Consider the following 72089-nt stretch of genomic DNA (forward strand, 5'->3'; position numbering starts at 1 on the left):
TCTAACGAAGAAGCCCTTGCATAGGATGCTGGTAACTGTTGTCACTTGGATGGTTCAGGACTTTTGGAGGACCCTTAGGGTTCACATCTGGTTATAAGTATGTACAATTGCACTGATTTAATAAAGCGCAAGTATCACGCACAGCTTCAAGTTTCAGAGACCTTAATGTTTCCTCAAACGTAATAACTCCTTACGCCACATTGGATTAGGGAATCTTCTGATGTAAGCAACGACATAAGAAATAGATTTTTCACACAAACTGAAACTTTTAGTATTTTTGAAATCACTGATCACAGCTCTTGTTTTGATACAATCAGACTGCATTAATGCATGTTTAACCGTGTCAGGGTTTTCTACAAGGATCTGGGGTGTACATTAGCATTGTTGTAGTATTTGTTCAGCATCGTCTTGTATATTAGAGAGATAACTATTCTTCTGTGTATATATGTGATTGCAAATATCCACATACAGTGAATGTTCAGGAGGGTTGAGAATCAATCTATACAGAGTCAGAACTTTCCAATAAAAATGAGATTGGAGAGAATGTAAACCAAGTTCATATCTCAGCCTTGAGATGGGTAGAGAATGAGGTAAGGATAAAGATCTTTTCCATAATCGACCCTCAAGGCGGTCCCAATTGATGTTATGGGCCATAAGAGTACATTCCATCCCATATAGAAGGGCAGGAATACTTTTGCCTTTGTATAATTTGATTAAAGGCATCAAAGAGAATCTACAATATGAGCCTAAAAGCTTTTTTAACTGGCACATATATTAGTGTGTTTTACTCTAATTATAATGTTAATTCCTTCAGCGACTGCTTGGATCCGAGAGTAAGGCCCAGATATTTTACCTTTCTTACTTCCGGGATTTCTTGCTGGGACATACACCAGTGTTATTTACAGAGCCTATTAGTTGGTTTCCCGAACATAATTATGTTCAATTTTTGTAGGGTTCATTTTTAAATCATTGTTTTTGGCATAAACCTCCATTGCTGAAAGTAAATGTTTTAGCCCTACAGGAGTATTGTCAACAAGGGCTATATCATCAGCATAAGCTAATAGATGGATTTTGCCTTTTCCTATAGAAGGAGAAGCAAAGATGTAGTTTTGCAGAAAGGGAACCAAATCAGCAAGATAAAAGTTGAAAAGTAAAGCTGCAAGTATACACCCTTGCCTAATACCATTGTCGGAGGGTATATTTGATGAAATGTCCCCTTGTAGGTTTATGAGAAAGATATGGGGCAGAAACCCTTTTCTTTTGTAACTGACTCTAGAGGGTTAGGTAGTAACGGCGAAATGGAGAACAGAGTGAAAAGCTACTCTTGTCATTGACGCCCAGGAGGTAACCCTATATTGGCCGTGAAGCTAGCTTAGTATGTACTAGCTCATAAAGATCACCAGGAGTAGAAATGTCTAAAACAAAGTTTAATTTCTTACACAGACACACATTTAAAAATACATTTGTGCTTAAGTGGCACGTAGGGTATGCGTAACACAACAACAATATGCATATCCGTGGTTTAGTAGGCAAAACAAAAAGTGACTGTCAATTCATGTACTGCTGCATCAACTAGCAATATGCAATGTTTATCGACACACAAAATTTGTGGTGTTTCTGGTTTGGTGAGAGAATGGACCTGTAGCAGGGGCTGTATAAGTTTGGACAGCACTGTTAGAGGCACTGAACTGTCGTCAGGACATTGATTCTGATGAAAAGTAGTTGAATCAAGGTATTACGTGCACCTAGAAAGAGTTTTAGAGGAATCATTTTAAAAGGTGATCAAGGAGTGGAAATTCACAAGGGGGGCACTGCGCGAGGGGGACCTACCTAGATTTGTATGAAGGCGTCATGGCATGGAGTTGTTTGTAGTTGGCCGACTGTCGTTTGTGAAGGAGGCATTGTTGTAGTGTGTGTCATCAGACTCAGGTATCTGAATAATAAAGATATCTAGATATAAATGTGTGCTTGTAATAGGTTGCCGAAACATATTAATAGGAGAAAAGGGGAGTAATACCTGGGACCGGATGAAGTCCAAAGGTGTGGTGATGGTCCAGGATTTTTGGTCTTCATCCGTTATTCACACAGGAAGCCAATGGATGCTTGGCACTGCCTGGAAGAAGTATTGCAAGTATGTGAATAGCTGTGCAATCTGGCTTAAAATTGGAGTGAGATTGTGTTTGTCCGTGCCATGAAATAGCAAAGCTGGTGCTTACAGTGCACAAAAAAATGAGGCGGGCCCATGGTTGACAGTGGTCCTTTAGATTAAATGCAGGCACGAGCGAATATCATTGCTAATCGATCCCTGCTCTTAAACGTGATCAGAAAGGCAGTGTTTCTTGAAAACCGCGAGTTAGCAAGGTTGACTCTGAGCCACTAGGTGGCTGCGGTCTATTGTAAGGAAACAAGGCGCGAGAGGATTCAAGTGGCAAGGGCCTGTGTGCTCTTACAAAAGGGGAGCTGGTCGAAAGAAATCGATGCTTATTATGTAAGAAACAGTTAGTGGCTTACCCGCGAGGAGAGCTGTGTCTAGCAGCCAAACGATGTGTCTCGTATACGCGCATGTGTTCTGCGGTATGTCGCTTTTGGTCAAAAGCTCCAAAAAATCTTTATAGATCACTGTGCGCATTGCTAGTGGGCACAAAAAATAACGTGTGTGGATGACGTGCCTGGATATTGTTATAATAAATCGGGACAGAATCGTAATGAATAGGGTGGCTGGTGCAGCTGGTGTTTCAGACTGAGAACGGCAAAACATATTCCAAAGCAGTGAGGCACTATACTTTGATGCAGAAAGCCACAAACAATTGTTAAAGTATGGTGATGAAACAAACAAATCAGGTAAAATCACTACATTTGTTAATAAATAATATTTTTGTATACTTGCACATTGGTTTGGTTATTGTGGGGGCTATGGCATATTGAGTGAGTTCCAATGCCTGGTGGAAGTAGCTTATTGTATGTCAGATGTTTGTAGTTTCTTTAAATCAGTTTATAACAGATGTAGACAGATGATTGTAAAACAAAAATAATGAATGTGTCTAATTAAGGGGACACAAAAAAACTTACATTCACATATACTACTCTGATTACTCAAAAGGAAAAAGTCTCTATATGGATGAACTATTGGCCCATTTGGGTCTGGTCAGATCACATAGTATAGAGGGCACATTTGCTAGGAAAAGAAGAGGTTCCACTCAATTGATATATTGAGGCCTTGTTTTACAGAGTCAAGACGGTAGATCAATTTTTGTTCCAATTTACGCAGAGCGAGATCTCGATTGCCTCCGCAGAATGGGTTTTTAGCTGTTCGTAAGAAACACCAAAAAATGTCATTATGACTGTGTTTTTTTGCTTTAAAATGAGCAACTAGAGGTTTTTCATCTACTAGATTCTTCACGCAGGATCTGTGTTCGCATATCCGTTGTTTTATCTCTCGTTTGCATTTGCCTACATAGATTAAATTACAAGGACATTTTATGGCGTAGACTGACCACTTGGTTTTGCAGTTAGTGAAGGAATCAAAAGTCCAGAGGTGACTGTTGAGATCGATGTTTCTTATGTTACTGGTCAGAGAGCAGACAGAACGTTGCCGCATTTATAGTGGCCTTTGACAGGTAGGAGGTGCCACAATGTTGTTTGCAGATCTTTTTGGGTGTCAGGTTCTTCGTAGGTATGGACGAACCGGTCTTTTAAATTTCTACAGCGTTTGAAAGCGAATCTTGGTTTTTCAGGTTTGAAAGAGTCTGTGTAGTTTGTCCCAATGGCAGAGTACAACTTTTTTAAGGGAGTTGCTCAGAAGGGTGAAGTTTGTTACGCGTGTCATCTTAGTGGTATGTTTTTCTCTTGCTGTCAGTGTGAGGCAGGATTCTCTGTTGGTGTATTTGGCCCTTTTGCGGGCTCTGTGCACTATGTGACTGGGGTACCTGCGTTCTTTCAGGCGGGTTGCTAGGTCTTTACTCTTAAGATCGTAGTCACTTAGAGTGGAGCAATTTCGTCTTAATCTTAAGAATTGCCCGAAGGGTAGATTCCTTTTTAAACCTGCAGGGTGGAAGCTTGTATATTCCAAAAGGGTGTTCTTAGAGGTGGGTTTTCTATAGAGGGTGGTTCCTAGGGAGTTGTTGGTGTCTTTATAGATTTCCAGGTCTAGGAATGGTATCTGATTGCTGTTTTTTTCAGAGGTGAATCTTATAGAAGCATTGCGTGTGCTTATCCATTCTTGGAAAGCAAGTAATTCGTTTTCTGTTCCTTTCCAGACCATAAAGACGTCGTCTATGTAATGGAACCAACACCTTATTGAGGGATTGAAAGGGTTGGTGTCATGGTAAATCGAATTTCTTTCAAAAGAATCCATAAATAGATTTGCCACGTCAGGGAAGAAAGTAGCCCCGATACTGGTGCCGTGACATTGTTGGTAACCGTTTCTTTCATAGATTAAATAGTTTTCCATTAGCGCAATCTTTGTGAATTCCAGTAGAAATGCTGTCAATGGATCCAAATTGGATCTTCTGTCTAAATAGGTTGCTAGCACTTGTATGCATTCCATTTGTGGAATGCTGGTGTAAAGTGATTCTACATCCATGGTCACTAATAAATCATCTGAATTGATAGTTAGGGTTCTCAATTTCTTAATCATTGCCATTGTATCCTGTAAATATGATGGCATTTGACTGATGAATGGTCGATGTAAATGGACAGAGGTTCTAGGTTTGAGCCAATTCCAGCGACTATAGGCCTGCCGGGCAGAATCAGTATGTTTTTGTGTATTTTGGGAAGTAAATAAAACTCTGGCAAGATGGGGCGATGATTGTCTAAGAAAGCCTTCTCGTCTTCGTCTATCCATCCTTCTTCCCAATCGTGGCACATCAGGCTTTCGATTTCTAAAAGTAATCTTGCTGTTGGGTTAGCGGTTATTAGTCTATAGAATTTTGCCATGACGCCTTCATACTAATCTAGGTAGGTCCCCCTCCAGCAGTGCCCCCCTTGTGAATTTCCACTCCTTGATCACCTTTTAAAACTATTCCTCTACAACTCTTTCTAGGTGCATGTCATACCTTGATTCAACTCCTTTACATCAGAATCAACATCCTGACGAAAGTTCGGTGCCTCTAACAGTGCTGCCCAAACGTATACAGCCCCTGCTACAGTTCCATTCTCTCACCAAACCAGAAACACCCCCAAATTTTGTGTGTCGACAAACATTGCGTATTGCTAGTTGATGTAGCAGTACATGAATTGACAGTCACTTTTTGTTTTACCTACTAACCCACGGATATGCATATTGTTGTTGTGTTATGCATACCCATATGTATTTTTAAATGTTTGTCTATGTAAGAAATTAAACTTTGCTTTAGAAATGTCTACTCCTGGTGATCTTTATGAGCTAGTACATACTAAGCTAGCTTCCCTGCCAATATAGGGTTACCTCCTGGGCGTCAATGACAAGGGTAGCTTTTGACTCTGTCCTCCATTTCGCCCTTGTAGGTTTAACCTGACACTAATGGATGGATGGTTGTGAAGGGCAATGATTATTTGCAACAAGCTATCCGTTATATGCCATGATTTTAGTTTTAGCCATAATTTTGACCTGCTAACTAAATCAAATGCGTTAGATAAATCAATTAGGACGATTTATGTTGGAACTGATTCCTTAGATTGACTTTGAGCTTGTAAGATATTAAGGGTCAGCCCGTTTAAGATAGTTGAAAGGCCTTTTCAAAATCCTATGCCCGAGGGTGCAAAGGTCGTCATTTTGGAAGATTCCCAACTGTTGTGCTGTGGCTGCGACCCCTCTCTAGCTGCCTGTCAGCTGTTGGAGGCTGGAGAGAACGCAGTGTCATTGGCACTGAATCGAAGGAGTCGGAAGGAAAAAGAGTGCTGTTGTGCTGAGTGGCCCCGCCCCCTGACACAGGCTCCGCCTCTACTGGAAGTGCCATTTAACACTCCCCCAGGCACCCTTGCGGCGCTAAGCCTGAGCGTGCAAAGGGCTTCGTTTTGGAGGATTTCCCTGCTGTTGTGCTGTTTGGCTGCTTGCTGTGGCTTTTCCAGAAATCTATCTTGCTGGCGGAGGGCAGCCTAATTGAGCAAAAAAAACAACAAGACAGCACAAAGAGGAGCTGCACGACAGAATGAAGTCAGCCCCCGCCCCAACGGAATTGCCATCAACGGGAATGAGAACCAGCCTTCAGGTAAGGCAAAGATTCACCTCACTCCCTGAGGCTAATGGGATCCCTGACCATCCACTGAAAGTGACGACGTTAAAACAGACACGCCTACCTTTTTGCACCAAGAAGCGTAAGAGCCTCTCGGCGGGTGCCAACACGTCAATTGATAAGAATCCATTGTCACCACTGGAAATTGAGGACAATTTGGATCCTGCCCCAAAGTCCCTTGATCTATCCTCTGTCCGCACTATACCAACTGTAGTTGAGAACACAAGCCAACCACTCATAGCCATTGCCATGTCTAAGTCGGCTGAAGCCTACTCCGTCCAGGGGAGCATGGCCGACCAAGCTGTCTGTGAATCAGATGATAATGCCCTGAGAGACTGCTCTGCCCCCCTGAAGGAGCCCGAAAGAAGCTTGGGCTAATCTAGACCGGCCTTGGGTGAATCTTCTGAGAAAGCTCTAGATAGCTCGAGATCAGAAATCGAGATAGAGAAGATAGAGTTAAGTGGCAAAACTGGTGCCAGGGAGGAAATTCACTGTTCTGCTTCACCCCCATATCTCCCGGGGGAGGGCACCATCCTTTCAACAAGGTGGAAGGTGAGCAAGCCGGAAGCCAAAACCTGGCAATACCCGCCATATTTAAGGGAATGACTGACTGTCCTGACTGTCCAGCAGAGGAGGGGGTAGAAAGTAGATCAAGGGAGGTTCCAAAGATAACTACCGATGAGCCTAATAGTATGAAGAAACCCCCTAATCAAACCCCATGTGGACCTACAGCCTCAGAGGCCCTATGGGAAAATGCAGGCCTGTGGTACGCGATTGAGCTGGGTCTGTTGGAAAAAGCCCTACAGGACTCTACTATCGACGCGGGAGAAAAGACCCAGCAATTAGGTTCCACAGAGGCAGTACCAGTAATATTTGATATCTTCCAGCCATACATGGAAGATCATCGAAATCAAGGATATAAGGACAGAGGCTACCAAAAAAAGCCACCAAAATGAAGAAATGGCTACGACTACTACAAACCAAGGGGAAAAAGGAAGTCTAAATTCAAGTTCCTTCCAGTAAATGAATAGAACGACCCACAACTTTGAACGGAGTAACAATCAAGTCCGGATGCAAACTGAGCGAGCGAACTCATCAGAAAGCTTAAGAAATAATGGAAATCTAGACTCGCCGGCAGCAAGCCTGAGCAATTCAAGTCTAGCAAATAAAATCATGCAAGACATAACGATATTGACGGGAAAAATTGAAAGAGAGAAAAGGAAAAGCTTCTCCCTCATAAACGAGAAGATGGCAGCATTGGATAAAGAACAAGCTAAAGGGAGGTCCTTTGAGGATGAGGACTCTGTCATAGTTCCAACAAAGTACCAGAAGGAACAAACATCAACCAAAATGACGCAAACATCAGCCTATGAGGAACAAACGTCAATGAAAATGACTCAAACACCAATCTTTGAAGACGCAAACCTGCGTCCAGGTGAACTATCGAAAGAGCTAATCTCACAAACAATCAATGATGCTGGTAAAATTGAAAGAGAAAAGGACAAAGAACACATTCAAAAAGTGATTATGGCTTCTCTAAATATCACATTGGCACCATTTCTAAAACTCTATGAGGTGATTAAAGACTCCGTTCAAGAAGTAACCACCACCAATACACAAATTAAAGAGGCGAATATGCAAATGGAATCGTCTTTGCAGAGATTGGACATACGAATGAACAAAGAAGCAGAACAAACGCAACTCTGGCAAAAATCGCCTCAGTGAATTAGCGAAAAGGGATACCAATGATAAATCACTATTGATGGAGGCAGTCCTTGAGGACTGCAAATGGATGAGAAGCTTGTATAAACAGAAAAATGAGTGGGAGCAGTCGAGAGAAAATCCCAAAGAAGGTAAGGGCCCAATGAAACTGAAACAAGGTGACAGTATCCACCCCAAACAAACAGATTGTCATAATTCCTGCCTCTCATGTCCCCAGCCCTCCAAGATGTCAGGCTGGAGCCAGGCCACGATCACCTACATGGCCCTCAAGGGCCTCTCCATCCCTCCAAAGACCCACTTGGAGTCAGCCTTGGTGCTTGTGGCACCAGAATCACTCACTCCCATAGGATAACATTGGGGTTTGGATTTGTAGTGCATTGATTGGTCAAGATGGATGCCCCCACATATTTTGGTTCCCAGAACTGCATGTGCGGTCTAGTCTTTTGGGTGTGGTTCAGCCTAGAGGCACCTGGGATACCCAGAGACTATTTAAGCCACACCCAGGCTGAGAAACATGCTTTGCGTTTTCTGCACCTGCAGCATGACGCTCACCGTGTTCGGATCGGTCTCCAGTAGGCCTGCATCTTTCTTCTGCGCTCAGCTCCTGCAAGAACAAGAACACCGTTAGGAACAGCCTTACCTTGCGGCGCTTCTGCCCATCAGTCATCGCTCCTTCTGTTCTGCGGGCATCTTCGGCGGTGTCATTCCCATCCCAGCACGCCACTTCCTGAGGAAAAGGTACAGAAAAAATGCATTAGTAAGCATTCTGCAAATCTTCGCTTATTTTTAAATACTGTATGAGCTTCAAACGCTTACCTGAATCCCAGCCGCTCTAGGGGAACTCTGTCTCCGGAACTTCTCTTCCATCTGCAAGAGGGAAAAGACACTCCAGGTTAGCGTGGAAACATTTAGAGGCGCCGCATACCGCGCTTACCCACCACATTTGTTCTTCATAACCGGCATCCACGCTGAAAACGTTGCGGCACCTAAAAGACACAGAAAAAGAATTCAGTTCAATGCAAATACGAAAGGGGTGCATCGCGCATCCCGCTCTCACTCACCTTCAGCGCTACTCATCTCAGCAGCACGCTGCCATCCCCGTACGCCGGCCATCATCTAAGGAAGGAAAGGAACGAAGTTAGAGAACTGTTCAAGAGACTCATTATACTTACCTGTCGGCTCTTGCCAGTGAAGTAACTAGGCAGCAACGAGCCTGCGCTGAAGGCAGAACAGAGAGCACACTATCGAAGAAAACAAGGTGAGCTGTGGATCAAAGGGAAGGGTTGGACCCCAGGGAAGAAGGGGTTCAAGCACACAGAGACAATAGGTAGTTAAACTCTACCAATCCTGTGTTTCAGGCCCAGCCTCCAGTCGAATAGCCTCCAGGGAAAGATTCGAGGTCGTAAGAGGTCAGAACAGGCTGAGTGACGTCCCCGTGGATGCCAGGTGAGCGTTACACAGATCTACCTCTTGAAGATGTTACCCTGATTTCCCCCGGGAAAAAGGGGGAGGATAGACCAGATCTTACATCTAGGCTGGAGCAATCAAACTTTGCCATTTTTTCAGGCAGTGCCTCTAAGGACCAGGACCACCAGAAGGGGAAGGAGGTAGCTAAGAAAAAAATTGAAAACGGAAAAAAATCAAAAAATGAAGTCCTAAAACGGAAGGTTAATGGCTCAAGAGCTTTCCTGAGAAATCTGACAACACGGCCCAGAAGAGAAAACATACAGTGTGCGATTAAGCCCAGAAGAGAACTGACAATGCGTCAGTTGGACAGTATAGAGGATGACGGGCAAAAGGAAGATAAAAACATTGAAACAACAGAAGATGAAAAATGGGAAGAGTCGGAGGAACTAGTAGATCTAAGTGATCTCATTGAATTTATGGACAAAAACAGAGAAGAGGAAGAATCGGATAGCATTAGTCTATCCGAGTGGCAAACCATAGACAACTGGGAAACCGTCGATCCGGGTATAAATCCAAAAGATCGAAAGATGCTGAAACCCCAAAGAGAGAATTTGCCAAAGACTACTAAGAAGCTAGGGAAAAGAGTTGACTCCTCGGAAAGAGATCCTGTCAGTGAGGATGAAAGAGGGTCCATCCATTTCAAAACTCTGGAACAAAAAAGGAAGGAGCAGGTCAATAAAGAGATGAATGCATGAAATCAACAAGGAAAGCTCTTACCAAATCCAAAAAGTAATAACAGAGAAAGGGAGCATACTGAAGACAAGAAAAGGCAAGCCTCGCCTCCGCCAACTCCCAGGAAACCTATCCAACCTAAAGGGTGTTATCTAAAACTAGAAACAGCATCAAATGGCCCAAGAAGGGCAGTGTTAAACAGGAGCTAAATGATGACTCTCTGCAATCAAACCTCAGTCCTACGCATAATATCAACAGATGACATAAAAATAGTGGAATTCCCAAGGGAACAGCAGCGGATGGATCAAGTTATACTACATCTTACTTCTAACAAGATCAAGCAGAAACTGCTGGCGGCCAGTGATATCCTAAAAAAAAGGGTTTCGACTAGAGAATCTGGAAGATGAATTCAAGCAAAAAAATCTAAAAGCAACAATGAAGGAAGGAAAGGAACCCAAGGAGGAGAAGACAGTATGCAACAAGGAAAGTTATCGACAAGGAGTGCATTAAAAAAATCAGACCAATCCACGGAGATGATACAAAAAAGAATTCAAGAGAAAATGTAAAAGAAGACACAAAAAATCAAAAGGAAAATCTATCCATAATAAAAAAAAGTGATGAAAAACTGAAAACCCTGAGGTTTACTGTGGATAATTCAGAGAACCCGAGGAAGGTTAAAACAAACCCGAACGAAGCGAGGGAAAAATCCAACGACTGGGAATGGATGGCTAGCTCTTTAAATACTAAGAAGAAACAATAGAGTGAGGAGGGTCATCAAAGACCCGTCTACTGTGCCTCATGGAACACCAGAGGCTTTAAACATCTGTTCTCTAAAGACAGTAGTTTTCTGGGCAAATATGACCTTATCTCTATTCAGGAATCTTGGCTGCGTGAGCCACCAGTGTGTGAGGGTTATGAAGTTTATATCAACCCGGCCAGAAAGGGTCCAAAAGGAAGACCATTTGTGGCCCTTATGATATTAAAGAAATTGGATAGCCCTTTACAAGTGCTAGAACACCATATTCCAAACCCCTGCGTGCAAATACTGAAAATAGCATTTAAAGCTGAGGAAAAAGAAGAGCCAGCAAAGATGATCCTGATCAACACCTATTGGAGCGAAAACATGCCGAGGCAGGAGATCTATTTAAAATCAATCATGAATGCCATCGATAAATCTATGACTGAGGAAAAAGAGCAGTTGATACTCCTTAATGGGGACCTAAACATTAAACTGCTGGATAAGGAGGGCAAAATCAAAGAGACAGAACATCTACTAGGGAAAGAACAAAAATGGATGGAGGAAAAGCAAATCCATGATATGAAGATGCTAAATAGCCAGACGAGAGGAGAGCTAAGTGGTGCTAATACATGGCACAGTGGAAAATCGGGAGCATGCCTGGACTACTGCTTTGTAGGAGGAAACACTGTTGCTTGGATAAATTCATTTACAATAACTAGGCAAGCGAATAGTGACCACAGTTTGCTGGAAACAGAACTTGCTTGGGAAATAAGATCAACTCCATGGAGTAAAAGAATGATGGAAACGGAGGTGTCCTGGGGAAGAAACCGATTAAGGCTTAAAAACAGGCTATACCGAAACTGGTACAATATTATAAGGAAGCCTTAGAGAACGGTGAACAGGTGGTAGAGTACAAATTGTTGCTTGAAGCATTTGAGGTCAAGCACGATCCTAACAAAGTGAAAACAATTGAAAGGAAACATGCCTATGATGAACCCTTAGTGGCCAGAAGAAAACAATATAGAGCGGACCTTATATGCATAAAAAAGGCCAACCACGAGGAAAAACGTGAACTTCTTAGGAAGTGTCGGCAAACATACAAAAACTGGCTACGCTCAACTCGCTATCCGAGAACAGAAAGAGATGCAGAGAAAATGTTAGCCTCAATATCAACTAATAACACAAGAAGCACGTGGGACCTAATTAACAATAGAGACCTGAACCAATCGGCAATGGGCGTTAACCAAGTTTCTGAAGAAAACTGGTTCAACCATTACACCCTATTGTATGAAGGGAAAAATCAGGAAAAGGTCTCAGAGAAGATGCCTGATGATACTCCATGGGCCCTGGAATTTGACAGAGATGACATAATAATGCTAATCAAAAAACTTAGTGCTTCCAGGGCAGCAGGCCCAGATGGTATCTCAAACAAAATGCTGAAAGAAAATTGTGAAGATTGGTCGGATCTAATATATGCACTGTTCCAACAAATAAAACAAGCAAGGCAAATTCCATCTTCGTGGACAGAGGCTTACATCGTGCCAATTTATAAAAAGGGAGACCGAGGAAACCCCAGAAATTACAGGCCGATAGCATTGCTGGATTCAATTGGCAAGTTATTATCGTCCATCCTGCTAAGAGAATTAAAAAAATGGGCAACTCATGCTAAAATCCTGGATGAGAGACAAACAGCCTTCGTTAGTGGTGTTGGTACTGCCCTTAACTTGTTCCTAATCAACCTGATGAAAGCAAAGGCCTTGGAAGGGAAAAAAATAACGTACTTGTCCTTTATTGACCTCGAACAGGCGTTTGATGGGATAAACAGAGAGCACCTGTGGCTAAAAATGAAGAACTGGGGATGCCCGGCGGATCTACTAGAAGCTATCCAAGCCTTGTATACTGACACCTCGATACAGATCCAAACTACAGCTAATGGAGGGCTATCCAGAAAGATCAAAACCTCCCGGGGAATCAAACAGGGATGCGCCTTAGCCCCCTTTCTTTTTGTCTTATATATGGCAGACATGAAGAACACGCAAGATCAGATCCGTGCCTTTCCCCCTAAGTTAAATGGAACTGAGGTACCGTGGATGTTGTATGCGGATGACGCTGTATTTGACGACCAAACGCCAATAGGATTGCAGCGACGGATAGAGGCCTTTAACAATACCTAAAAGACAACGACATGAAAATAAACATCAAGAAATCCATGATACTAATTATGAGGTCATGCCGAGGAAGAAAACCGGCAGGGAAACTTCGGACTTGGTCGCTAGAGAAGGAAAAACTGGAGGTGGTGGATACTACAATTTATCTTGGGATAAGGATAAATGAAGACTGCAATGAAAAGGCGCACTACGCATTGTGCTGAGAATAGCTAACAACCTTGACCAACCAAGGAATAATTATACATCGAAGGTATGGAAAGTTCTCCTTGACGCCTATAATAACCTTTTACAAACAAAAGGTGGTGGTCGTAATTACGTGTGGAGCGGAGGCTCTTCTAGCCTTGAGATGGGAAGTTTGGAACCTATGTGAGTCCTACTTTTGGCGGAAGATCCTACGCCTCCCGAATTCGCTGCCGTTAGAACTCATAAGAATGGAATTAAGGCTCCAATCCGTGGTCTCAATTGCGCTGTGGAAAACCTTATCTCTCTACAGAAAGTGTATCCTTGATAAACCATCCCAGCTGTTTGAAATCCTAGCACAGACAGGGGTATCAAATGGAGACATGATACTCCACGATTGGAAAAAGAGATGTAAAGCAATCTTGGAACAGGTGGACATTTCGGAAGACACCTTGAAGTGTAATCCAGATAAGGCCAAAAGAACCATCCGGGAAAAGGACTGGGAGGAGACTCAGGCGAACAGACTGATAAGAAATCAGTGCCATAATATCATCTGGGAACGAAAAGGTCTAAATATGCTCCCACCGTACTTGTTGAAATTTCCATCAAGCCATTATAGAGACTTGCTAATGCGTTGCAGGCTTAACATATGGCACTCCAGAGAGGTAAAATGGAGAAGAAGGCTTATTGAAAAAGCAAAAGCGTATTGCAGGTTCTGCAAAAACAAAGACCAACTAGAATCCATCAGACATGTGATGCTAGCCTGCCCGACCCTGGTATTGAAACGTCAGGCATCCATGGGAAGCTATACTATTAACATCTCTGAGGGGACGGAAGAAGAATACTGGGAGAGGCTAATGACAGCTGAAAAGGTTGGCAGAACATTAGACGTACTAAAATTTGTAGAATCCCTAAAATTGGATCAGGAGGAAGAAGGCCCCGAAGTGTGAAGACATTTTAGCAGGCTCACAAAATGCCCCTTGCCTGAAACATGCTTTAGAAAGATCATCGTATTTCAACAAACAATGGACATGTACTTAATGATGATGAAATTGATGATGGAGAAATGTTAAAGGTTTAATTCGATTAACCAATAAACCTAAAAAAAACAACACAAAAAAAGAAATCCTATTTGAAATTTAGATAGTATTAGTTCACTGGTCAACCATTTTTGTAGATCATGCATGACCAAACGAGAGAAAATCTTGCTATTCCAGTCCATCAGAGCAATCAAGGGCAAATTTACTGGATCCAATTTATCGCCCTTTTTATAAATAGGGATTACTATGGCCTGCTTCTAGGAACTAGGTATTACTTTAGTCAGCACAATCTTCTTAAGAAGTTTAGTTAGAATTACTGACCAGGTATGAGGATCAAATCATAACATCTGATTGGTTAAACCGTTCGGACCGGCTGCGTGAGATTTATAAGCCAACACAATTAGATTCAAAATCTCATCTTCATCTATATGCATATTCCATTTGATGGTATTGTCTATGTAAGATTGAAAAGAAGTACCCTTTATTTCCGGATTAACTTTTTGGCTTGGCTAATTGGGCTATCAGCCCAAGAAACGTTTTCTAAAGCATTTAAGCTAAGAGATCTAGGTTTTCTTTTTTGCGCCAGGTTATTTATATGGCATTTCATTGTTGAAGTGGATACAGTGAAATCCAAGTTGTAGTTTAGGGTGTTTTTCACCAAATGAAAGGGAAGAATAGGCAAACTAATTTGGTCTTCAGTTGTCAAAATCGGAGGGCAAGGTGGCAAAAATGTTTTCAACTAATTGTGTATTTATTTTTTGAGTTTGTATACCACAGACATTTGCAGAGGCCGCAATACAACAGTTGTTAGCCAAGGAATAATGATCCATTTCAGGAGCCTTTAAATCATCCTTGAATATTGAACTTCGGAAATTATACATTGGGCCTCATTACATGTTAGCCGGTCTGGATTTAACGGTGCCGGTAAAACCGTACCAGCACTGTTTTCTGGACTGGCTAACTACGAGTATTGTGGCCGTGTGGTGTTACGCCCACCAGGTCTCACCTGGAGGGCGTAATGCCATCAGCCACCAGCCACAGATGGACGTGGAAACACTGGCACCATTACTGGGACTCCACGGGAATGGGGAGTAACAGAATGCTGGCTCCGGAATTACGGACCACCGGGGTGATTCCAGCAAGTCCAGAGCCGGTAAATCCCCACGAGTCCGGCAGCAGCATGCCGGTTTTACTCGTAATGAGGCCCATTGCCCTATTGCGTTGTGAGCACAGTGTTCTTTTTCCAGAGGTGATTTTGTGTTGCCACACACATGAAACTCACAACTGAGTCAGGCAAAGAATTAGAGTGCAGAGGTTTAATCAAGTACAGGTAAATAGACCACACACCACTCGCCTATAGCCTGAAATGAAGTTCAATGCACCGTGGTATTTGCCGACAAAAGGACCAGTTTCACTTTTAGGAATACCTATGGGAGGACTACGTGTCACGCTAGGGCTCAAAGGCAGAGTCTGCCAACAGTCACCCCAGTAAATCACTGGAAACACCAGGAGGGTGTCTGCAATCTATAGAACCGAGGGGCGCTAGGGCTCATAGGCAGATTGTTAGGATCTGCTAACAGTCATCGAAGCAAATCTCTGAAAACACCTAGAGGGTTTCTACTCACCGTAGTGCAGCGTCGGGCAAGGGCTCAAAGGCAAAATATGCACGCAGTTGCCCGAGCAGATTGTTACAAGCAGAATTTAGAATTCATATCACAGTCACTGCGCGGCTTCAAACTTACAAGACAATGGGCCTCATTCCGAGTCATGCTGGTAAGTATCGGTATTTTCCGGCATGGCGTAAAGTACGACACCGTGCTGGTTGAAGTCCGAAAATTACGCCCCATTCCGAGCTCTTGGACACGCGCTTTCCGCCATGCCGGAAAAGGACCGCGCGGCCTGCCGCAAAACCCCCCGAAAAACCCCTACCGGCATGCAATCGACACGTAAAGTACTACACCGCCCTGTAAGCATTAGCGACAGTGCATAACGGTGACCGTAAATTACGGTGACCGTAATTTACAGAAACCGTAAATTACGGTCTCCGCAAAAAAACGGATCTGGAAATTACGACATCGCACAGGAACGGGAAGGAGAGCGGCGGCCATCTTTAAAAACACAATCCATTGCCATCCGCAGCTGCCAGCAGCCCTGTGAGGAAAGTAAAGTCGTGAACCGGACCAGGCACCGCAGGACATGCCGAAGGCACCAAAAAGGGCGGCGGATCGCGTCCGCAAGGTGAAATTCTCCAATGATGAACTGCAGGTCATGGTAGACTACCTGGCAGAGCATGCTGATGTAGTCTTCAGCGGCGACATGCGCAAGGAATCAACCCTCCGCAAGAAGACCATCTGGGCGGTACTGGCACAGAGGGTGAGCGCTGTTGGAAGCACCCCCCGCACCCAAAGGGACTGCCGCAAGCGGTGGGATGACCTGCGGGTGCGGGGCCTCCTCTCCAGCAACCGCAGCCAGGCCCTGCAGACGGGAGGTGGGCCAAGTACACAGGTCCAACTAGAGCCGTGGGAGGAGACCTGCGCGCAGCTCATTGGTACAGAATCCATAGAGGGCGTGGGGACCATGGAGTGCGGCGGAACGACTTCTGCAGAAGGAGGTGAGTGTTGACAGTGTACACTGGCAATGTCCATTGCATCATGTAAACTGACCCAGGGGCCATCAAAGGCACCCTCTCGTGTTGCCCTCCCCCCATCCAACGCATCCCCCCATCCAACAAATGCTGAGGCAAGTGCCGCCTAATGCTGGCCCAAGTGCGAGTACATAACGCACATCAACCATACTGCACTGACTTGCACAGCCCATCATGCACACCGTCCAGCGTGGTAGGCATAGTACCTGCCGAAATGTACATGAACAGGGCACAACGAATCACTCCCAAACATGTGTATATGTCATCACCATGCACATGTACCACTGCCATAGCTACCCCCCAAACTGAACAACCCGTGAATGACTGAAATGTCCATGCAACCATGTATGCAAATAGGACATAGCACATACACTAATGTTGTCCCTCTCTCCTACCCCCACAGGCACAGACCATGACAGCACAGAGCCCCAAGGAAGCCGGCCAAGCACCTCCGCGGGTACTGGCAGGGCCAGGCCGAAGCCAGCAGCCAAGAAAACCACCCCGCAGCCTACGGAAAGGCCACTTGAAGCTGGCAGACCAGCAAACCACACAACATCCGCGGCAGCAGCTGAGCAAACCCCTACCTAAGCACAATCGAGCATTTCAGGGGAGGCTGCCGCTACCGCACCAGATGAGTGGGAGCCCAGCCCGCCTCCCATCCAGGGGCCCATGTCGGAGGACGACCAGGAGAGCATGCAAATGCTGGAACCATGCCTTGTGACACTGGCGTCATGCAGTGACTCCGGGGATGCACCATCACCAGTGCACAGCCTTGAACTTGACCCGCTGGGGTGTGACGTCATTCCCCCCAGTCCACCCATACAACCCCTTGCACAGCATGCTGGTGCAAGTAGATCATCCGATGGCCCCCCTTCACCTGACCAGTTCAGAGTTCAGCAATTGAGCGATCTCATAGAGAACTATATTGAGGATAATCGCCAGACCAGGGCTGGACTGCATGAGGAACTCGATCAAATGCGCCAGTCCCTCAACGACTGCACCACCAGATTGTGCGACTCCCTGACGGACAATACAACCCGGCTATGCCATGTCCTCAACCGCATAGCCAATGCCCTTGAGGCAGGGAGTCAAAATACGGAGCCACAGAAGGAGGACACGTCCGCGACAAGTGAGGCCACGCAAGGCAGCCCGGAGAGACGCCTCCGGCGTTCCTTGGGCAAACGGGATTTGCCTCCCCCAGACAAGGGCTCCAAGGGACATTAGCCATTCCTGCCACATGTGGTCCCCAGATCCTACATGGGACGACTGCTCGGGAGTTGGGGGGAGGGGGGTGATGTTGTGTTCTGGTGTTGGGGGGAGGGGGGTGATGTTGTGTTCTGGAGTTGGGGGGAGGGGGGTGATGTCGTGTACTGGAGTTGGGGGGAGGGGGGTGATGTTGTGTTCTGGAGTTGGGGGGAGGGGGGAGGGGGCATGGGCATTTGCTGATGTAAGCACTGTTTTTTCATTTCTTGTTATCTCAATACACAATTGGTGTTGCAAAGTTGAACCGTTGTGGACATTCTTCATTGCACTTTTTGTCCATCTGCACATATGGCATGGGCCCATTCGACACCAGATATCAGTGGAGGGGTCAGCCACCAGTCCTGGTTCGCCGGCACATATGTGCATCACGCAGACCTGGTGACTGCTGCATCTACACGCATGCACGGGTATGGCCATAGTCTGGTTGCCCCATGGGTCTGTTCAGGGGGTTCATGACAGGGGTCATGTGGCTTGCTGTTAGGGTACATCCACCAACAGCTGCATGTGTCGCAAAATGAGGTGGGTGTGTGGACTGTCATGGTGGTGAACAGTACTTGGCTGTCATGGCAGGCTTTCGATGATGGCCATATGTACATGTACATAGATATACTCGGCACGATCAGGGACACAAATATGTGTTCGATGCAATGTAATGCTGTGGGGTGTCGTGTCTACATGATGGTCCGTGAACGGTGGTGTGGACATCTTGGGGTACTTGTTCCTTTGTCGCATGCTGCTGTTCTGATGTCGGATCATTCTGGTGCTGTGTACTGTGCACATTCTCATTTGGCTGTGGATCATGTCCATCATCCAGCTCTGATCCATTCTATGGTGATTCCCAACACTCCTATGGGGGTGCCATGCCGGTGACGTGATATCGTACCCCTGCTGTCCTCCGTGAATTCCACTTCCAGGGGTGGGTCTCCAATGTGGTGCCAGGCTGGGGGATGCCACAATGTGAATGTGCAGTGTGCCCTCGGATATGCACTTGCGGTTGTGGTGTCCGCCAATGAGTGGTGCTGGTGTAGTGTGCCTATCCCTTGTCAGTTGGTGTAGATGTAGTGTGATGTGGGTGCCTTATTCTGGCAAAGTGAAAATATGTTCATATGTGCCGTTGCCCTGGTTCTTTGGCAGGTTTGTTGTCAGGGTGAACAACGTACAATGGGCCTCATTCCGAGTACGGCGCTAACCAATGGCGCTATTAACGCCTTGGTTGACGCCGTACCCGGACCGGCAGCGCCTTGGTGGATGGCGGAATTACCGCCCCATTCCAAGGTTGGTGGGGCGGTAATTCCCCAATCCCCATTTACCCTTCCCCATTCCCATTCTTGCCCCATAGGGCATAATGGGAGTGGGGAAGGCGTCAATTACGCCACCGTAAATTACGGTGGCGTAATTAACATCAAGGTCCCTTAGCGCCATGGTTTTTAACACCTGCTAAAAGCAGGTGTTAAAACCTCCATGGCGCAAAGGGAACTCGGAGTATGGCGGTAAGGGATTACCGCCACCGCTCTCGTTAGCGGTGGCCGCTATCCCTTACCGCCATACTCGGAATGAGGCCCAATGGCTCCATCGTTTCTACGCAGTTGGTTCATGCAGGCACCCACCCTGTGGCACCAGTGCACTTGCATGACACAGTCAGACGACTCAACAGCCAGCCAGACAGGTCATCCTGCATGTTGGGCCATGTGGCGCGGTAGCGTGCTGACCTCTTTCCTTTTCAATCGACCCTCCCAGGTCCAACTTGGGGCCCTCCTCTCTGACATCTTTTCCTCCACCTGTGGTGTTCCCCAGGGATCTAATCTCCCTCCCTGGCTGTTCAACCAGTATTTGGCACTCCTTGGCCACCGCATCGCCACCCTCTGCCCAAACTTTCAGCGCTATGCGGACGATACCCGGCGAATTTTCAGCCTACCCTCGGCATCCTCCTCTCCTTCCCTCATCTCTGACTGTCTGTCTGATATCCAGGAATGGTGTGCAGCCAATGAACACTGCCTTAATGCTAGTAAGACTGAGATTCTCCTCATCGGCACACCCACTCCCTCCTTCCCTTAAGTTCAAAACACTATGCATTGTCCACAAGGCCTTCTGGGGTCTGGGGCATGAATTCCTTCTACTCTCTCTTCCTGAATGTCTTCCTTCCCAAGACCTTTGCTCATCCGTCTCCGACTCACTCAGGGTCAGCCGCTTCTCGGAGCAACGAGCTGGGGGTAGATCTCTCTCCGCGGCAGGGGCCTCCGTCTGGAACAGCCTTCATGCATCCCTGATATTTGAGGAGAACCATCTCTGGTTCCGGAAGCACCTCATGACCTTCCTCTTTGCTTGGGCTTTCTCTCTCCCTCTCCCCTGCTGAATTCTTCACTGAAACTGCACAGGATCTGCATCTGGGCCACTCTCGCCGACCTCGGTCCTGGGCCCAGCCACTCTCCACTTGCACTGCCTCCCTGGCAACCCCTGCACTGCGGGTCTGTCTCTCTATCCCTACAGCCCCCCTTCCCAGCACTTGTCTGCACTTACCTTGCACTTGCCACCAGCTGGCCCTATTAATTTATTTTTGGATATTCGACTTACTTTGTACTGCACTTCCCCCGTCCCCTTGCACTTGCACATTTTCCCTTCTCACTACCCCTGCACTTGCGCGGTCTGTGTGACACCTGGCCTAGTAGGATCATTGTCTGTCTTCCCCTTGTTCCCCCCTCCCTGCCTCGTCGTGCCTTGAAACACTTGTGTATAGGTGCGTTCCAAATGCCATATCATATCATATCATGTCATATCAGCAGGCCCTTTGAGTCATGTGTAGTTGTTTGGTGTCGGGCCCACCCATGTGTGCGGTTCTTGGTAGTGTTGCATTCCATCTGCACGTAGGGGGAGTGGTATTGTTTGCAGTTGATGTCCGCAACGTGCATGCCAAGCTGGTCCACATACGACCGGTGGGTGCTGTCAGGGGCTCCATTGTCATTTGGCATGCCTCCATTTGCTTTTGGTCCAGCTTTACTGTTGTGTGTCTCATGGGTGGTCCATGTTGGGGATCGGTGGACCCTTGTGTGTTTGGGGATGTGTTTGGGGGGGTGTAAGGGCACTTGGATATGTGGCCGCATAATGGACGGTTGTGACATGCCACTGTGTGCTGGTGGGTGCCTTTGGCATGGGTGTGGGGCACAGGCAACACCATCACTTGTGCCGGTTTGGCACTGTACATTTGTATGGTGCTCGCTTGTCTTGTGTTTGTGCCGCAATATGGTGGTGACGGTGTCACAGTCTAGGTGGTCAGGGGTGTCTGTCTGGTAGGCCTTCTCCTAGAGCGTCAAGTCATGCTACGTGTGCATGGGGGCTGCAGGGGTGGTAACGGAGGGTGCACTGGTGCTGCATGCAGGGCCTGTCTCCCCCCTCCTTCTGCCCCTGTGTCTCCTCATTGGGGGGGCCTGGTGTTGTTGCAGGGGTTTGTGTGGTTGTGGACTTGATTGTTCAATTGGTGTCATCTTGGTGTGGGAGGGTGGTGGTGTGTGGGTGTGTTCCTTTTCTACTATGCCAGGCTCCTGGCCTCCGTCTGTGTTGCATGTGTGCACCTGTGGCTCTGGGTCCCACTGCTCAGGGTTCTTTACTCCTTCTCTGAGATGCCTGTATGTACTCCATGCCGGTAAGGTACTTTACGGCCTTGAGGAGGACGTAATTTATGTGTGGTCCTTACTTGGAATCAGCTCCGGTTTACGCCATGGCGTTAATTTCGCCATGGTGGTGCGCGCGCGCGACCCAAGACCGTAAATTACGGCATTGTAGTTTACGGTGCCGTAATTTACGGTCTGAGGGGTCGGAATGGCATGAAGCGGAAAACCATGCCGGTAAATCAATACCGGCATGGTTTGTACCTTACCTCCAGACTCGGAATGACCCCCAATGTAGCACGATGACACGATGGCGCTGGGCCAGGCTTTACAAAAGCATCTCAACGATGGAACGTGAGCAAACATTGAAATATGCTGAGGCTTACTTCCACCACTGAACACAGCAGAAGACTTCCCACAGCTCTGCAAAACGCTTCACATAGAGGAAGTGTTTTTAAGTTCAGCTTCTTAAAGGTGCAGGAACCAGGCAGCAGTTAGCAGATATTCTTACGCATCCAACGTTCTCTGTGGCAGCAAAGAAATGAGCAGGCACAGCAGGCACAGCAGAACACTTCCAACAACACTTCCCCAACCTCATGCAATAAAAAAAGAATCAAGACCCTCCTCTTCAAAGAACTCTTTCTCCACACCAGCAAAATACAGTCCCCTTTATCCCAACAGTCTAGTTTCTCTCCAGACGATCACCCTCTGCAGCCCACCATGAGTTCTTCTGGAACAGCTCCTCTCAGCGCACTTACATGTTCCCCAAATGCCTATAAATGTCAACTAGTCACTGAATTGTTTCTCAAAGCTAGGTTCATGCTCAATAAAAACCCACAATATGAAAACAATTAAAATAAAATCTTGCTCTGCATAGGTGCTATCCATGTCAGAACTAATTTTGACACTTGTATTGAAGAGTTAAGTATACCTTTAGGACCTGGCTCCAAGCATTGAACACACCATGGTGGCTACCTGTGGGTCTGTGCCATACAAAAGGAGTTCTCACCCAAGGCGCTGATCGAGTGCTGCTGAAATCTTTTCAGATTCACGTTGGGGAATTCATGCCAGGGCATTTCTCTCACTGGCTTTTCACACAAGAGCCAACTAAGCCAGGAACCAATAGTCCCTTCCATCGCCCAAAAAATTGATAGGGAAAACATGGTTGGACTAAGACACAAAATGAGCCCCGAAATCCCCAAAAAGTGTCCCATATTCGAAAAATGACAGTTTGTGACTTTTTCAACAAAACTGAGTGCAACAGACCTGTGCACGTGATTTTGGAGACATTTTTGGTAGGTGGTAGGTTTTGAAGCACACATGTCTTGTTAATTTTGCCCCAAACTACCATATGCATGGTGCACAAAGTCATCACCTTGTGCGTGTTATCTCAGAATATGAGCTATCCACACATGTACGCTGCAAGAGAAAAACCTGATCTAAATTAATTGCAATTCCATCTCCTGAATGCTTTCAGAATGCAATTCCCGTTTATTACATATCACAATAATAATTATCAGAAAACAGTTTAGAACTCCGTTTAATGACAACGCACCCCCAATGTTTAAGCTACTATAATGTCCCATTTCTATGCCCATTCTAGGACAGGCATTCCCCTGTTCCCTTTTTACTTTGGTTGTGGGTTGCAGCCCACCGAGGCATGGTTACCACCTAACGGCAGTTCGAGTATATTAAAGAAGGTTGATATATGTTCTCTAGCTCCTGCGTATCATTGATGTCATTCCTTCATGTGCTTGATAATATTGTGTCCGCCTCTGCGGACATAACATGGGCAACGAGTCTAAACCCTGCTGCGTTTCGATCCGCCTGTCGAGACCGTGTTACCAGTCAAACAAGGACTCGATGGAAGCTCAGGCTGCCGGGACGTGCGCAGCGACGGCACCTTGAGTGTGTTCCGGCCCTGATTGTGTACCAGTGTCACGGTTCCATGCCATACCACAGCACACAACGAATACCGGCATTGCGACCAAAATGACCATTGGGGTTATTACGACCCAGGCGGTAAGTACGCCAACTTTACCACCATGGTGTAAACTATGTTTACACCATGGTGGATGGCGGATTTACTGCCCCATTCCAAGGTGCGTGGGGCGGTAAATCCCCATTTCCCATTTTACCCTTCCCCATTCCCATTTTTGCCCCATAGGGCATAATGGGAGTGGGGAAGGCGTTAATTACGCCACCGTAAATTACGGTGGCGTAATTAGCACCAAGGTGGTTTAGCGCCATGGATTTTAACGGCTGCTAAAAGCAGCCGTTAAAATCGGAATCAAGCGTTAAGGCTTAACGACGGCGTTAACCCTTAACGCCTGAGTTGTAATGAGGCCCCATGTCATTTCGCACAGAGGTGCGCACAGCAGCAAGCAGCCCCTGCCCCCGATCTGGAGCCTGCGCCTGCCGGCACGTGTGGCATACCCAACAGCCTCCCCACATCCCTTTACATCGCCACAGAGAAAACAATAATTTACACTAACAGAAAAGAGCAGGCATGTGGCCTGAGGAGACCCTGTGTGCAACAATTAGCCATCGACATTGAAAGAAAAGGGCAGGCATGTGGCCTGAGGAGGCCCCGTGTTCACCGGCCTCCACCAACAGTGCAACCAGCAAAATCATTCTCACGTGGACCACGGAATGTTTAACAGCAAACAACACCAAGGTGAGATTATGCCCCCAATACTCTGCAGTAGACCCCTGCCATCATGTCGGACAATGAGGGTGTCAGCAGCTCATTAAGCCCTCCAGCAAGCTCATCCTCTTGAAACCCAGTGCCCAGGGTGCCCAGGGATGATGGTGGACACGAATCTTGGCAACTCCAGGCCATATAACCGTTTGACATATCGGATACAAGTAGCTTGGCATCAGGGTGGAGCAGGTGGCCCAAGAAACGTAATATATATATATCAATGCAACCGGCGTCAGGGAGGAATGCTGTCTCAAAGGCATACTTATGCGAGTCAGCAGAATTCAGAATTCAGAAACAAACTATTGACAAAAGAGCAGCACCCTTGAAGAAATTATACAACTTGCTAGATCGGGCACCGCATTATCCCTACAGACTGAATCTTTAAGCAACATTAAAATCATGCAGGCTGCCTCGACGGCATCCCTGTGTCCTGTACGCACCTCCGAACGCGGCCAGGATGAGAAGAAATGTTACAGGTGTGGATACAATTTCTCACACATCGGCCCATGCCCGGCTGTACGCCACAAGTGTGACAAATGTGGAGGAGAAAATCACTATCAACCGGTGTGCAAAAACATCAAATTCTTCCAGGAGACTGAAAACCACAGTGAAGCCAGATGGTGGGAAAGTCACTGTGCCAGGCGGGAAAGCCACCGGCCCAGAACGTGGCGGTCTCCAGCTCACAGTAGATACAGCTCGCACAGCAGAAGTAGGGAATCGTCACACAGAGAAAGACGACATGAAGACAGAAGAGAAGAAGCCGGGCAATCGTGACCCAAAGGTGAATCACAAAGGAGAGCGAGCTGGCAGAGGGTAAGACATCTATAGGCCTCGCCGAGGCATCACAATGAGTCAGATTTGTCATCGTAGAGTGGCAACCGGATAAAAGGGGCTATGTGCATTCCATAGGAAAAGCCACTGCAACTCAATACAGCCCGACTCTGCTGTTACAAATAAATGGACACGGTCGAGAATTCCTCATAGATACCGCAGCCACAATCAATGTCATTAATGAGGACACCTACAAGTTCCTCAAAAATAAGAAAGAACTAAAGAAGGCAGATATCAACATCTATCCATATGGCACAAACACACTGCTTGACTGCAAGGGAATGTTCAAGGCTACTCGTACGTACAAAGACGAGAGCATGAAGGTCACGATATACGTAGTCAAAGGTGAAGCTCCAGGAGGCAGCATTCTTAGCTTCCGATCGGCCATCCAGATGGGCCTGGTGCATGTGATGTATTAGATCATGTCCGCCTACGTGACCAGCCCAAAGGAGATGATGCCAAAAATGTTCCCGTCTCTATTTAAAGGTCTTGGGAAGCTAAAAGGGAAGCACATTAAGTTGCATATCAACACGCATGTCAAGCCGATAGCGCAACATTATAGGGGAATACCACTCAACATACAGAAACACGTAGAGAACAAAATACAGTCTTTGCTAGATCAAGACATCATCGAACAAGCATCCGGAACCACACCCTGGGTGTTGCCCATTGTGCCAGTCCCTAAAAAAGAAAATAATGAAAGTATTTGCATCTGCGTGGGCATGAGAGCACCCAATGTTGCGATTGAGCGTGAGAGGCACATGGTGTCATAGATGACCAACATGATGCACCTGCTGCATGGGGCAAATGTATTTTCCAAACTGGACTTAAATAAAGGATATCACTAGCTCAAACTACATCTGGACTCTCGTTATATAACTACTTTCTCCACACACCTAGGGCGCTTTAGAGATAAACGTCTCCGCTTTGGAGTATCGTCCGCTGCAGATATTTTCCAGAATGAGGTACATCAGGTCAGTAAACACATTCCCCATTGTCTGAACTACAGCAATGACATTCTGATCTTTGGAGCGACACAAGAGGCCCACGATGACACGCTGAGGAGAGTGTGCGTGGCACTTGAAGACCCGAATCTGACCCTAAATGCAGAGCTAAACAAATCAACGCTCAAATTCTTTGGGCACATCTTTTCGCACAAAGGTCTACAACCCGATCCAGACAAAGTGTCATGATCACTGCTTCCAAGGAGCCAGGACCAGCCCAACGTCCTTGGAAGCAGGCCCCTAACCCTAATCCTCAGCACCAGCCGGTCCCCACTGGGACCTTTTGGACCTTGTCCTGGCGCCGGTGGCACCAGGCTCATCAAAACCATTGGTCCCGGCACTAGAAGCGCCGGGCTCATAATAGGTGTGAAGATGCTTGGGTGGACTTACCTGCAGCAGACCATGCTGCTTACTTACCAGCCACTTAGAAGCCATCTGAGAACAGGAACTACGTTCTTACCTGGGTGGGGCAGCTCCACTCCCTGGATACAGCACTGGAACTCTTCTGGAAACTGGAACTCTTTTCTTACCTAGGCGGGGCCGTGGAAGAAGACGCCTCATCACTCCAAGGCTATTTAAACCACACCCGATAGATGAAGCGTGCTTCGCGTTATTCTGCATCTGCAGCAGAACGCTCACCGAGTCTGCTCCGGCCTTTCTTCTTCCGATCCTGGACCTGCAAGAATCCTACTTACCATTTCAGTATCCAGACATCATCAGCACCTGCAAAGAACAGAAACAACAGGTTAGCAAGGCGAACTTTACACGCAGTGCTTACTTACCTGATCCATCGCCTGCGGCCTTTTCTTCACGCCGCATCTCCACCTGCAAGAACAAAAGCATTGCCATACTTACCTGCACGCTGTGAATTCCGGATTTCTTCGTTCTGCATCGCCGCCTGTGAAGACAAAGTATCGTTAACAACTTACTGGCATTCCGCGGACTCCGGCCCTGCAACCCAACATCTGAAAGGCAAAAGAAAAGACATTAAGCAGGTATCTACTTACGTTCATCACGCTCGTCGTAATAAAACGCCTGCGAATTCTCCGGCGTCTCTTTAACACGAACTAAGCTGCAAGGAAAGAGACAGCTAGAGCGCTTGCCATACTTACGAACTTCCAAGCGCTTCACTTCATCTTTCACCTCAAGAGCCCTGCAATACATAAGGGAAAGGCATTATACAGATTCTGCATATAAACGTGCCACGCATGTAAAGACTATAAAGACAAAAGGTGTCCAGAAACTCACCGCTCGTGCAGATAACGACGGTAACCATCCTCTGAATTCAAGAGGCCTGTGTTTCACCAGTGAAGGAACTGGCAACGGCACCCTGCACCAGACGCAGATGGAGAGCCCAGCATTCACCTATATAAGGTGAGCTCGTTGACCTGGGGGCTCTACGAAAAAGCTGGGAAGAGGGAGAGAGAGAGAGGGACATTCAACAACCCAGACCATTAACCCCCATATTCTTTCACCTGCAGAAACCTCACTCTTCGAGTCCGACACACAGTGCGAAGAGGTTCGACCCCAGAAGCCAATCGAGTCCTGCACATCACTTTTCGAGTCACAGACAGCTTCCTGCCAAGACCCGCGCCTCCGTGGGAATCAGGTGACCGTTACAGAACGCGAAGCCCACCACAAAACTCCTACCCAGGCGCAATGGAAACCTCAGACACTGATCAACTAGCCCAGTTGCTCGGGGAATTAAGAGCAGAAGTACATGCAGCTCGTCAGGAAACGAACTCTCTAAGAAGAGAATTGATACTTTCCAAGGAGCGAACAGAGGACCTTGCTAGGCAGTTGTTACAAACGCAGGCAGGACAGACACCTTTGCCTGTTCCAGGAGGAAGTTATCCTTCTGCATCATCTTTAAATCCAGTGAAAATCAATCTGCCCGGTAATGTTCCCTTGGCTCCGCCCGAACGCTTTTCCGGTGATCCAAAGAAATTCGCAGTGTTCATCAATCAGTGCCGCCTACACTTCTTATGTCGACCAGCTGCATTCCCAACAGACCAGACCAAGGTGGCTTTCGTGCTTTCTTATCTCAGTGGCAGCGCTGCAGATTGGTCGATCCCTTTAGTCACCCAGGATGATCCGGTTTTACATGATTTTCAGGCCTTCCAGTCCAGCATGGAGAAACTGTTCGCAAGACATGCACAAGGGCAGGCCTTGGACAATGAGCTTGTCTCATTACGACAGGGTAATCAAGACCTCTTGACTTATATAGCCTCCTTCAATAGACTCATAGTGGAAACACAATGGCCCGAGGACAAGAGAATAACGCTTTTCTACAGAGGCCTGCGTGGAGAGCTCAAAGATGTGTTACCGCAAGTTGTGAATCCTCCACAAGAATGTTCTGACTATATTGACTTAGTTGTCCAATTGGACCATAGACTACAGAACAGGAAGGCAGATCGTTCCAGATTTGATACCCGAGTGTTTTCTAAACCACAGACCTCGAATAAGGGAGCTGACACTGTGGAACCCATGCAAATAGGGGGCATGAAAGGACCTTTAACCCAGAAAGAGCGGGAAAGAAGAAGGCAGCTGCAATTATGCCTCTATTGCGGAAACTCAGGACACTTTCTTCGGGACTGTCCAGTGAAACCAGCTAAGAAGACTGTAGGAGCCGCGGATACCTGTACCACAAATTCTGAGCAGGGAAACAACCTCGCCCGACAAGAGTAGAGGTCCTCTTGCCGAGCGTTAAGATCTGTCCCGTGACCTCGCATTTCGTGATACCCATGGTCCTCATTAGTCCTGCACGTCCGGATCGTTTGCATGCAATTGAAGCTTACATTGACAGCGGAGCAATCGGTAACTATGTGGACCGTGAAATGGTATCAAGGATGAATCTACCCCTTGTCCCTAAGGCAGTGAAAGACGTCATCACTACTGTGGATGGCACAGAGATAGCCTCCGGACCAGTAACGCATGCCACCCAAGAAGTGACGCTAGTGAGTCAAGATGGACACCGGGAGAGAATCGTGTTCGATGTAATCAAGGCCCCTCAGTTCCAGATCATTCTGGGAATCCCTTGGTTAGAGAAGCACAATCCTCAGATCGATTGGCGAGCAAAGACGGTTCAGTTTCCAGAGTGTTTTACCACTTGTTATCCTCGGCCTGATGTTTCACTGGCGGCAATCTCTTCTGAGGAGGTGCCCAAATTACCTCCCGAATACCAGGAATTCCAAGACGTCTTCCGGAAGGATCAAGCCAACACCCTGCCTCCTCATAGGTCTTACGACTGTCAAATAGATCTGATACCTGGAACAACTCCTCCTTGCAGCAGGATTTATGCCCTCACCGAGCCAGAGAACCGTCACCTCAGACAATACCTAGACCAATACCTAGCTAACGGGTTTATCCGTCCTTCAAAATCTCCAGCTTCATCGGCTTTGTTCTTCGTTCCGAAAAAGGAAGGAGACCTTAGGACTTGCATAGATTACCGCGCCCTGAATCAGATCACCGTTAAAAACAGATACCCGTTACCTTTGATCCCTGAACTCCTGGATCAAGTCAAAGATGCATGTATATACACAAAGTTGGATCTCAGAGGAGCCTACCACTTGGTACGGATAAAAGAGGGCGATGAATGGAAAACGGCCTTCCGCACCAAGTACGGGCTATTCGAGTATCAAGTGATGCCCTTTGGACTGTGTAATGCTCCTGCTGCTTTCCAGTATTTTATGAACGATGTCCTTAGAGAACTCATAGACGTGTGTGTTGTTGTCTACATTGATGACATTCTCGTCTATTCATCATCTGAAGAGGAACATCAGAGACACGTTAAAAAGGTTCTCGAGAGATTGCGTCAACATAATCTTTTTGCTAAGCTTGAGAAATGCGTTTTCAACGTAACGGAAGTCGAGTTCCTGGGATTCATATTGTCACCTAACGGAGTCCATATGGATTCAAAGAAAGTTGATGCAATCATCAAGTGGCCATCACCAACCTCAGTAAAAGGAGTTCAAAGCATGTTAGGGTTCGCTAACTTTTACCGCAGATTCATTCCTGAATTTTCTCGGATAGTCCAGCCCATCACTGCTCTGTTGAAAAAGAACAAACGTTTTGAGTGGTCTTCTGAAGCAGAACAAGCTTTTCAGGACTTAAAAGCTAAATTCATTTCTGCACCTGTTTTAAAACATCCTCGCCCAGAACTCCCCTACATCGTGGAAACGGATGCTTCTAGTCTTGCTATGGGGGCAGTTTTATCACAAAGAGATCTGGTCACACACCAACTACATCCTGTTGCCTTTTGGTCCCGCAAGTTTTCGCCTCCCGAGATCAACTATTCAATTACAGACAAGGAACTTTTGGCCATCAGATCGGCCTTTAAAGTCTGGCGGCATTATCTTCTAGGAGCCAGACACACAGTCACCGTAATGACTGATCACCGCAATTTACAATATCTAAAGACAGCCAAAGCTCAGTCTTCCAGACAGCTTCGCTGGGCTCTGTTTCTAGCAGAATTTGACTTTATAATTACTTATCGACCAGGCAGTAAGAACGGAAAAGCAGATGCTCTCTCCCGGATGGGAGTAGATGAACATTTGACCAATCCAGAACCAATACCCATAATCCCAGAACAAAGAATTTTGGGTTTGGTCAACGCTCAATCTTTTGAAGACATCAAGACCATGGTTAAATCACTCCTAACTCCGGGCGATTTGCAAGATTGGCAATTAAAGGGGAAAGAATTCTCAGTGGATCAAGACCTACCATATTTCCGAGGACGATTGCATTTACCCTGTGAGAAAATACAAAAACAAGTAATCTCCTGTTATCATGACTCTCTAATGGAGTGTCATCCTGGCATTACCAAAACCATGGAAAAGATTAAAAGACATTTCTGGTGGCCGTCATGGAAAAAGGATATTAGAGACTTTGTAATCTCCGGTGGTGTGTGTGCCCAGAATAAAAGTCAGAAGGAGAAACCAGCTGGCCTATTACAGCCACTAGACATCCCTCCCTGTCCATGGCATACCCTGTCCATGGATTTCATCACGGACTTACCTCCATGCTCGGGGTATACTACCATTTTAGTAGTCGTGGATCTATTCTCCAAGATGGCTCACTTCATTCCTCTGAAGGGTCTACCATCAGCCTCAGTATTGGCCCGAGAATTCTTAGAAAACATCGTTCGGCTACACGGTTTTCCCTCGGTTTTAGTCTCCGATAGGGGAAGTCAATTCATCTCTCACTTCTGGCGCAGTTGCTGTCGTCTAGCCCAAATTGATGTAAGACTTTCAACTAGTCACCATCCCCAAACTGACGGACAAACCGAAAGGACAAATCAAACTCTAGAGCAATATCTACGTTGCATGCTCCAACAAACTGAAAACCCCTGGAAGGATATTCTTTGGATCGCTGAATACGCTTACAACAATTCGATTCATTCTGGAACAGGGAAGACTCCATTCTTCCTACTATACGGACACCATCCTAGAACCTCTAACCTGGATCCTCCCCAAGAATTCGAAGCACCTGCTGTGGATCACTTGCACTCGGAGATCACCCGTGCTTTTAAGGAAGCCTCGGCCCATCTGCAAAGAGCTAAAGCTCAATTCAAAAGAGGAGCAGATCGACACCGTAAAGAGGCTCCTCACTACGCTGTAGGAGATAAGGTCTGGCTATCCACTAAGCACCTGCCTCTAAAGGGACCCCGCACCTTCATCCCGAGATACCTTGGACCCTATCTCATATCTGCCATAATTAATCCGGTGGCTGTCAAATTGGAGTTACCTACGCATATGAAAATACACCCAGTATTCCATGTCTCCTTATTAAAACCAGTACAACCAGAAACCCGATTGACTGAATTCCCAGAACCGGTTTTAGTAGATGGAGAACTTGAATTCGAAGTTAAGAACATCCTAGACTCCAAGATCTCCAAATCTAAGTTATATTATCTGGTTGATTGGAAAGGTTACGGCCCCCAGGAAAGGTCTTGGGAACCTTCAGAATATGTCCACGCACCTCGTCTGGTCAAGAAATTCCATCTGAATCACCCCGACAAGCCAAAACCCCCGGAGAAGACACGCTTAGGAGGGGCCTTGAGGGGGGGTACTGTCATGATCACTGCTTCCAAGGAGCCAGGACCAGCCCAACGTCCTTGGAAGCAGGCCCCTAACCCTAATCCTCAGCACCAGCCGGTCCCCACTGGGACCTTTTGGACCTTGTCCTGGCGCCGGTGGCACCAGGCTCATCAAAACCATTGGTCCCGGCACTGGAAGCGCCGGGCTCATAATAGGTGTGAAGATGCTTGGGTGGACTTACCTGCAGCAGACCATGCTGCTTACTTACCAGCCACTTAGAAGCCATCTGAGAACAGGAACTACGTTCTTACCTGGGTGGGGCAGCTCCACTCCCTGGATACAGCACTGGAACTCTTCTGGAAACTGGAACTCTTTTCTTACCTAGGCGGGGCCGTGGAAGAAGATGCCTCATCACTCCAAGGCTATTTAAACCACACCCGATAGATGAAGCGTGCTTCGCGTTATTCTGCATCTGCAGCAGAACGCTCACCGAGTCTGCTCCGGCCTTTCTTCTTCCGATCCTGGACCTGCAAGAATCCTACTTACCATTTCAGTATCCAGACATCATCAGCACCTGCAAAGAACAGAAACAACAGGTTAGCAAGGCGAACTTTACACGCAGTGCTTACTTACCTGATCCATCGGCTGCGGCCGTTTCTTCACGCCGCATCTCCACCTGCAAGAACAAAAGCATTGCCATACTTACCGGCACGCTGTGAATTCCGGATTTCTTCGTTCTGCATCGCCGCCTGTGAAGACAAAGTATCGTTAACAACTTACTGGCATTCCGCGGACTCCGGCCCTGCAACCCAACATCTGAAAGGCAAAAGAAAAGACATTAAGCAGGTATCTACTTACGTTCATCACGCTCGTCGCAATAAAACGCCTGCGAATTCTCCGGCGTCTCTTTAACACGAACTAAGCTGCAAGGAAAGAGACAGCTAGAGCGCTTGCCATACTTACGAACTTCCAAGCGCTTCACTTCATCTTTCACCTCAAGAGCCCTGCAATACATAAGGGAAAGGCATTATACAGAGTCTGCATATAAACGTGCCACGCATGTAAAGACTATAAAGACAAAAGGTGTCCAGAAACTCACCGCTCGTGCAGATAACGACGGTAACCATCCTCTGAATTCAAGAGGCCTGTGTTTCACCAGTGAAGGAACTGGCAACGGCACCCTGCACCAGACGCAGATGGAGAGCCCAGCATTCACCTATATAAGGTGAGCTCGTTGACCTGGGGGCTCTACGAAAAAGCTGGGAAGAGGGAGAGAGAGAGAGGGACATTCAACAACCCAGACCATTAACCCCCATATTCTTTCACCTGCAGAAACCTCACTCTTCGAGTCCGACACACAGTGCGAAGAGGTTCGACCCCAGAAGCCAATCGAGTCCTGCACATCACTTTTCGAGTCACAGACAGCTTCCTGCCAAGACCCGCGCCTCTGTGGGAATCAGGTGAGCGTTACACAAAGTGCAAGCGCTGGTAGAAGCTTCAACACCAACATCGGTATTTGCCATCAGATAATTCTTAGGCATGGAAGGTTATTGCACAAGGTACATTCAAGATTTTGCCCCGGTCAGCACACCCCTCCGTCTACTCACTGGCAAAGGACAATAATTTGCCTGGTCGGCTGACTGTGAGGAGGCATTTCAAGAAAGTTAATGACGCATCGCCACCTCCTCATGCATGGCCTACTACGACCCAGCACTAGAAACTGAATTAACAGTGGACGCCAGCCCCATTGGCCTTGGGGTGATCCTAGCGCAAATAAAACCAGGTGCATCACCATCAGCGGCAAGACGCATAGTGGGCTATGCAAGCCATAGCCTATCCCTGACTGAGTGTGCATACTCGCAACCTGAAAAAGAGAGCCTTGCAATTGTGTGGGCTTACAAACACTACCATCTGTTCCTGTATGGTCAGCCATTCACCATCATGACAGACAAGAGATGGGGACTCCGCTTACAGGAATATTCATTCACCATCATACCTCGACTGGGAAACGAGAGTAACCTTGCTGACTTTCTGTCTAGGTATCTGCTACCCGCCAAAGATGAGAGAGAGTCCATCAAGGCAAATCAATATCTAAATTACATTGTGAGCAATGCACTACCAAAATCACTCACATTACCACAAATACTCGAGGGCATTAAGCAAGACCAGTTGCTCACAGCAGTAAAAGACTGCATAACGTCTGGAAAGTGGCATCAGAGAAACAACTACGAGGCACCCAAGTCGGAATTACAGGAAAAGCAACTCAGGAAATTCCATCTGATAAGGCACCCTTTATCTGTCTCCCCGGAAGGCCTACTGCTAAAGGAGAACAGAATCGTTATTCCTGCAAACGGACAGAATCTAGTAATCGACCTGGCACACGTGGGGCACCATGGCATTGTATCCACAAAAAGGCAGCTCAGATCGAAGGTATGGTTCCCACAGATGGATTCCGAAGTCCAACAGACACTGGGGAAATGCATAGCGTGCAAAGCAGTCGCTCCACATACTTTCCCTGATCCACTCAAAATGACAACAATGCCCCAGCAAGTGTAGGATGTGTTTGCTGTTGACATGTTTGGACCACTCTCCAATGGCAAATATGTACTAGTAGTCAAGGATGAGATGTCCAGGTTTCCGGAAATACATTTGATTCATTCCAGGAGCACTCAGTCAGTCATCCGAGCGCTGGACAAAACTTTCGCAGACTATGGAATTCCCACCAATCTGAAGTCGGATAATGGTCCCCCCTTCAGTGGGCATGATTTTGCAATGTTCGCAGAAGATCTAGGATTCAAGAACTGCAAAATCACGCCAGTCTGGCCCAAGCAAACGGAACAGTGGCGAGGTTCATGGTCAATCTAAAACGGGCTCTCCAAATCTGCTCGATCACAAAAGGATTGTTCATGCAGGCCATCTGCACACTACTTTGGGACTATAGGAACACACTACACAGCTCCACGGATGTGTATCCGTCGGAGTTAATGTTTGGTCGCATGGTGAGAACCACTCTCCTGCACAACCCCACCAGTGAGGTATCTAGCAACAGTGAAGTCAGAGTGAAGGATCGAGAAAGCAATCACAAAATGAAGGAATATGCGGACCACAGAAGGAAGGCAAGAGACAGTGACTTTCAGATGGGAGATCAAGGATTAGTGCGTCAAGCACAAAGCTCCAAGGAAACACCAGCATTCAACTCAGAGCCCATGACAGTTGTCGGAATTAAAACAATATAAAGCCTCCTATCGTAACAATTGTATGTGTATTGGCCTACGCCAAGTTGTCTAAACATCATATGCGAACAAACTCCGCGGCAAGGTCTTGACCTTAGAGAAAGTAATGTAAGTCGCCATCTTGGATTAAGCCGCCATTTTAGGTTCTCTTGTAATGTGGAAGTCACCCTGAACATCAAAATGGAGGCCGAATGACATTCTGAGTAAGATTCTGACTGTAGTGACCTCCGTATGCACGAATAATTAATATACCTACAGGCCACTTGTCGCGGTCGCGAACTGAGACCTTGTCCTATTGTTGAACTATGTGTACATGTGCAACTATATCAGCAAAACTAATCAAAATGCATATATTATAGGATTGGCTTGGCAAGGAACCCATAAGCCCGACTCCTAGAATGGTTAAGCCGCGAGGGGGTTGGCCAAGGGCTGGATAAAGAGTATAAAAAGCCCAAGTATTCCAATGTACGGTCTCTCACTACTGCATCGAACCTTAGTTGAAGTTTGTTGCGTTACTCTGAGAGCCGAATAGCTATCCGTTTGTCAATTGACTTTGGTAACTGTTGTAGCTTTTAAATAAAGCACTTGTATGTTCTTTGTTACCTGTGTTGGTGTGTTTCTTTCTGGGCTTCCCGGCCTCATATTATTTTTATGTTTCCACACAGTGACCCATCTAAAGGGAACCATTGTAACTGCTGCGAGTCCCACAGGCACGGTCACTAGAAACTCCTCATTCTTCCGGTCAGTTGAAGGAAAGCTGACCTCTGGCAGAGAAGAGTATCCTGAAATAGAGACAGTTCAACTACTTTTGAGGACTCCTCTGATGGAGACTCTGAGTTCATGGATGGGGATGTGGACACAGATGACAGTGAGGGTGATCACACCAACGGCAGAACTCCCCTTTTGCGAAGTCCGTCAAGAAGGGTGATTCGGAAACCGTAAAAATGGATTGAAGAGATGGATTATTGGCCCAAGTTGTTTGTTAAGCAAAGGAGAGATCTAATGTCCCATTTCTATGCCCATTCTGGGACCAGCACCCTTCTATGGACCTGAATAACCACAAAACGTCCCTGAAAACCACCTCAGCCGGAGGTTTGCAGTACACAACTTTGTATAGTATGTGTCCTTTCGAAATAAAGTTAAAAAATATTCCCTATTTGGAAAGAATTTGCTAGTCCAGGAGTAATAAGAAACTATGTTATTAAAATAAATGACGCATATATTGTGGTGTTTTGATGCTTGAAAGTCCGTGTGGTTTCTGTGCTGGCCAAGAGAATGGAATTATAGATAGTTCTGTCCTGCTCCAGTGAGATGAAGCAGGACAGAGGACAGTCCGCTCTCTTTCTCTAATAGAGCTGGCGGTGGAGGAGGCCTGTGCTTTGGGAGCCCCACTGCAGAATTCCTCGGTTAATTCAGAGGCTCAGGCGAATCTCTTACGTAAGAACACTGCTTATTATCTGCGATTAATGAGGGCCATCAGACCGTTCTTGTATGACAACAACATGGCTACCATTGCCAGGGCAGTAGTGCTATCCAGGCTGGACTATGGCAATGCCCTATTGATAGGGGGAAGCGCCAAAGACATACATACTTGTCAAGTCATACAAAATGACGCGGTCAGGATTGTAAAACAATTGGCTAGAAGAGACCATGTGAACACAGCGAGAGAATCTCTCCACTGGCTTAGAGTCAAAGACAGGATTGAATTTAAAGCCCTCACCTTGGTACATAAATGACTTTTTGGCAAAGCGCCCCAATATTTGAAGAAAAATATTGAATTTTACACACCCAAGAGACATCTTCGCTCAGTTGGTAAGAACCTATTAGTCGAACAGAAATACAGGCTCAAATCCGGTATGGGCAGATCGTTCACAGTAAAGGCGGCTCAGATATGGAATGCCCTTCCGATAATTCTGAGAAGCCAAGAAAATCACCTCCAATTTTGAAAACTCCTGAAAACCCACCTATTTAAATAGTCCTCCGATATCCACCGGAACCAGAGATCTGGATGTCTAAATCACTATGTGCTTATTGTGTGTCTCAGCGCCCTGATGCCTGTGGGTTTACAGCGCTATAGAAGCATATATAATAATAATACTAATAAAGAAGAAACAGAAAGAAATCCGCTCCTTACTTTCACTGGCCCTGTGCTTTTCTAATTGTAGAACCATAATCTGTTCTTTTAAAATTCAGTATTTATGTCTGTCGAATCCCAGACAGATGAAAATGCTCGGCATCAGGGTGGTAGACAGATGTGTAGTCACCACAGGATGTCAGCGTTTTAACAACGCCACAGACATTCGTGGACAAAGACAATAGCTCTCGGTTTTATACTGAAAGCCCTTCTGTGTTTACTGTGCCTATATTTGCATAATTGCGTGCGTGGAAGGTGCTGGCACTTGTTAGTGTCAGCAAAGAGAACAGAGGCTTAACATGCACTTTTGACCTCTGCTTTCTGTCATGAGCAGGTACGATTCACACTGGTGTGTGTTGCGAGTGGGAGAAGCTACTAACACACATCAGGAAGACGAGCACAATACCAGAACTTTTCTTCGGGCGGCTGTGTACCTTTCATGAGACTGTAGCAGCACTTTGAAATGTGATCAATCTTCTGTTCCAATCACCCCCGCGCCTCCCCAACCCACCGCCCCCACTCGTTTTCACATTCTTCATTTATTTGAACCTGGACATGATTTCTTGACCTTCCTTTCTCTTTGTCATGGGCAGGATGGGGGTGGTTGCCCCTTATCTTGTCGGCTGGAATCATTCTTATAAGGGCGATCCTTCCTCGAAACCACATCACTCTCATGTCGTCACAGGGAGGTGTGAGCTGGAAAGACGAATCCCAGTGTCCGAGGGAAAACGCTGGACATCAAGACAATTGATGAGTTTAAGCAGAGGAGCAACAGTTCAGCAGTGAGTCAAGTGGTCAGGGGCACATTGAAGGTAGGAGGAAGGAAAGAAGGATTTACTTGTTGTATAAGCGCCTTACAAATGCAGATTAAAATAAGGAAGGACTGGTAAGCAGGGAGATGCAGCAGGCAAGATGGGGAAGCACAAGCATTAGCAAAGGCAACCGTTTATGTATGCATGGTTTAAACGATTGCAAGGACCTGGCGATAAGATGGCGAAAGATGACAAATGGTGTAAGTATCTGGATAGATGATGGCAACATAGCAACAGGCATATCGCGCAGGGAACACATCTCTGCACTCAGGAGTCAGGTACATTGGCTACCCATCAAGGAAAGGGTTGTCTTCAAAACACTAGCCCTAGCCCACAAATGTCTTTACTATCTCATACCTAGGTATCTAGTGCAAAGGATCTCCAAACAAACAGCGTCCAGACATTCCAGGTCCGCCTATGCCAACCGCATCATGGTTCCTCACACGCGTAGAGTGCGTGCTGGGGGTTTGAGTTTTCCAACAATGGCTGCCACTCTCTGGAACAAACTCCCAAACCAGATCAGATCAATCGAGTCTCATGATGCATTCCGCACTAGGCTCTTTGTTTAAAGGGCTTATCATCCATGTGCGATATTTTACATATGCTACTTCACTGATCTGGACACATTATGCGATGTAGAATATTGTACTGTGTAATTTATCCCTGTAAGCAACTGTTTGAAAGATTTTTTACTGGGCTGCTTATTGTTACCCTCAAGCAAGCCTTCTTAAGTATCCTTTTAGCGCCTCGATGCTTGTGGGCTGCAGTGCGCTCTATAAATCCAAAATAAATAAATACAAAATAAATGTCTATCTAATGCCTGTCAAATGACAAAACTGTTGGCTTTGCCAATCCGATTTTTTAAGATATGATATGATATGGGATTTATAACGCGCCCATACACAAGTGTTTCAAGGCGCGATGAGGCAAGGGAGGGGGAACAGAGGGAAGACAGCAACAACGATCTTACTAGGCTAGATGACATTGAGATTGCGCAAGTGCAGGGGAGGGGGAAGGGGAAAAGTGCGAGGGGAAGGGGGAAGGGGCAGTGAAGTACATAGGATAAACAGTAAAATAAATAAATAAAAACAATAAATACGCAGTGCGGCCAGCTTGTGGCAAGTGCAAGGGTAAGTGCAGACATCAGGTGTCAAGTGCTGGTAAGGGGCTGTTGTGTTAGAGAAACAGCCCCTGTGTGCAAGGGTTGCCAGAGGGGCAGTGCAGGTGTGCAACTGGTGGGGAGAGGACCTGGGACTGAGATCAGAGGGTAGCCAGGTCACCAGTGCAGTTTCAGTTTAATCCAGGAGTTCAGCAGGGGAGAGGAGTAGAGAAAGCAGAAGCAAAGAGGAAGGTCTTGAGGTGCTTCCGGAACCGGAGATGGTTCTCCTCAAGTTTTAGAGAGGCAGGGAGGATGTTGCAGTGGGAGGCCCCAGCCGAAGAAAGAGATCTACCACCAACTCTGCTTGGAGAAGCGACTGACCCTCAGGGCGTTGGAGGCGGATGAGCAAAGAGCTCGATAAGGAAGATATTTAGGAAGAGAGAGTTGAAGGTATTGAAGGTAAGAGGAATGAAATGCAAGGGTCAGATGCTGGTTTGATATTACTGCATGGCAGAGCTAGCTCAAAGAGATTCTATTAGGTTGTGTTTCATACAGTGACTTATGTACTGTGGGTGCTGTGAACATTCCTCTTAGCTCACACAATTTTGGTGGGTGAGACCCACTACACAATCAGTACCCTCACCCGCAAAGCTCCTTATACACCCATTCACTTCTAAGGGCCCTACCACCAAAAACGAAGCCGGCCGTTTTCCCTTGACCTTGTGGGGTTTGGAGCTGGTTCAGGTTAGAGTGGTCAGTTCTGACAGATATAGGATGCGGTTTTCCTTGACTTGCAAGACAACGAATAAAGCTGCCTCTATTTGTCATCACCTGAAATTGGTGTCTCTGATAACACATTCACAGGAAGGCACATCAGGGATACAACAGGACAATTCATATTCAACAATGACAATGTAACATCTATAGTAAAAAAAAACACTGATTATTTGTCAAATTGAGGTACAACTTCAGAACTGTTATTCGTTGAACAGCCCCGCCGCCCCTCCAAAGCCGCACCCAAAGCCTTCTCGGTGGGACAGGTCACAGAGATCTTTCTCTTCATGTTGCTCCCCTAAGCATCAGCTAAATGAAGGCAATCCGAGACTCTAGAAGGAAAGCACTCAACCTTTGGCAGGGTGCTCATCATCCACACATTAAACACTGATCTCCCAGTAGGTAGTGCCTGTGACAAGGTCACATGATGATGGATGGTGCTGAATTTGGGAGACGGGGGAGCTCTGTGAGCCAGGGTAAGTCGCCCACACTGTGATCCACCCCCTGGGGGTGGTAAATGGGGGAGTGGGGACTCAGACAGGGACTCCCCAGTAGTCCCTTTGCTTGGATCAGGGGTCTTTTCCTGTAACACATCATCATGAACATAGGCCTGATCTTGATTGCCTCTCACGTGCACACGTGACTTTTCACAGTGCTACCACTGCTGCGCATGCGTCGCTTCTGCACGCATTCATACACAAGAGGCCTAAAGCAAAGCGTGTGCATAGCTTTTACTGGAAAGGGCAGCACACAGGGAAGGGGGCGAGTACAATAGGCGTCGAGTGTGTGAAGAGAAGCATGTGAGCTGCCCGGCATCATTGCCCACAGCTCCCTATGTCAGAGACACAATTCCCATGCTGTGCCAGCAGTGGAGTCACTAGAAATCAGTATTGGGGACGGGGACACAAATACAACTCGGTGGGTCTGGATGGTAGCACATCAAATAAGGGTCAACTGGTCAAATTACCTATATGTTATCAAGCTGATTAAAAATATAAGTGACATTAAGCATGTTCAGAGTAGGTTTCATGCAATACAAGTTTTCCTAAAAAGTTAACTCATGTTCAACAGTTGCAAACATGCTCTTGCCCTTAGCAAAATACTGCATTATTCTGATTCAAGCTGATATCACTCCCAGCACAGCTTCAAATAATGTGTAGTTAGAGGTGGGTGGTGTTTAGCAGAATATACATCACTTCCAGCTCAGCTTTAAATAATTGCCAGTCAAAAAGAGTCAGTTTAACAAAGGAGATATCACTCATACCTCAGTTCCAAATGATAGTCAAGGACAGTCTGTTTAACAGATGAAATCTCACATAAAGGCGCTGAGTGCAGCGGCAAAGGAGGCAACTGCTACCCTGGTTCTTTAGCAATGGTTGCCAGACGTTCGCATGCCAACCCATTTAAAGACTTTGGGGCCCTCACAAAGGCTGTTGGCTGTTGCTGCCTGCTGTTGTCTGCCACAAGAAGCATCATCAGAGAGAATGAGAAACATCTAGGGAGCCGGCAGCGGGAACCTTGAGACAGCTGTGGCCAGGTCGTCTTGAAAGTAAGGTTTTACAGAGTTTTTAAATACAGTGCACTGTCATGGACGTCATTTAGGGGTCGCCAAAGGTCTTCCTTGCTACCCCTGTGGTCTCCCATGCTACCCCTAAAAATAAAAAGAAAATGTTTTATTTTTTATTTTTATTTTTTTAGAATTGTAAGCTTCTGGGCTGTAAACCATGCCATGTGGATCTTTGTTTCTACAGTGGCTGGATTTCTTGTTCAGGCTTCTTAAAAAAACAGGGGGTTTCACATGTGTAACACTTTGAGCAGTGACCCTAAATAAGAAAGAATAGGAATAACAAATAATTCTATACAATAATTGCTAGACTCATTAAAGGTTTATTTCAGGTACACTTCAGGGGCGAGCCACGGATTTAGTCTGTTCTTAAACACCTCAAATTCACAATGCAGACAAAATCCTCCAAAAAGCATTTGGAGTAGAATAAGCATCTTTTTCGCAGGTTACAGTTATAACATTTTTTTTCTGCGATACATGTGGTGATCCATTCTTGTATGAAATGTTTATCACGTCACAGTGATATTGTAACCATATTTTTCAGTGTATTTAGGAACAATGCTATGTGATGCCACTTCCTGTTTTGTCAAGGGGTAAAAGGTCATGTTCCATCGCTTCCAGTGATCTGGGGGGGTGTCAAAAGACATCACTTCCTGTTATGTCATCAGAGGTCAAGGGTCATGTGATGTCACTTCCGCTAACCCATGCATTTTGGTGAAATGACGTCCCTGTATGGACTTTTTACAGACTATTTTTTTACAGACTATTTTATACTTTCAAGGACTTTATATTTTTGTGTTTTACTTTTTAGATACACAGCTGCTTGAAGTAAGTTAAGTAGTATATAGTGTCTTATGTTTGCCCCTTTTATACAAAAACTCACAAAACCCTGCTGTTGTACCGGAAAAGTGTATAAGTGAACATATAATAACTAAAGAACCGTACACCAGCATTCCTTTGAACGCCTTCCCTTTAGTGTGACAATTACTCTAGCAGTGTGTTTTTCTCTTAGGGGTATTTAAGGATCCTACCCTAGCTACCTGATCTGCCCTACCCTCACCACCTTCATAGTAAGGTAAACCGGGGTAATCTTGAACCCAGGAGAGTGGGGTGTGGAGGCAGGTAAGAGGCGGGTCAAGTTATAAGTGAAGGTTTAAGCTGTCTATTGTGTGCCCACCTACACCTGTCTCCCAGTAAGGTGTGTTAGACCATCACCTGCTACATTATTTAGGCTTCTGGAGAGTTATTTGTCAGGGGGGGGAGATCACCAATTAGGAGGCACAAAGTAGCCCTCCCGTTGCCTCCTCCCCCCAGCTAACCCCCCAGCGACCCCTATGTGTGCAGGGATACACTCCCCTAACCAGTTACTATCGAAGATCCAATTACTCACACAATTTATGGGTATTCACATCAAACACCAAGGTACTCACACCATCGGAAGGTATTGCCATCAAAAGCCAAGGTACTTCCCCAAGTACCAGGAATTGCCATCAAATGCCCTCATACTCTCATCGTTAAGAGATATTGGAGTGCAATAGCCTAATACACCATTGCAAGGCATTATTAGCAAAAGCTCATGTACTCACAGCATTGCCATATATTGCCATAAACACCACAGGTTCTCACAACAGTGCTATGTATTTTCATCAAATGCCAAAGGTACTCAAACTATGCCCAGGCCACGCTAGCAAAAGGCCTAATTGTGTGTACTATTAACAGTTATTCCCTTCAAAGATCCACGTCATCGATAAGTATTGACATCAAAAGCCATGTACGCACTCATTGAAAGGTACTGCCATCAACTTCCGTCGAATTACATTTTTGGTTCCATTGGTTCCAATCTGGTAATTCCAAATCCCCTAAACACTTGTAGGCTTTTTTGTTTACTTGAATGTATTGTGCTGTCAGAGGGACATCTACTGAAGTTACCCGGTAGCTGTAACTCCTATTTGGTGCGATTCCCACGTGCTCCCAGGTGTAGGGTGCTCGAAAAGCATGATTTCTCACCTAGAAAGTATGTTGGGCAGTGGGTTGCTGGAAGCTGCATGTTGTAGTTGTGGCTACACATTAATGCAACATTTCTACTGCGTTGATAGCCAAATTCCCATACATGTTGCCCATTGAGCTACTAATGCACCTACACCCAGACACTGTCTGTGGCCTCCTCTTTATTTGGAAAACCAATGAAAGTGGGCAGCGCTATGTAATCAATTGTTGATATGTAATTATGACTATACAATATATCTTAATTGTGTATTTGGTTGAAGCAGTATTCCCAGTTGCAATGTAGGGAACAATATGATAATCAAACAAAAAAAAAATCAGGCAATGCTTCCTAGGTGCAGAGTGTACTTTCGTGGTAAATACCACCTCTGTTTATAACACGCGAACAATTCATTCAACAATATATAAATCCAATTATTTAAGATTTCAATATTCCATGTCGTATGCTATCATGTAGTCCAAGAGGACAGACACAGAAATCCACTGCAGGTTCTATGAACTCATACTTCATCAGGGAAATGTCTGCACACATTATGTAATGAAACCCTATTAAAATACATAAACCGCTGCTAGTGCTATCAATTCAGATTAAACTACTTTTGTACAATTTTAAAAGAGATATAACTGTCGGCATGATTTTAAGAATAGTGACACTGAAATGCAGACATATAATATTTTCATTTCATTCATATAATACAGCATACAGCAAATAAATGACAGCCAAAAAACAAATGGAAAAAAGCAAACCGCATTACTGAAATTGGAAAATGTAAAGTTTACTCATCAAACAAAATTATCATTTGTAACCCACATTTAAATTTTTGAAATACCTTTAATGTGGAAAAGAAACGTGCCTAGGGACATGGTGAATTTACAATAAAGCCTGCATTAAAAATTGCGCCAACTTGGAAACTGTGTCCCTTGTATTATGGCATCAAAACATGACATCATTGCGCTGTGACCTGCATGGACGGTATTTTGAAAGTACATAGAAAGGTAAGATATGCTTATACACGTTCAGAGGAAAGAAACTGGTACCAATGTGAAATCACAGCTTTCAAATGCACATGAATCAATTAAAGAAAACTGTATAGTTTGCAAATCTCATTCATAACCACGTATGACAAGGGGTTTCGAGGCACTGCCTACTTCCAGAAATCTTCAGGGTTTCTTCCACTTTTTGCCGCGTAGTGATACTCTTCAGGTTTTTCCAGTATTCCACCTTCTCACAGCTGCATATCTCCTCCCATGCTTCCCCTTATATCAAGCGAGTTGTGTGTTGCATGTCCCTGTGCACTGATATTGTTGCCACTATTGACATTTGCCTTATCCTATTAAAATGCTGGATTCTTTCAAGACACTTCCTGAATGGTTATTCTGATGGTCATTTTGGATCTCTTGTCGGGATTGGTCAATCCTTTTGAATTCCTAATTTTCCTCCTCATCCTATTATTAGCCCAAGCTCTGAATTGGCTATTGACCTGATAGGAGTAATTATTGGGTAAATTGGCGTCGCAAGACTTCAAAGGCATTGGAAACGTATGCCGCCATCTTGGATTTCCTTTGTTTCCGTGACACAATGCAATCTCTGGTATGCAGACTGTGCTATATAGGCCAGATCTTTGGATAATTCCACACTTTGCTTTCAGACAGTACGATCCATTCAGTACGTTTCTCCCACGGTTATAGTTTGTTCCACAGCGTAATTCTGAGTTCTGCGATTCTTTACAACTTAGTGGTTCCACTCCTGGAGCCGGTTCTTGTTGGTCTTGGGCATTCTGGTTGTTTAAGTCTTGGGCCCGCTGCTTCTAAGATGGTCTGATTCCTTCCCATACAACTGGATGACTTGACCTTCAGCAGTCTCAAGACTGGGGGGCTTCTTAGAAATAGGGTCTACTGTGCATCATGGGGAAAAGCAAGCTGGCAGGATCCCTCCTCAACCACCCACTGGGAGGCACATCAGCAAGTAGCTGGAATAACTCAGTCCCTGGTGACTTCTTTACGCCATGTAAAAAGATGAATAGTTCTAGTCCCATAAGTTCTTTATGTTCTACCATTAACTTATGCTGCCCTCATCCGTTAGAATTTCCTCTGGGAATCCCACCCTTGAGAAGATGGATAAAGGTCCTTTCCATTGCATGTTGTGTAGTGTTATACCTAAAGGAACATCATCTGGATACCAGGTAGTGTAAACTAGGATTATTAATATTTACTTAACATCATGTTGGAAGGTTCAAGGGAACCAACTATATAGATGCCGTTTTGGGAAAATGGCATCTCAATGATTGGAAGCGGTTGGAGTGGTGCTTTGGGCAAGAGTTGGTGAAATGTTTTCTGGCAGATGGTACATTCCTCCATGTACTGTTTGATGTAGTTATGCACACTCAGTCAGTTAAAGCAGGATAGCACGTGGTCCTGTGTCTTGACCACTCCTTGGTGAGCAGCAGTTAAGTGTTCCTGGGCTGTTTCCATGACTTCCCTTTCAAATGGGTCTGGAAACAAGAGTTTATAGTATGGCTTGCCTTTGCCCTTCAGATTGTTCTTCACATAGTATAAAAGCCCCTTTTTTCCTCAATAAAAATTAAATTCAACCCTGTTAGGTTCACTGTGGAGGATTCTGGCATTACCCATCTGATTGCATCTTTAAAAGCAGACTTGTTTCTTTGGATGCTTGCAAATCTGGGTGAGGTAGTGAAATTAACCAAAATCCAGCTCCACCTTGTGTAGTTGGGTCTAAGGAGGTGAGTTCCCCTAACTCCTGGAAGACTGATAGGCTTGCAAATGAGCTGGGTGATGGGATACTTAACTTGGACTGCGCAATCATTATACCCTTTTGTTACAATCACTACCCTGATCTCATCTCGATAATCAGCATGGATTACTCTGCCTTACCATCTACGGTATGTTGCAATGCCAGGCAGGATTTAGGGGCTCCCCTTCCATTGGTCCTAGGGTGAAGCTATATCTGAATCCCATTACTAAATCACATTTGGACTCCTGCCAGGATGAATTTCTGTTCTCTGCAAAACAAGTCCAGGCCTTTGTCCTGTGATGGTAATCTGGACTCAAGGCAGGTTTTTTTTAAAAAAGCTTTATTTATTCGACTTGACAACACACATAAAAACAGGACAGAGATGGGCACAGCATGACATCAATTTGCAAATTATGACATGGAGACTTTACAGTACAGTGCGAAATTAACATGCAGATCACATGGGATGGATGATAAAGGATATATTGCGACCAGGGCTAACGAGGAAAGAAATCACAGGGGGGATCACTGAGGGGATTGGGAAGGAGGGGAAGTCTCTGAATCTGAGTTGGAGGTCAAGGCAGACATGTATTCACGAAATCGATGGCAAATGTCCCTTGGTCTCGAGTGGGGATGTTGTAGTGCCCCCCAGGCCTCCTCGGTATCATACGCCCAGGTGACTGCCCTGAGCCACTGCGTGTGCGTGGGCACACTAGGACGAAGCCAGCACAATATTATGCAGCGTACTGCCAGCACCATGCAGAGACCTGCCAATTTCCTAGAATCACGTTTCAATTTGGGGAGTTCGTGGAAGAGGCAGCGCATAGGAGAAGGGTCTATGGTATAGTCGAGTATGTCTGATATTGTGGAGCATATTTCGTACCAGTATTGCGTCAGATGTGAGCAGTGCCAGATCATATGAATGTAAGTGGCTTGGTCAGTGCCACATCTGGGGCATTTAGGTGAGAGTTCATGGAACATGTGATGCAGTTTAGTTGGCGTGTGGTGATATCTGTGCAGCACCTTAAACTGCAGTAATTTGAACTTAGAGTTGTAGGACACTTCCTGGGCATGCGCGCACATTCAGGACCAGCGTTCATCGGTAATCTCGACTCCGAGATCCTCCTCCCATTTAAGTCTTAGGTTGGTAAAAGTGGGGGCGGCTCTGGTCTGTCGTAGATTATAAAGTCTTGATACCTTCCCTCTGAAGGAATCAGAGGAACGGAGTTCAGCAATTATGGGATCGTCTGGTGGCACTGTGGGAAAACCGGGGTATCCGGCTTTAAGATTGTTCCGGAGCGAGGAGTATTGTATCCATGCTGATGGTTTACGCCTTAGGGAGAGAGGGAGGTCTGACCACTCGAGAAAATTGCCCCGTTCATAGACATCGCGAAGAGTCAAGAAACCAGCCTCAGTCCAGCGAGACACAATGGACTGAGGAATGTATGGAACATCAGGGAAGAAATTCCAGAGGCGGAGGTCCCAGTGAAATGGGTGAGGCGTAGCAACCATTGCCCATACTTTGGTAAGTGCAAGGGATGTACTAACAACGGGGTCTGCTGAATCAAGATCAGGCGGGACGGGTTTGACAATGAGGGAACCAATAGATTGCTCACTAACCTTCAGTTTTTCAAGTCGGACATGAGGAGGGGGATTTACGGCGTCGAACCAATGGGAAGCAAATTGGGATTGGGCTACCGCCCAGTACCTGCGAAAGTCGAGGGCGCCGAACCCTCCTAATTCCTTGGGGGTGGTAAGTGTAGTTAGTTTGAGGTGGACTGCACCGGAGTGCCAGAGAAAGGTGTTAGTTATGCCGCATAGCGTCTTCAAGAATTTGTCGCCTGGCCATAGCGGAAGGTTGGTGAATCGGTATAGGAGTTGAGGTAGCACTACCATTTTCAGTATTCCGATTCTACCAGCTAGGGAGATGGGGAGTCTAGCCCAACTAGCGGTTTTGGTAGTCAGGTTAGCAAGGTAATTCTGATAGTTGTCGACGCTCAACTTCTCTGCATGCCGGCAAACCAATACCCCTAGGTAAGTGATTTTGGATTGAGACCAAGTGAAAGCCCTTAGGCCTGAGGGTGGTTGCGTGGTGTCTAAGAGCGGAAATAGGGCCGACTTAGAGCAGTTAACTTTCAGCCCAGGTATGTACCCAAATCGGGCCACATCGTTCAGGATTGGGGCAAGGTTAGTTTCTGGGGTGCGGATGTAAAGAAGGGCATCGTCGGTGTATAAGGAGACAATATCGGCCTGTCCCGATGTGCGCAAGCCCCTGTGGGAGTGTGACTGGTGTATCATGTCTGCAAAGGGTTCCATAGCTATCGCGAATATTAGCGGAGAAAAGGGGCATCCCTGTCGCGTCCCTCTGGCTATCTGGAAGAGGGTGGAACATCTGTCCTCGGTGTGGACCCTGGCCACTGGGCTGGTGTAGAGGAGTCTGACCCAGGTCTGCAAGTTGGGGCCGAATTTGCATTTTTCCAGGACTAGCCATAGATACTCCCAAAACACTGAGTCGAATGCCTTCTGCATGTCCAAAGTGGCTGCCACCGCCTGCGTATTTGGATTGATCCTGCTAATCACATTGAAAAGTCTTCTGAGGTTTAGGGATGTGGACCGACCTGGGACAAAACCTGCCTGGACGGGGTGAATGAGGTGGGGCATGAATGGGGCCAGACGGTTAGCCAGTAGTTTAGCGTATATTTTAACGTCACAGTTGCATATTTTTATAGTTGCCTAGACCCGTCACATTCCAGTTCATGAAGGTTAAGCTGGTATCCGCCATTGGCGTGGAAGGATTGTTTAAGTTCTATTCTATGGGTTCGGGTTAGTCTATGCCATCTCGACCTAGGCATGTGTGTCACCCTATCTATGAATCTGTGTTGTATTAATGTGTCATGTGTGGCCTCTCTGTTGGTTGTCAAGACTTTTTTAACATAACATCCCATCCCCCCAACCCCCACCCACATCCCTCCCCCAACCTGAGGAATGAAACCCCAACCCAACCATAGCAACAACAAACTTCTCGGCATCAGCGCCTGGGGGCCTGTTAGCTGGCCTAGCAGTGGCGCAGTGGACTGGAGAGAGGGTAAGGAGATCACCAATACAGCTGGATTAGCTAGTGTGTTTAGCGTAGGTTACGCATGCAAAGGATTATTGGGAGAGCCAAGAGGGTTACAACAACCTGTTAATGCATTCCCGTAAGGATTAGACATTACACACTATAATTGTGGACGTAATCATGTCCCCGGTATCACGTCAGGGATCAGGTGAATCGATTATGTGCATATCTTAGACCTGGGGAAGCATTGGGGTATCGGTAATTGCTAAACACAATAAGATCATGTGTCATAAGAGGACCGGAGAATAGAGAATCAGCTTAACAAGAGGAAACAAACTAACAACCAATGCATTCCTGGACGGCACAGTCACTATTATGAGCAAGGCTGATTACGGCCCATCGCTGGCCTAGGCCGACTTGGTAGATATCATAACAGACTGAACTTCCACTGTGGTGACGAGGGATCAGCCAGGGAAATGCTCATCGAGAAACTTAGAAGCCTCCTCCGGGATCGTGAATAAAAAGGTTTTATTGGAGTGTTCAGTCCTTAATTTTGCAGGGAACAGCATGGAGTATTTGACTCCCAAGTCTCAGAGTCTCTTTTTCACAGCTGCAAAGGTTTGGAGTTCCCGCTGCACCGCCACGGAGAAGTCCGGGTAGAGGTGGATCCTAGCCGACCCAAGAAGAAGTTCTCCCTTGATCCTGGCTGCTCGTAGGAGGGCATCACGGTTCAAGATCCTGGCTATGATTGGGCGTGGGGGAGCACCTGGTCTGGGTTTTGCGGTCAAGGATCGGTGTGCTATCTCAATTGTAAACTGCGGGGAGAGTTTAGGGGCATCCAGGAGTGTCATGAGGATGCATTCCACATAGTCCTCCATGGGCTCATGATATTGTCCTTGGGTAATTCCGACAATGCGCAGGTTATTTCGTCTCGAGCGGGATTCGTGATCATTATATTTCTTCTCCACTGCCGATATCCGGTTGGTAAGTGTGGAGATCGCAACGCGGAGAGAGTCCAGGTCATCCTCAGCGGCACCCACCCTAGTTTCAATTTCAGCGACTTGTCCGTCTGTTTTTTCGATATGGGTTTTTATGGAGGAGATGGTCCCATTCATAGCGTCCAGTTTATTATGCAGTGTAGTGAATCCATCCCGGATATACTCCAGCATCTTCTGTGAGTCGTCTGAGGCTGAAGGGGCCGAGGTGGTGGGCGCCTCCTCAGGGGCATAGGACGCCGGCTTGGACAGCGTTAGTGAACATGTTTAACAAACTTTGCTTTTTCCCGGCACCGGCTCCTTTGGTCATGGTGAGGACCGGGGCTGGGATCTAGGAGCCAGGGAGAGTGCGGGTGATCAGTGGTGGTGGAGTTCCCCAGCAGCAATTGTAGAACCAGGGGTATTAAGGTTGGTAGTTGTGTGGACCTTCGGGCTGCTGGGTCGATATCCTGCTTAGGGCTAAGTTATGCTCCAAGGCTTCTTTTAAGCCTGTATGTGTGTGCCGCAGTACTAGACCTTCAGTTCTGACCTTCTTCGGAATCGGCGCAGGCAGAGGTTTCACCAATGGACTAGACCTGCGTCCGCGGCAGCAGCAGCGGGGTATCCCATAGGGTAGAACTGGTGAGAATGCGACTGCCGGCAGCGCAGGCCCCCGGGGCCGGTACTGTACGGGGCAGGTGCTGGAGATCAGGGCTGGGCACCGTTCGCGGCTGGTGCACGTGTAGCAATCAGAGAGTTTGGCGCTATTTAAGGCTCACAAGGCTGGCTAAGCAGGGTCCGGCTCATGGCTTAGTATGGCCTCAGAAAAGTCCCTGGCCTCTGTGTTCGCCACCCCAACAAACCTCAGCCATACAGGGGGTCCCCAGTTCACAGTAGTTTGCCAGTGGTTGCGTCCCGTGGGGGCAGTAACTCCCCGTCCTGGTGATGGAGATGTATAGAGGAGGTGCTCCCTGGTCCGTTCCAAATTCGGGGTGCCCCCACAATGCCTCGATCTCCTGGAGGGATGGGCAGTACGCGACAGGGGGGAATCACGTGATGGCCCTCCAGGAGGATTGTAGTAAGATCAATGTATGCACGGGGGGAGACTCCCCAGGGTCTAGGCCGCTGCAGTGTCTGGGTCCCGGGCCGCCCAACACAGAGCACCCGGGTCACAGATGCCTCCCGGCGATGTGGGTAGAGAGTCCAGTGGTCGCCAGCAGTTGCTCCCCACGAGCAGGGGGAGAGGGGAGCTAGGGCAGGCCCACGGCCGTAGGAGCCAGTGCCGCAGCTCCGGAGGATCAGTCCGCTCCCAGCCCCCCTGGCCCCCTTACCTTGTCGTGTGCCGTTACAGGTGCGCCTCAGGGGGGAGCGGGAGGAGGGCAGGCGAGCAGTATACCAGTGCGGAGTCAGCCGCGGCGGCTCCGTCCACCCACGGCATCCGGTCCAGGGCAAAGGGGCACCAGGCGCCACAGGATCCAGCCCACAGGCTGTGGCAGCTGGGAGCGATCTTCGGGCAGGGCATCCAGGAGGTTTGGGTGCGCTGGTAGGGCAAAGCGAAGGAGAACGCTGAGCAGTCCTGACAGGATCACAGCAACTCGGCGCGCTCCCCGGGCCAAGATGCCCCTCCCACACGAAGCCCGCTTGCGGCGGGGTGTTGGGTGACAAAGTGGAGCCGCTCTCGCTGGAGCTGTTGCACGAGGTGAGTCCGGTGTCTACGGCCCTGATTTTTCAACGGCCACAGCTATGCTCTCGGGGGGTCCCCCAGCCCGAAAGTCGGCGTGGATGTAGAACGCAGGTTCTTACAGCAGCCACAGCAATTGAGAATGGCCCAGCTGTATTTGCGAGGAAATATCCAAGAATATGTGCTATCGCAGTCCGGAGCTCGACACCCAGGCAGCCATCTTGCTTCGGCGCAACAGCGCCCCCCCGACTCAAGGCAGGTTTGAATGACCTTTAGTATGGACTTGGTTTTGGGTTGTTAGGCTTGTCTCATGTTGTTAAGGCTCACCAGCCCAACTCTAACACCCCTCATGGAAAGCCTGAGCAATGACATACTGAACACATTCATCAGGCTTCCCTAGAAATGATAATGGATCTTCTAAGTAAAGACATATCGAGGATGTACCAAAGTATAGTGGGGTTTCCAAGGGTGGTGCTCAACACCATGCATGTTTAAATCATAGTTTAAAAACTCCTTGCCCCTCCAGCGATACTCTAGTGTACAAAGTAATGTTCAAATGAAAAGGTCAACACAAAGGTTCAACCTAGTCTTAATGAGTACTGTGCCTCCTGACTACCCAAAATATCAACAATGACCAACTCAAAAGTTCTCCAAACATATTCTTAAAAGTCTGCCCCAATTCTAACTCAACCATCAAAATCCAACAGTTCCTGAGAAGGCTCCTTCAGAGGTTACTCACAGTTTGAACTACTCTGCCACTCCCCTTTCTTTTGCATCTAGACCACAGGATCGCTGCTGGAAGTTGAATACACTCCTGCTGCTTCATAGGCCATCACTGCCCTGGTTGGATAGGGAGGTTGCATCAGTGGATTTTCCATCGAAGGAGAATCCATCGCATTTTTGTCATCAAGTTTTGCTCTAAATGTATGTGGGAGTGGGGGGGACAGGGTGATAAAAAGTAGAGGGAACTGGGGGGCTGTGGGAGGTCCCCCACCCCCACATACATTTGTGGCAAAATGTCAAAAAAGAAAATACACATTTGATGAATTCTCCTGCATTGTAAAAAACCTGATGGAATCACATAGAACCGACATGGGAACTTTCAGTGATAGGATTTTCTCTTTTCTGTGCTTGTCGGTAGTCAGAGGCGTAGCCAGGATTGTCTGACAAGTGTGTCCTGAAGCTAATGTAGCGGGTCCACTGCAGTGACATTAACATCTGTAAATGTCCACACAGCACTGCCCAGTGGGCATTGGAAGAGCTTGGGTGGGCCTTGCCCGCTCAGGCCCTACCCTGTCTACGCCTCTGTCCGTAGTCACAACAACCTTCGCTCAATCTCTGTGTTTATGTATGTTTCTGTGGAGGATCATGGCACTTTGAACGAGGCTTGATTCATGAAAAAAACAGGGGGGAGTGGCGTACAGCAATATTGAAAAAGGTATGGCTCCACTTTTTTTCTGAAGAGAAGGAAATCATTGCAATTGTGAGTGTTTTCTGACAATTCATTACAATATTTACACGGCAGGTCCAAGCAAGACCCGCCCATAGCTCGGGAAAGATTCAAGTAATTAACTATGATGTTCCTAGTTGAAGCTCTATGAGGCTAAAAAGCCCTATATCACCTTCACCAAAGAGAGCCTTATAAGCCAGTGTTAGCCATTTAAACTACACCCATTTCTTCACTGAAAGCAGGTTTGCCTTTCTCAAAACCTAGCTAATGTGGGCCGACCACTTGGTGTTGATATCGATCTGGGCCTCTGTATTTTACAATACCTGAAAGCGATGTATGGTGAAATTCATTGTACCTGCATAATCTAATTGAAACCAATAATGGCTTTATTTGTGGTAGCACAGTGTGTATCAGAGAGTACCGGCCTAACCTGTCAGAATAACATGAGGTAGTAGCTGCTTTTGATCAAGACATGGTTTATTTGAGGATTTAATGATAGAGCTGAGTCCAAAATATTTGTTTTTTAACTGGACTGAACTTTAATTGAATTACCTGCAAGGGGTAAACCTCCTTTGCTGAATGTAACCGGTGAGGAGGAGCCACCAGAAAATCTCGGTCTTTTCTCCATTCAATCCTAGCCAGTTCTTAGATATCCACCTTTCCACTCGACTAAAGATGGCCTGAATATGCGTAACAATGGCCTGAAAATCACTGTCTAAACAGAAGACGATTTGATCATCATAAGAGTAGTTTTGGAATGAAGCGCCCAGGTCTTAAAGGAAGTCATTTAGTAGTTTCATAAGTAGATTGATGAAAATAGGGGAACTTCAAGAGCCTTGACGTACTCCGCAATTTACCATCTTTGCACAAGCTATTCCCTGGTATTCACATGAGATGTTCTACTACGTTGAAAGGAGATATGCCACAAGGCAGCATTCTGGGAGCCTAAAGCTATTTCTCTGAAGTAATGGCACAACATAGCATGGTCAATGGTATTGAATGCTGCTGAAAGATTAAGAAGCATCAAGAGGACAACATGGTCATTATCGCTTATGTGGAAGAGAGAGTCTTTTACGTCCAGGAGTACATGTTCTGCCCTCCTTTCTGGGTGAAAACCAGATTTGTTAATTGCCTAGAATCTGATGCTTGCCTACAAAGGCCTGCAGTTGAGTAGTGGCCACCTGGTTGATAATTGATAATCTTTAAGACAAACTAAGTGTTGGTAACGGGGCGATAGATTGAACAGTGCTCGGGGTCTAAAGTAGGCTTCTTCAGTAGGGTTGTGATCCACGCTTGTCTGAACACATCTGGGACAGGGCAATCCATAAAGTACACATTCAGTAAAAGGGCTGTACATTCTTCGGTAATAAATTAGCTATACGTGTTACCTGGTTAACTAGTTGGTTTCACACTTAAAGTATATATCTGGTTTCAATAATAGAACTGGGAGTGAAATCTAATATCCTCTCAATCAATGAAGAACTAAAAAAAGGTTGATAGGGCCGAGGGTTGAATGGGGATGGTTGTTCAGAGGAGAGTCAGGCCAGGTAGATGAGGGGGGGATGAATACATGATCTGATCTTGTTGATTTTGTCACTAAAAAGATTACATTCTTTTTGTTGAACCAAGTAAGAGATTAGAGCATGGAGGAGGTAGTAATCCAAGTGTTACTTAACCCTCTTAGTATTCTTTAACCCTCTTAGTATTTTAAAACACGTCTGTTCATGGAATTAGATGCAGATTCAATTTGTTGGGCATAGACATTCCTTTTTGCTTCCAAAATGGTAAATTTATAATCAGATCCTGCACTTTTAAATATCCTCCAACGAGCTTAGTTTGTGCTATATATTGATGCTATAGACTTCTAAGAAAGGATTTGAGTTGGGTACGTTTTGGCAAGTACCAATTATTTCCCATGAACTTCATTGTAATATGTTTAGTCGCCAGAGGTGCAATGTCCTAAATGTTGCCCACCGCAGTACACCTCCAGACTCTCGCGCGGACCACATAAATTGGCCTAACTTTGATGAATTTAGGTGCTCTATTTTCCAGCTGTCTGGCAGTTCAAACGGGATGGCTAATGTTCCAGGGTGCGCTGGTGCCCTAAATGTAGAGCAAGCATTTTGGCAGGTCGAGACCTCTAACTTGGCTCTCATGGGCTGTCCTTGGGAACGGGCGCAGTCCTAACCTCGCTCTACCGTTCACATTCCATTCTGGCTTCGAGGCCTACAGCGTGATACAATTAAGCCATTATCTGCTTGGGGTGAGTGCCATTATTCATAGCTTCACTGCTGGGACTTCGGAAAGGGAAAATGATTCAAACTTTTCATTATGCCATGCTGCTACACCCCCAACAGCAAATACAAAATGCTAGGCCTCACTTCCACTCTGACAATACTTCAGTATTTTCTGCATTCAGGCCCTGGGTCTATCTCATCATCGTTACACATTATGGGTCTGATTCATAGAATCCAGTGCAGAAGCACCGCAAAGCGCCACACGCAGAGAGGAAGCGTGTGCCACACGTGTGCCAGCCGGGTCAAAACGCCCCAAACACCACCCCTTTCGCAGGAAAAAGACAGTGAAATGTCCAATATGGTGCAAGCCCCAGCGCCATCCGTGTTTCAGCACACAGCCCCCCTCCATCACAATTGTGTGAAAAATCAGAGCATAACCCGCTCCCGCCAGTCAAATCACGTGAAAAGGGCCTCGCGTACCCCACTCACGTCAATCAAATTGCATGAAAAGGGCCTTGCGTACACCCACAAAATCACGTACCCTGCTCACGCCAGTCAAATCGCGTGAAAAGGGCCTTGCGTACCCCGCTCGCATCAGCCAAATCGCGTGGAAAGCGCAGCGCGTGCTGCCATCAGCCGCGAATATGGGCTGCCTGTGGTACGTGTGTTGGTGGGGTCCGTTGTGGTGTGGGCTGCCTGCGGGGTGTAGTCACAGGTGATGGGGTCCCATGTGGTGTGGAATGCCTGAGGGGTATGGTCACTGTTGTTGGGGGGTCCATTGTGGAGTGGGCTGTCTGCAGGGTATGGTTACGGGTTTTGGGGGATCCCTTGTGGTGTGGGCTGCCTGTGGGGTATGATCCCATGTGTGCTGCCTGTGGGGTATGGTCACAGCTGTTGGGGGGGTCCCTTGTGGTGTGGGCTACCTGGGGTTATGGTCACAGGTGTTGGGGGTCCCTTGTGGTGTGGGCTGCCTACGGGGTAGGGTCACAGGTGATGGGGCGGTCCCATGTGGTGTGTGCTGCCTGCGGGTATGGTCACGGGTGATGGGGGCTCCCTTGTGGTGTAGGCAGCCTGCGGGTATGGTCACGGGTGTTGGGGAGGTCCCTTGTGGTGTTGTCTGCCTGCGGGGTATGGTCACGGGTGTTTTGGCGAGCTCCCTTGTGGTGTGGGCTGCCTGCGGGGTTGGTGACTGATGTTGGGGGGTCCCATGTGGTGTGGGATGCCTGCAGGGTATGGTCCCATGTGGGCTGCCTGTGGGGTATGGTCACGGATGATGGGGGCTCCCTTGTGGCGTGGGCTGCCTGCGGGGTATGGTCACAGGTGCTAAGCGGAAACCTGTGCAGTTCCCTCTGGGACCACTTCAAAAGATTTAGGCCTACAGGTGTTTGGCAGTAAACCCACTTGGTAGCAGTCTGTACCACACAGATTCACTTGGTAGCTGTGGCTGAGCAGTGACACTTCCCTCAAGAAGAGTTAGGCAGTATGTGGAGTATACAAAATAGGGCAATTTACACAGTAGAACAAGCAAACACGGAACAGAGCTTCGGTGTAAAGATATATAGTTATTTATTTATAAAAATACATCTATGAAAAACACACTGGCACTAATACGGCAAACAACTTCAATTACAATTACTATACGTATATCACTCCTCTAACAATAGTTCGACAAGTCTAGGTTCAACGGCACCACTTATCTGCAGACAGAGGTAAATGCTTTAACCTAGATGGCACTCTAATATTCGTTAGAACGGGAGAGAAAAGGCAGGGTATGAAACCAACTCGGTACCAACTCTTTTAAGAAGCAAATGCAAGGCAAGTAAGGCAGGGTCTACTGTGCATCACAAAGTTCAGAGGCCAGGCCCACTCGGTGAGAGGCAAGGCGATATGTCCCAAAAAAAGTATCACAGTGGAAATGCACTTCAAGTCTTTGTAGCAAATTGTCGCAGAAAGGTTGGACCAGTTTTGAACAAACAGTTAAGAAGGTCTGGAGGCGACCCGATGGGTAGGCAAGGATTAAGACACCTCACTCTAACCGTCACCAGGGAAGCCAGGCGGACACGGTACCTTGTATGTGGAGAGACAGCTCCGGCGGGGGCAGTTGTTCCTGGTGCTGGATGCAAGTCGGGGCTTTGCCAAGAGATGAGATGATCTCGTCGTCGAAGGAAAGTTGAAGATCGTTGCACCACCAGGGAAGAGACCAGCCGCAGAGTGCTCCGTCACAAGGCACCACCTTTTGGTCGCGGTATGGGCTAGTGGCTATCCGGTTGCCGGGGTGCTCAGCACGGGCAATTTGACCACTACGCCCTGGAAGCGAAGAAAAAGCAAAGGGACTGGTTGTTCCCACCAGTCAGGGGAAGAACACTCTCCAGCCGGGAGATCTCCTCTGTCGTCGGGAAGTGGTGAGTCGGTTCAGCAGGGCTCCACCGGAGGTGTCGTCATTGCAGGTCGGCTCAGCTTTACCCTCGTCGGATTCTTAGGTCCTGTGGCGACTTCTGAAGATCCAGTCCCAAAAGCCATGCTTTTATGCAGAAAACCCCCATTCATTCAGCTTAGCTGTCAATCAAAACACGCTAAGTGGTGAGCGGGGTGGCACAAAGGGCTCAACCTTTGGTTCGGAGTTACAGAGGTGAACACAGACGCCATTTTAAAAACCGAGTTCTGGAAGAAAATACCGACCGGTAGATTTATTTAAGACAAATAAACCGGCGGGAAAAAGTATTAGCCTCCAACAATGGGAAGAATACCATAGAGTTATATTCGGGGTCGAATATCACAAGTAGTTTCCACTGCCACCAGCCAAAATTCGACGAGGGGGGACGGGACAGTGCCCCCTCGAATAACAGACCCAGGGTAATCGAATTACTCCTACTAGTACGTCCACAATAGGATGGTTTGTACTAGTTCTGTTAGTAAATGTAGGTCTAGTAAAGCCAATGGTGACTTTACATGCCCTGGGAGACAGTAGTCAGTCCCTGGGTATGGAGTCTATGGTGGGGATCCTCTAGGACGCCCCAGTGTTACGGCACAGAGGGTGCAGTGTAACACACATAGCAAAACACATGAGACCCTATGGAGTAAAAGACCCCATAGCCCATAGAACACATTGACATTCACAGGAATCAACCACATTCATGTCCAAGAGTGGGAGAAAAGAGTCTCACTCTTGGCAGGATGGAGAAAAACAAACTCCAGAAATCCAGCAAAGCTGCTGGGGGACTCACTAGGTTAGGAAATTCAGCCTAAACAGAGAATTCTCCCTAACAACAGGTGTTGGGGGGTGGTCCCTTGTGGTGTGCGCTGCCTGTGTGGTATGGTCCCATGTGGGCTGCCTATGGGGTATGGTCACGGGTGATAGGGGGATCACTTGTGGGGTGGGCTGCCTGCGGGTATGGTCACGGGTGATGGGGTCCCATGTGATGTGGGCTACCTGTGGGGTATGGTATTAGGTGTTGGGGGTCCCTTGTGGTGTGGGCTACCTGCGGGGTATGGTCACGGATGTTGGGGAGTCCCTTGTGGTGTGGGCTGCCTGTGGGGTATGGTCACAGGTGTTGGGGGGTCCCTTGTGGTGTGGGCTGCCTGCGGGGATGGTGACGGGTGTTGGGGGGTCCCATGTGGTGTGGGCTGCCTGTGGGGTATGGTCCTATGTGGGCTGCCTGCGGGGTATGGTCACAGGTGATGGGGGCGCCCTTGTGGTGTGGGCTACCTGCAGGATATGGTCACGGGTGTTGGGGGGGTTCCCTTGTGGTGTGGGCTGCCTGCGGGTATGGTCACAGGTGTTGGGGGGTCTCTTGTGGTGTTGTATGATCCTATGTGGGCTGCCTACAGGATTGAATCTCACAACATCCTAGGCAAGAGACAGTCTGGCTTCCGCCCACGCCATGGCACAGAGTCAGCACTACTCGACCTTAAGAACCAACTCCTAAAAAACATGGATAAAGGCAAATGCGCCATCCTCCTACTCCTTGATCTGTTGGCCGCATTCGACTTAGTCGACCACAAAACACTAAGTACACATCTCACCAACACAGCCCACTTCTCGACTAAAGCCACAGCCTGGATCTCATCCTTCCTGGAAGGCAGAGCTATGAGGGTCTACTCAGATCAAGCATCAGCCACCCCCTCCCCAATCAACTGTGGAGTACCACAAGGGTCCTGCACCTCCCCGACTCTATACAACCTATTCACACTCCCACTATTCAACGACTTAGAAGAATTTGGCATAACGTTCACCAACTATGCCGACAACACTCAAATCCTTCTCCCACTAACTGGTGACTACGAGCAAGACCTGAAAACCCTACAAAACACTTATTCCATCATCCAGGCATGGATGGTAGCCAATGGCTTCTGTCTCAATGGAGACAAGACAGAGATCCTACTAGTGGGCCCTAAAGAAACGCTCAACAAGCTAGACAATAAATACAGTACTTTCCTCATCGAGAACTCATTAATCTCTGTCTCCCCGGCTGTAAAAACACTGGGGGTATACCTAGATTCTACCCTGTCCATGGACAGACATGTCAGTTACATCTACTCCTCAGCAGCTCTTACAACCAAGATAATCAATGCAGTAAAGCCTCACCTGTCCACCACCTCAACATCGCCAGAGCCACCATATGCGCGAAACTGGACTACTGCAACATCCTCCTGCTAGGTACCTCGGCCAAAAACATTAATAGACTCCAGATTGCACAAAATAATGCTCTGAGAGGAGCCCTCAATATACCAAAGAGAGAACACATCACCCTAGCAAGACAAAATGCCCACTGGCTCCCAGTTAAAGAGCGCATCCAGTTCAAGAATCTCACAATTACACATAGATGCATATCCCAAACTGCCCCTAGCTACCTTAATGAACGGATACAACCAGTCCAATCACTCAGACCTAAAAGGGACCTATATGCCAACCAACTTGCAATCCCTAACTTCACTAGAGTCAAAGCTGGCGGCTCGAGTTTTGAAGTCCTAGCACCAAAAGCCTGGAACTCCCTACCTCCCAAACTAAGAGCTGAAAAATCCCACACAGCTTTCAGAAAAGCTCTGAAAACCACCCTATTTAAGTGAAACCCATTTCTAATTCTATCGCATACAACAATGTCTGTAAATTACAACTGTATCGTGATTACGGCTCTCATGTAACCTTGGAACCACAGCCTATCCTGTAACCGAATCAACATGTCAAGTAAACTTTCCTGTAACAGCGCCACGATGCCCTAGGGCAGCTGCTGCGCTTTAAAAATGCAAATAAATAAATAAATAAATAAATAAAATATGGTCACGGGTGATGGGGGGATCCCGTGTGGTGTGAGCTTCCTGCGGGGTATGGTCACAGGTGTTGGAGGGCTCCCTTGTGGTCTGGGCTGCCTGCATGGTATGGTCACAGGTGTTGGGGGGTCCATTGTGGTGTGGGCTGCCTGCGGGGTATGGTCATGGGTGTTGGGGGGTCCCTTGTGGTGTGGGCAGCCTGCGTGGTATGGTCATGGGTGTTGGGGGGACGCATGTGGTGTGGGCTGCCTGTGGGGTATGGTCCCATGTGGGCTGCCTGCGAGGTATGGTCATGGGTGATGGGGGGGTCCCCTGTGGTGTGGGCTGCCTGTGGGGTTTGTTCACGGATGATGGGGGATCCCATGTGGTGTGGGCTAACTGTGGGGTATGGGCATGGGGGCTGGGGGGTCCCTTGTGGTGATGGCTGCCTGCGTGGTATGATCACGGGTGATGGGGTTCCCTTGTGGTGTGGGCTGCCTGCAGGGTATGGTCACAGGTGATGGGAGGGCCCCATGTGGTGTGGGTTGCCTGCAGGGTTTGATCATGAGTGTTGGGGGCACCTTGTGGTTTGGGCTGGCTGCGGGTATGGTGACAGGTTTTGGGGGGGTCACATGGAGTGTGGGCTGCCTGCGGGGTATGGTCCCATGTGGGCTGCTGCGGGGTATGGTCACAGGGGATGGGGGGCTCCCTTGTGGTGTGGGATGCCTGCAGGGTATGGTCACAGGTGTTGGGGGGTCCCTTGTTTTATGGGCTGCCTGTGGGGTATGGTCCCATGTGGGCTGCCTGCGGGGTATGGTCATGGGTGATGGGGACCCGTGTGGTGTGGGCTGCCTGCGGGGTATGGTCACGGGTGATGGGGGGTCACGTGTGGTGTGGGCTGCCTTTGGGTATGGTCACAGGTGATGGGGCTCCCTTCTGGTGTGGGCTGCCTGCGGGGTATGGTCACAGGTGTTGGGGGGTCCCTTGTGGTGTAGGCTGCCTGCGGGGTATGGTCACGGTTGATGGGGGGTCCCATGTGGTGTTGGCTGCCTGCGGGTATGGTCATGGGTGATGGGAGCGACCCTTGTGGTGTGGGCTGCCTGCGGGGTATGGTCACAGGTGGTGTTGGGGGCCCCATGTGGTGTGGGCTGCCTGCGGGGTATGGTCCCATGTGGGCTGCCTGCAGGGTAGGGTCACGGGGGCTCCCATGTGGCGAGTGGTCTGCCTACGGGGCATGGTCACAGGTGTTGTGGTAGTCCCTTGTGGTGTGGGCTGCCTGCAGGGTATGGTCACGGGTAATGGGGGCTCCCATGTGGCGTGGTCTGCCTGCGGGGCACGATCACGGGTGTTGGGAGGTCCCTTTTGGTGTGGGCTGCCTGTGGGGTATTGTCCCATGTGGGCTGCCTGCGGGGTATGGTCACGGGTGAGGGGGGATCCCATGTGGTGTGGTGTGCCTACGGGTATGGTCACAGGTGATGGGGCTCCCTTGTGGTGTGGGCTGCCTGCGGGGTCTGGTCACGGGTGTTGGGGGGTCCTCTGTGGTGTGGGCTTGCCTGCAAGGGGTGCTCGCAGCTGATGGCAGCACGCGAGGGCCTTTTCACACGATTTGGCTGCCACGAGCGTGGTACGTCGATTTCGCACGGTTACACGAGTGCCTTTTCATGTGATTTGGCTGGCGCGAGCACGCAAGGGCCTTTTCACGCGATTTGGCTGGCGCGAGCATGCAAGGTCTTTTTCATGCGAATTGGCTGGCGCGAGGTGGGTACGCGATTTCACGGGGGTACGCGAGGGCCTTTTCATGAGATTTGGCTGGCACGGGCACGCAAGGACCTTTTCACGCTATTTGGCTGGCACGAGCGGGGTACACAATTTATTTAATATTGAAATCCCCCCTAACGGTGACAATACAATTAAATAAGCAAAGCAATTGAATTCACTCATAATGATGCAGAATAGAAAACGCAGGAAAAAGAACAGTTTTGATTTGTGAACAGATAGCGTTTAGGTTAATATTCCCCCTGCAAAGTTTTTTAGATACAAATGAGCAATCCTACACAGATGTAAGTAATCAGCAGGTATTCAGGAATGAAAGACAATGGGCCTCATTACACGGTAGGCGGTAAGGGAAAAATGATGCCGGTAAAGGATTACCGAGATCGCTAACCGCTCCTGCCAATTACGACCGGTCTATCCGCTATTAGCGGCACCGCTAAGAACGGTGTCTCTAATAGCGGCAAGGTTGCGGGCGCGCGACCCCTCATGTCAGCAATAGCGGCATGGCGGAAATAGCAGTCCATCACAAGCCATGCTGAAATGCTAATAGCGGCATGGAGTAGGCCCAAAAAGCCCATACTGGCATGGCAGAAATACCGGCATTGCGAACCACTCGTTAAGGGACATGTGCAGTGTTCCCAACTGCTAGAGTTGGCCACAATCAGCACAGGTGGAGGCAATGGAGACTGGGGCAGCACAAAAGGAGCACACCAGACCCCTTCCCACATCCCATCCCACACCAAGATGATTCCAATACTAGCAGCATTGCATGGACTGGAGGACATGATTGCATTGCAGCACCAACAACAACAGGCAGCACAGAGGAGACGCAGGAGGAGGAGGAGGAGGGCGAGACAGGCCCAGCAAGCCCCACCAGTGCACCTAGTCATACCACAGAGGCAGCCACCAATCCCCAGGATTAGAGCCAGTCCATTCAACCTAACCCCTGAGCAGATACACACCCTGTACCGTCTGGACCGGGATACCATCACCACCATTGTGGACATGATACACAACAACATTGTGAGCCTCATAGACATCCGTACTGCCATCCCCCCTCTACTGAAGGTGGTCACTCTGCTCCACTTCCTGGCCACAGGGACCTACCAGCATACGGTAGGGCAGATGCATGGCATATCACAACCAGTATTCTCACGCACGCTGAACCAGGTGCTCGAAGCCCTCGTGAAGCACACAAGTGAACACATATCCCTGCCACGGACTGCCCAGGAGATCTCCAACACCAAAGTTGGCTTCTATTCACTGGCAGGCATCCCAAGTTGCATCGGGGCCATCGACTTTACCCATGTGGAATTGGTGATCCCACATGACAATGAGGCAGTCTACCGAAACAGAAAGCAATACCACTCCATCAACGTCCAAATGGTATGTGACTCAAACAAGATAATCACACATTGTTGTGCCCGATATCCCAGATCAACCCATGATTCAATGGTCCTGCGGAACTCAATGATACCACGCTACATGGAGGGACATGCTCGACAACGTTCGTGGCTACTTGGTGAGTAGCTGGGCAAGCACATGGCAGTGTGATGTGGTGTGTAATTGGGGGGGATGTGCATACTCCAACTGGGTGTGATTGGAGGGGGAGAGATGCATACTCCAAGTGGGTGTGATTGGGGGGGAGATATGCATACTCCAACTGGGTGTGATTGGGGGGGGAGAGATGCATACTCCAAATGGGTGTGATTGGGGGGTATGCATACTCCAACTGGGTGTGATTGGGGGGAGAGATGCATACTCCAACTGGGTGTGATGGGGGGAGATATGCATACTCCAACTGGGTGTGATTGGAGGGAGAGATGCATACTCCAACTGGGTGTGATTGGGGGGGGATGCATATTCCAACTGGGTGTGATTGGGTGGGGGGAGATATGCATACTCCAACTGTGTGTGAACATATGTCCGGATAAACAATGGACATACAGATTTACACCACTGTCCACTGAGGCAGCCCACAATGGACCTGACACAAAACCACATGCAAGTAGTAATCTGCACAACATAGTAATCAATCCATTACGCCAAACATGCCATATCCATCCACATGCACATTGCACATCACACCATACCCTCCATTACGCAAAGCAGCAACATGCAGCCAAAATGGACATTGGAGATGTACGCTGAACAACATCACAACGGATATGCGGCCTTGAGTACATACAAAGGGATCTCCTGTAGCCATTGTACTGATCCACAACCGTACACCACTACTGAAGTGCCGCATCACAGCATGGGGACATCAACTTCGGGATGGCAGTACACTAGCAGTGTGGTACATACGTTGCCAGGACCAAGAGACACAAATGACTTGACCTCACCCAGTACATGCCAATAACTGCCGTAGGCATGGACAGTGCATGTCCACTTGCAAGGACTACCTCACCTACCCACATTGCAGTTACTCTGATTGCCTCCATGCATGCAGGGATTAGTGGATGTCATACACAGTGCAAAGTTGATTTGTGTGATGTGTACAGGTTCCACTTGATGTAAACACTTACACATATCCATTGTTGCACCCATGCAGGTGATGCTGGCTATCCCCTGAAGAGGTGGCTCCTTACCCCTGTACGGAACCCACAGAACAGGCACGAAGAGGAATACAATCGTGCACATACCCGTACCCGCGTGGTAATTGAGCAGACATTTGGCCTTTTGAAGACACGGTTCCGGTGCCTCAGCAGGTCGGGTGGGGCACTCCTGTACAGCCATGAAAAGGTGGCCAAGATCACCATGGCATGTGTCATGCTGCACAATATGTGTATCAGACGGAATGTGCCAATGCCCCCTGACTTTGAACTGCAACCACCTGCTGAGGATGATGATGGGGCTGAGGAGGGAGGAGACGGGCTGCAGGTCATGCAGGTGGCGATGCCCAGGAGGGACGTACTGTGCGCCAGCATCTGATCGACCAAATTTTCTAATACACATGGTTGAACTTTGTTGAATGGATGTGGGTATTTGGCCACTGGGTTTTGTGGTGAAGTGCACACTGGGCCCTGTCCACCAATAAAGCACTCATACACAATGAAAATGTCCACTCCTGTGATTTATCTTGTCACCAGTGTGTTTTATGTATCATTAGTTAAAGAAGTGCATGAACCAACTATGCAAACACCCTTCCCCCCCTACAACACTCCCAAAACACCCTTTCCCCCCTCCCCCACAACACTCCCAAAACACCCTTTCCCCCCTCCCCCACCAACACTCCCAAAACACCCTTTCCCCCCTCCCCCCACAACACCCCCATGAATGGCTTGTACATCTGTATTGCTCGCTCAGAGTTCACGGACAGTCATTAATCACCAGCGCAATTGCAGAGCCAATACTTTAAACGCAGGTAGACGACGCAATGACTTACAACCACACACACGCTTAGAAAATAATGAGCACTTATACGGCTATTTATTCAAAGCTTGGAAGCAAAAAGTGATAACACAGAAATAAATCACAGAAAAGACAGAGAATTTAAAAGAAAATACATCACTGTGGGCGTAACTGAATCCCTCATCTCGTCAGAAGCGGCTGTAAGACCCCGATAACAGCCAGGCCGAGAGCACAACAGCCCATATGTATGCCGGACAAAGGCATCCCCCTTCCGACTGAGGTCTTTGTACTTGTCCCGTTTGACCATTGAGGGGTTCCGCATATATGCACTCCTCAAAAAGGGGTGGTAATTTCTCAAAACGTCTGGCAATGCACTTGCGCATTGATGGGCAACCGTTGGTTGCCAGCTGGGTCAACCGACAGTAACCTCAAGAAGCAAAGCGCTTCCCTTCTCTAAGAACAAGCGCTACGGAAAACAGTCCCATAACTCATAACAAGACATAAAAAGCCAGCTTTCCCAGCAGAATCTCCTTGACTGCATACCAGGTTTGGAAAGCATGTTTTCTTCAGCAAAGTAAATTCAGCTCTCAGCAAAATCAGTACAGCTTTTCACTGAGGCATGAAGTAAATATCCATTATTGCTCTGAGTGCCCCCAGAATACACTGCGCACCAGCGCCATGTTTTAGCTCAAGCATAACAACATCAGTGCTGCATAGCTGTACATGTGTCAGCAACATCTTGCTGGCCCTAGTTCCCATCTCCACTGCCACCGTTGGGGGGTTGAGAGGTTGTGCGCCGCATAGCCCACAAGGACCTGCGCAAGGGGCTGGTCTGCCTTGAGCTGGCAGTGGATGAGGTGCACGGTTGTTCCGGTGTCGGTGTGGGGTTCTGCCTGTTCATTGCGCCTGCTATGAATGTGAGGGCCTGCCTCATAAGTGACATTTCCTCACATAGCCTGTTGGTGCTGGCTTCTATGGCCTGTCTGATGTCCCTTGCATGCTCCCTGCACTCCTCCCTCGCACGTGCTGCCTCATCCACATGCTAGCCAACCAGCGATGGCCACTGTGTCTTGCTTGTGGGGTGGGTGCCGCACCTTGTTCTATTGGTCCAGCATCAGGTGATGACACCGGTGGGCTCCAGCACCCTGCCACTATTTTATCACCAGACTGGCCATGGCTGCTGGATTGTAATGTGGGGCGTGGGCTCGGTTCTTTTGACTGCTGGGGGCTGGGTGTATGTTGTTGTATGGCCAAGTCACAAGTGTCCTCCACATCGGACATGGGTGCTGTGGCTGCTGCCTGGCCGATGGAACTTTTGGCAGCAGACAGTGGCCCTCATTACAACACCTGCGCTAAACCATGGCGCTATTAGCACCATGGTTGGTGCCGGTGTTGTAACGGGTCCGCCATGGTTCAATGGGGAATTACCACCCCATTCCAAGGTTGGCGGGGCAGTAATTCCCCATTGAACCATGGCCCTTCCCCATTCCCATTTTCGCCCCATAGGGCTCAATGGGACTGGGGAAGGTGCTAAGTATGGTACCGCAAATTGCGGTACTGTACTTAGCACCAAGGTCCCTTTACGGGTCCCTCCTTTAACGGCTGGTCTAGACCCCCATCACCTGTGACCATACCCGCAGGCAGCCCACATCACAAGGGACTCCCCAACACCCGTGACCATAGCCCGCAGGCAGCCCATACCACATGGGACCCCCCATTACCTGTGACCATACCCCGCAGGCAGCCCACACCACAAGGGACCCCCCAACACCCGTGACCATACCCCGCAGGCAGCCCATCCAACATGGGACCCCCCCATCATCCGTGACCATACCCGGCAGGCATCCCACACCACAAGGGACCCCCCATCACCCGTGACCAATACAAAACCTATTGCCAAAACCTCTCAACTAATACAAAAAGGGGGGTGGGATAGTTCTCAAGATAAGAAAGAATTGTTCTTAAATAATATGTCAGGATGTGGTAGCCTGGGTCTCCCTTCCACACGTTTTTAGTACGAACAAGATGGGAGCTTGGAGCACAGTACAGTCTCGGGCTGCTCCAGCACAAGACAGCAGTTCCAATGGCAGTTCTCAGGAGCGTCGATGGCCAAGTCTTGTTTTCTTAGAAAGTTTCTTGCTTTCGGGGCCTGATGTTTTCAAATAACAAAACCAAAGTTCCTTTAACAAAATAAAGTTTGTTTCCAAAGTTCGCTGGGTGACGGGGTCACCCCTGGATCCACTCTTCTGGGTGCTGATCCTTCTAAATTGTTTATCACATTTTCAGGTAGGGTGATGACTTTATCCCTGGGTCCCCCTCTTCTGGGCACAGACCCTCCTTGTATCGTATTTCAAAATATACCACATTTCCTTTATCAATCAACTTTGGGTGATAGCTTCACCCCTGGATCTCCCTCGGTCGTGCTCGGACCCCTCTTATCTTTATATATTCTTGGGTGATGGCTTCACCCCTGAATCTCGCTTGGACCTTTCTTGCCTTTTTATATTCTTGGGTGGTGGCTTCACCCATAGATCTCCCTCAGTCTGGCTCGGACCCCTCTTTACTTCCAATGTTCTCTTTTACACAATTTACTGTTTGTGGGATTAACTTGCTTTTCTCCCACAGCGTGTGTAGATCAAAAGTCTTTCAATTGTACAGGGATTTTGGTTGACCCTCTATATGACCACTTTGACCTATTTTGCTGGCCTTCCTACGGCCTTCTGGTACTTGCAGTTTCACTCATATGGGGCTCAACCAGAGTCTCTCGAGTTAGCAACCATGTGGTGCCACTTTCCGGCTGCAGCTGGTCTCCCCTTCACACATTTTAAAAGAAAACCTATTTTTATTGTTTTACAACATCCCTCCCTCTCACCCCAGTCCTGTCCCAGTCCTGTCCCCAGAGCACCAGCGGTTCCTTGTCTTGCTCGCTCCCTCCATCGGGGGGGGGCGTCATCAATGTAGGTCTAGGAGTTTCAGTCTTTGTGGGCACCATTGCATCCTGAAGTCCCCTTTTAAGAAAGGCAAGGTCTCGCCCCATTCTGCAGCAAATTTTGCCAGGTTGTTGATCATGGCGTATGTGGTCCATTCCAGAAACACTAGCTCCCATATCTTCCTCAGTCATTCTTGCTCCTTTGGTATCGTAGGCCCCTTCCATCATTGAGCTATGAGGGCCATAGCTGCTAACTTGAAGACTACCTTTGCCTTTTCACAACCCCTCTCTTCCCTTTCTAAGCCAATCTCTTGCATTCCCATCAGGACTAACTTTACTTGCTCCATCTCTGAATGCTTGTTCCTGTGCCTGCTTAACCTCCCCCAGAAGGGCTTAATCCTAGGGCATTCTCACCAAATGTGTGCTGCCGTCCTCTCCTCCCCACACCCTCTCCAACATTCCTTGGACACTTCCGGGTAGATGGCGTGTAGTTGTGTGGGGTATAATGCCAACCACATAGGTACTTATACCAGTCTTCCTGGAGTTGTATTACCCTTGCCATCTTTGGTATTCTTCTCCATGGCCTCTCCCAGTCCTCCTTCTCTAAGCCTCTCCCCAGCATTTGGTCCCACCGGGCCATACAAGCCCAGTTTTGCCTCGGGATGGCATTCTCCAGTCGCCTGTACAGGTCTAAGATCATCCCCTTTGCCCCTTCCTTTGTCAGTAGGAACCTTTTGAATGGGGTGACCGGGCGGGTTGCCGCTGCCCTGACGTTCACGCTAATCACCCAATACCTTATTTGGAAGTATCTGTGTCTTTCCCCTATTCTGAAATCTTGCTTGCATTCCTGGAATGTTCTCACTCTTTGATCCAGATACATGTCCCTGATTTTCCTGCAGCCCCCTCACTTCCAAGGGTCAAATGCCCCTTTTTCAATCCCTTGGGTGAAATCTTTATTGTTAAATATGGGGGTAAACAGGGAGGGGAAGGTCATGATCCCCATCTTCTTTGCTGCCCAGTCCCAGATGTCCGTGAGCCTCTTTGTTATGCAACTTAAGTATAGGTGTTGCGGGGGGGCGTGGCTACGAGAGCCATGTAGGAGGACGCGTTCCAGCGGAGCTCCCGAGATCCTGAACAGATCCGGGCAAATCAGTGCAGTACGACTGCTTATTGAATACCGACGATATGCATGCCAGCGTGTGAAGGTGCTACCCGAAGTACTGTGAACTTTTGGAGGTCATAGCAGCTACGACGGCTAAGATCGGAGAAGAAAAGTCGAGAGACGCTGAGAACAAAGGGCGACTCAAAATGGCCGACATAGGCCCGAGGCGGGATTGAAAAGAGTTGCGGGAAGACCTAACCAGGTCAGCGTGTAGTGCGCCCACTCATAATTCGGTAGACCTGCACATCCTCAGAACCATGTCCAGTAAGGCAGTGCGACCTAAGGCGAAACAGCCCACGCTGGACGACTTCACCAAAACGTCCCCAGGCCCGGACGCCACCAAGAATAAGGATGCACCGGCCGTGGGTGGCGCGACGACTTCGAGCTCTAACCAAGAAATCCTGGCAGCGATTGCGGACCTGAGAGCGGCCTGTGAGTCGAAATTAGAACTGGCTGTCTCTGAATTAAAAACGGCATTGGACCTCAAAGTTGGGGAGGTCCAGGAGGACGTCAATCTACTGAGACAAGACGTTAGGGTTCTGGCGGAGCGCACAGAGTCCCTGGAAAAAGAAGTTGGCCCGAATACGGCGGACTGTGCCACCCACAAGGCAAAACTGCACGCCCTAATCCAAAGGGTGGGCAACTTGGAAAATAGAGTGGAGGAGGCGGAAGGACGGGCCCGTCGCAACAATATCCGCATTGTGGGCCTACCGGAAGGGACGGAGGGCCGTGACCCTACTGACTTTGTTGAGACCATGTTGCTGCAAGAGATACCCGGAGGGGCCTTATCCCAAGGCTTCGCAGTGGAGAGAGCACATAGAGCCCTAACGAGGAGGCCGCCTCCCGGAAACCCGCCCAGACCCATCATTGCCAAAATTCTTAACTATCGTGATTGGGAAAGAATATTAGAACATTTTCGAAAAGGAGGCACGATCAAGAGAGGAGCAGCAAACATCACGGCGTATCCGGATTACACCCTAGCTGTGCAGCGGAGCCGCATGAACTTTGGGACTGTGAAACGGAGGCTGAGGGAGGCAGGTTACAAATATATGTTGCTTTACCCTGCAAAACTGAAGGTCATACAGGCGCATAAAACTTTATTTTTCGAGACCCCAGAGGACGCCATGGAGTGGCTCGACGCACAGGGGTGCCCTCAAGAATCGGCGGACCGGCCCCAGAAGGACTCGGAGGAGCTGCGGAAGACGTAAAATGGCATCGCAAGATGGCGCGACTCATGGACCCTGAGACTTGATTATAGTCGGTTCGGAACCTTCGGTATGGAAGGTCAGTTGGTTGTACTGTTTGTCACAAACATTGAGATTATCATTGAACGGGAGCCCCATGGAGCGATACTCTCTCCCCACAATAGCTTAGGTTAGGTGGCCATTAGGGCGACCTCACCCTACTGGGCTCCGTGCACGGACCGGTGTTTGCGGAACCAGATGTGGGGGTGCCTGAGCTCTTTGGTTGAAGCTGGGCAACAGTTGGGGTGTGTGGTGTTGGGGGGAGGGTGGGAGAGGGAGGGGAAAGGGAGTTGGAGTTTGGTTGTGTGTGTGGTTAGTTTGG

The sequence above is a fragment of the Ambystoma mexicanum genome, chromosome 4q, assembly GCF_040938575.1.
Source record: "Ambystoma mexicanum isolate Mex_15411 chromosome 4q, UKY_AmexF1_1, whole genome shotgun sequence".
NCBI lineage: Eukaryota > Metazoa > Chordata > Amphibia > Caudata > Ambystomatidae > Ambystoma > Ambystoma mexicanum.